The 65,027-nt window shown below is 43.5% G+C and overlaps 2 protein-coding genes across 2 annotated transcripts in view; one reads left to right on the forward strand and one right to left on the reverse strand.

The window, feature by feature from the left end:
- Positions 1-3,209, reverse strand: part of LOC132867300 (hyaluronidase-5-like) — a 19,010-nt gene extending 15,801 nt beyond the window's left edge. Inside the window, exons 1-2 of the mRNA XM_060900120.1 lie at positions 2,768-3,209; positions 1,704-2,645 (exon numbers count right to left, since the gene is read on the reverse strand). Of these exons, the coding sequence (XP_060756103.1) occupies positions 1,704-2,636 (933 nt within the window). The 5' untranslated portion in view covers positions 2,637-2,645; positions 2,768-3,209. The remainder of the gene's footprint in view (positions 1-1,703; positions 2,646-2,767) is intronic.
- A 15,778-nt stretch (positions 3,210-18,987) lies between these two features.
- Positions 18,988-48,459, forward strand: LOC132867301 (polyunsaturated fatty acid lipoxygenase ALOX15B-like). The gene is made up of 15 exons (XM_060900121.1): positions 18,988-19,079; positions 19,639-19,795; positions 24,561-24,762; positions 25,119-25,200; positions 25,310-25,432; positions 34,059-34,162; positions 34,269-34,438; positions 34,575-34,718; positions 34,882-35,085; positions 36,166-36,252; positions 38,869-39,038; positions 39,164-39,285; positions 43,165-43,265; positions 46,862-47,032; positions 47,475-48,459. The coding sequence occupies exons 2-15, from the start codon at positions 19,646-19,648 to the stop codon at positions 47,652-47,654; spliced, it is 2,010 nt and encodes a 669-aa protein (XP_060756104.1). The 5' UTR covers positions 18,988-19,079; positions 19,639-19,645; the 3' UTR covers positions 47,655-48,459.
- The last annotated feature ends 16,568 nt before the right edge of the window (positions 48,460-65,027 follow it).

Below are 65,027 nucleotides of genomic sequence, written 5' to 3' on the forward strand. Positions count from 1 at the left end.
GTGGAAGTACGGTATCTGGGCTTCCACTTGGGCAATGGTCAGGTGCGTCCCCAAATTAACAAGACTGCAGCGATTGCGGCCTGCCCGAGGCCCAAGACCAAAAAGGGGGTGAGACAGTTCCTGGGGCTGGCTGGCTATTATCGTAGGTTTATACCTAATTATTCGGACGTCACCAGCCCGCTGACTGATCTCACTAAAAAGGGGGCAGCAGATCCGGTCCAGTGGACGGAGCAATGCCAGCGGGCTTTTTCTGAGTTAAAGGCTGTACTGTGTAGGGGGCCACTGTTACACTCCCCTGACTTTTCTCTCCCTTTTATATTGCAGACGGCCGCGTCGGACAGAGGGCTGGGGGCTGTTTTGTCCCAGGAGGTGGAGGGGGAGAATCGTCCAGTGCTGTACATAAGTTGTAAGCTGTCAGTGTGTGAGGGGTGCTACAGCACCATAGAGAAGGAGTGCTTGGCCATCAAGTGGACGGTCCTCGCCCTCCGTTACTACCTGCTGGGATGCCCTTTCACCCTCTGTTTGGACCACACGCCCCTCCAGTGGCTCCACCGCATGAAAGATGCCAACGCGCGGATCACCCGTTGGTATCTGGCACTCCAATCCTTTAACTTCAAGGTGGTCCACAGGCCAGGGGCGCAGATGGTCGTGGCGGACTTCCTCTCCCGTCGGGGGGGGGGAGTCGGCTGCAATCCGGACGGCTGCCCGGCCTGAGTCGGGCGGTGGGGGTATGTGGCAGTGGGGGCGTGGTCAAGCATCGGTCTGTGACCGGAGGGCGGACTCAGGGAAGGTAAGTGGCAGAATCACTACACCTGAGGTGAATTAACCTGTTTGTGTGTCTTCCCAGGAGCCATGCCCTATTTAAGGAAGAGAGCGAGAGCAGAGCGGGCTCTCTCCTGACCAGAACACATGTGTGTGGCATGTGTGCGCGTCTATGTCTAAATAAACGTGTAGAAGCTGAAAAGCTAATAATAAAAGAGTTAGTGAGAACTCAGTACTGGCCTGCCGTGCTTCTGTGCTCCACCCACCTAAACACTTGCTACAATAGGGTTTCCATGTTTTGCAAATTATCACATTGTTTTTATTTACAGTTTACACAGTGTCCCAACTTTTTTGGAATTGGGTTTGTAATTAAATGGGTTTTCTTTATACTTACTAATTAAAAGACACTTTGTGTCTTCAAGTAACGATGGATGTCGTTTCTCTTTACTTAATTGAGCGGTTCTTGACATAATATAGGTTACTACAGTTGTGGCACAGGGTTATTTACTGCATTTTTATTATTTACTATTTACTGTTGGATCTCAACTCATTAAAAAGGCCAAAAAAAATCCACTAATTAACTTTTGAGGAGTCACACCGGTTAATTGAAAAGCATTCCAGGTGACTACCTCATGAAGCTGGTTAAGATAATGCCAATAGTGTGCAAAGCATCATTAAGGTAAACGGTGGCTACTTTGAAGAATCTAAAATATGTAACATTTTTTTACACTATTTTGTTTGCCACATAATTCCATAGATGTTGCATATGTTATTTCATAGTTTTGATGTCTTCAGTAGTGTTCTACAATGTAGAAAATAGTCAAAATACAGAAAAACCTCTGAATGAGTATGTGTCCAAACTTTTGACTGGTAATGTATGTGTACTAGTACTGTGTACTCTGCCATAATGAACACTGGCTTATTTGTTGCAAAGCTCTCACCTCATTCAGAAATATTTTGTTCTGATCACTGAAGACAGGACGTAAGTAAACATAAATTGGTGCAGTGTAGAGAGACTTTGGAAGAGCAGACACCCTCACAGCTTCATTTACACTACCCCGGACAAACAGAGCTGCTTCAGGTTGTTCCCTCAAGCCAACCTTCAAATATGCTGAGGGATATAAAGCTGTACTGGACTCCCACAGCCAAAGGAGCTCATTGTTGCGGCTTTTCTCAATCGCCGGGCAATCACCTGTGTAGCCTGGTTCATCCCAACCATAGTTGTAGCAACCTGGAAACAGGTAGAAGCCCCAGAGGTAATTTGGACGCAGTTTGATTCCCAGCTGCATGGTTTTCTCCATGTACGCCTGAGCTGCATTCTGAAATTGCTGCATAGCAACAGAAGCAGCCTCACGGGAAGACAGAAGTGGATTAGTTTCCTGTGCATACTGAATGGAAAGCTTCCGATAAATATTTTTGGATCCCCAATTCCTGGCCCACAGTGGCCGCCATTGCTCCCAGTCAATCATAGCCAATCCTGGGGTGATATCAGGAATATCCTGGATGATATCATAATAGGCTTTCACAAGACTGGCTGTCAGGTTTCCTTTTTGTGGAATGCCACCATTAAACTGCCTCCCTGAACTAGGCTCTGTGTATGGATATAGTCCAAGCCGATTGGAGTAGAAGAGGAAAAGAAACTGGTTAGGTTCACTGGCTGGTGTGGTCACTGCTTGAAAACTAGAAAAGTCCAATGGAATCTTGAGGTTTTGGCACACATGCGTAGGTGCATTCCATATGACTGCAAAAGGTGTATCCTTAAAGATTGGAGCAGCTGTGAAGGGAAGCGACAAAGCAGTGCTGAGGTAGAGGTTGACAGAAAGTGTTAAAATAAGCAGGTAAGAGCGATGTCCTCTCTCATTGGGATGACACATTGTCACACCCTAAAACCAATGAATAGCAACATACAATACATAGGGAATAACCAACAAAAATTCAAAATTAGTGTCAATTTTATTCATAATAATAATAATAATAATAATAATAATAATAATAATAAGCATACTGTAATAAAACACGGAATGTCCAGACACAGGTTAATTTGTGACTTCAACTTTATCCAGGAGCTCTCTGGTTCATGTCCACAACATACAGGTGAAGACTCACGTAAAAGCCCCTCCCACTGCCGTAACACCCGCCTTGAGTAAACAGCAACAGCTACATTATGACAGTCGTAAAGCAGAGTACTGTAAACACCCTAATACTCTGACATCTCCCCTTTTTAGTTCTACTTTCTTCAATAAAGTAAACAGATAAACATTCTGTAAAGAACAATGCTATTCTATAGCAATCAGCAGGAACACATTAAACATCCTGATGAATTGTAAACAGTGTCATTCTTCATTAAATATCAATAAACAACACTCAACCCTAGGTCTATCTTCTGTAGTACTTATATTCAATAAACATTTAGATTATCAAATTACTTTTCACTATAAGATCACAGTTTGCTTCCCTGAACTCTTTTTATATTAAAACACATCAGTTTACAACATTCTATATATATATATATACACACACACACGTGTGGCTTTACCACCTGGAACTCTTTTATGTGGTTTGAAAGTTACCACCTGGAACTCTTTTCCCTTCTTCCCCCCCAAAGTCCATGAGTGTGAGGTCATGTTAACTCACAAGTCCAGTCTGATGACTGGCTTAGAGATCCGTCCAGACCTGGTCCGTGACAGATTTTCAGCACCAGCGTACATGCTGACACTGGAGTCCCCCTGCTCTTGATTGACGTCCGTGCGAACAGGTAAGACAGGTGCTTTGCCCCCAGGTGGCTGTGGAGCAGGCATGTCCTGGAGGTGGCGCCGGTTGTGCCTGAGTGTTGCCCACTGCTGTGTCTGGATGATGTAAGAGCGTGGCATGACACTCTCAGTGGTCACTACTGCAGGAGCTGTCCAGGATTTCTGGTGGTCCAGCTTGGTGAGGACGTTACCACCAGGCTGAAGTGGGGGTAGGGGTCTGGCCCCATGGCGTTGGTTGTAGTAGAAGGCTTGCTTCTTCTTCTTGGCCTCGTCCTTCTGCCTGATGCGTTGCTTGTCGGGCCATGAGGGCTGCAGGTTTCTCTCAAGGGTAGGCAGTGTCATTCGAATCTTCCGGCCCATTAGTAGTTCAGCTGGGCTGGCTCCTGTTGTTCTGCATGGTGTTGGCCTGTAGCACATTAGTGCAATGAGAGGGTCCTTCTGTTTCAATATTCGCTTAGCGGTCTGCACCGCCCTCTCCGCATGACCATTGCCTTGTGCGTTGTGTGGGCTCGAGGTGACGTGTTCGAAGTCAAGCTCATGGGCGAGGTCTTGAAACTTGGTGCTTGTGAACTGCAGCCCGTTGTTGCTGATGACCACATCTGGAACGCCGTAACGGGCGCATATACGGTAGCTTTCAGCTTCAGAGAGACATGAGAACTTGTTGTTGTTTTCATGTGCAGTATCTCGATGTATCTCGAGTAGTAGTCTGAGATGATTAAGTAGTTCTGTTTGTTATGCTCACATAGGTCCAGAGCTATGCGCTGCCATGGTGTGTCGGGGAGTGGGGTAGAGATCAACGGCTCCTTCTGCTGTGCTCTTCTCAACTCGCAGCAGGACTGACACGACCAGACCTTGTGTTTCAGCTGTGAGGAAATGCCGGGCCACCAGACAGCGGCGTTTGCCCTGTCCCGACACTTTGAGAGCCCTTGATTTCCGTCGTGGATTCTATCAAGGATGTCTGCCCTCAGCGTCCCTGGTATCACGATGCGGCTTCCTCTGATGACCATTCCATCATACTCTGAAAGTTCGTCTCTCATAGAGAAGTACTCACGTATGTTACTTGGTACTTGGTATTCGTGGTCTGGCCAGCCTGACCTGATGTACCTGATCACTGTCTGCAGCTTCTCATCAGCTACAGTAGCTGCTTGGATGTTGTCCATCTTTTGCGGAGTAGCTGGCACACTGTCCATGACTGCTGCAATGTAGCACTCGACCTCAGAGTGTGTATATCTCCCATCCTCTGCATGACTCAGAGGGCTCCGTGACAGTGTGTCTGCCACAACAAGGGTCTTCCCCAGAGCATACGCAGCTACTGGCTTAAAGCACATGAGCCGCATGAGAAGTCTCTGGCACCTTAATGGGACGTTGTCTAAGTCCTTACTGTTCATTAGTGGGACCAGGGGCTTATGGTCTGTCACGAGTTCAAAACTCTGAAGGCCGTAGAGGTATTTTTCAAACCGCTCACAGGCCCAGACACTCTCCAGGCACTCTTTCTCTATTTGCGCGTATCTGGTCTCTGCGTCGGTCAGCCTCCTTGAGTAGTATGCGACTGGTTTCCAGTCTTGTCCATGGAGCTGCAACAGCACGCTACCGAGCCCATAGCTACTTGCATCAGCTGAGACAGCGGTGGGTCTGTTGACATCATAAAACGCTAACATGGGCGATGTCATCAGGAGCTCTTTCAGCTTCTCAAAAGTTGTGTGTTGTGCGGGCCCCCAGGTCCATGCTGTCTTGGACTGGAGCAACTCATACAGCGGCTGTCCCACTGTGGACAGGTTCGACACATATTTACCGAGATAGTTCACCATGCCAAGGATACGTTTGAGCTCGTGGACGTTCTCTGGTGCAGCGAGCTCCCGGATGGCTTGCACCTTTGCTGGATCCGGCCGCATGCCTGTGGCATCGACCACCTAGCCCAGGAAGTTGAGCTGCTCCTGTCTGAGCTTACACTTTTCCTTATTGAGCTTGAGCCCCGCAGACTTGACTCTCTCCAGGACCTTCTGGAGATGGAGGTCATGTTCTTCCATATCCTTTCCATATACAACAATATCATCCATATAAACTGAGACGCCCTGTAGGCCTTGAAGTGTCTCTGACATTTTCCTTTGGAAAATTTCTGGGGTGCTTGTTATCCCGAACGGTAAGCGTCGGAAACAGTACCTGCCAAATGGCGTGATGAATGTGGTGAGTCTGCTACTCTCACTGTGCAGACGAATCTGGAAGAACCCCGAGGCTGCATCCAGGCTGGAGAACACCATTGCTCCACACAGCTCTGCTGTAATCTCTTCTGGTGTGGGTAAGATGAACCTCTCTCTCTTTACCTGTTCATTTAATTTCTTAAGATCCACACATATATGCACCTTTGTGTTCTTTTTGAGCCCAGGCACCACAGGGACACACCAATCGGTTGGCTGGGTTACCTCCTCTATGATGCCGTTCTCCTCCATGTGGCACAGCTCCTCTCTGACCTTGGATGTCAGCGGTATTGGGACTCTGCGCGTGGTCTGCACCACCTACGGGGTGGTGTTGTCCTTGAGCTGTATCCTCACAGGCTCCGTCTTGAGCGTGCCATGCTCTCCAAAGGTGCCATGGACCTCTTCGATCCATTTCACGAGGCCCATCTCAGCTGCAGTGGATCTACTGAGTAAGTTGTTGACAGAATTCCCTCTAATAACATTCACTTGGAATAAGTATGAGTTGTTCTTGTATGTGGTGTTAACTTGAAATTGTCCTCGACAGTCTAATTGACCCGCTGGGCTGGTCAAAGATATGCTAGTCTGCTTCAGTTCTCTCTCTGGAATGAGCATATTGAAAGTCTCTTCACACATTACACTAGCATCAGCCCCTGTATTGATCTTAAACTTCACAGGGGTTGTACCCAGGAGAAGTTGCACTGTCCACTCATCACTCATGTTTGCATTCACTGATCCCAGAAAGTATTCACTCTGCTCATCTGCCTCTGTTACTTCACTCACCGCTTTTGTTTTGCACTGGCTCTGCCAATGTCCGTTCCTGCCGCATTTGTTGCAAGCTGAATTGTGAGCGGGACATCTCTCTGGATCCTTGTGCTCCGTTTTCCCACACCGGCCGCACTTCCTCCCGTGCTCCGTCTTTCCCCCTCTCTTGGCGTTGCGCTGCCATTTTATATTCTTCTTTTGCGCACCCCGCACCTCTCGTACGGATGCTGTGGCTACTGTGGCCTCTGCTGCCTGTGCACTGATTTGGATGTTCACTGTCTCTGACTGGCAAACGGACTGTATAGTCTGCGCCAGTGTAAGATCTGACATGAGCTGCAACTTACGAGACTGCTCTTTATCTCAAATCCCCACAACGATTCGGTCCCGAATATTTTCATCTCTACTCGCCCCGAACTCACAGTGTTCTGATAAATCATAAAGAGCCCTGATAAAAGTCTCTGCCTGCTCGCCAGGCCGCTGCACGCGCTGGTGGAAAACAGCACGTTCATGGATTATGTTCCGCCGTGGGAAAAAATACTCGTCGAACTTCTCCATCACTATTTTGTAATTATTCTGGTTTCCTGGGTCAGTAAAAGTAAACGACTTAAAAATATTTTCTGCTTCACTCCCCATTGCGTACACCAGGAAACACACTTGTACTTCACCCGACTTCTTGTTGAGCTCCGTGGCGGTTCGATATCTCTCGAACCGTCTTTTCTAGTCCGTCCACTCCGTCGGTTTATCAAAGCTGAAACTCTCTGGTGGGTTGAACTTTGCCATGATTTACACTCTTTGCAAAACACGGGCCACTTCTGACACCATGTAATAAAACATGGAATGTTCAGACACAGGTTAAGTTGTGACTTCAACTTTATCCAGGATCTCTCTGGTTCATGTCCACAACATACAGGTGAAGACTCACGTAAAAGCCCCTCCCACTGCTGTAACACCCGCCTTGAGTAAACAGCAACAGCTACATTACGACAGTCGTAAAGCAGAGTACCATAAACACCCTAATACTCTGACACATACCACTGAATATTTTCTAAGCTGAATAAGGCTGAATAAAGCTGTGAGCCTTTTCAGTGCAAGACTTGCAGCATTATATATACATTCCAACATCTTATCAAAGATTGTTAAATTTGTTTTTATGATAATACTTGTGTGTGTGTGTGTGTGTGTGTGTGTGTGTGTGTGTGTGTGTGTGTGTGTGTGTGAGAGAGAGAGAGAGAGAGAGAGATCATGTGATCATGAATATGTTTGCTTTACATTGATTTACATACTTTTTAATATTTAACATTTAGTAATGAACACAACATTCATCTTTAGTAGCCACTTTATCCTGGTTAAAGCAATAACACTGGCTGAAAGACAGCAATACACCTTGGATGGGACACCAGTGCATTGCAGGGCATCATGTATACTGTACATATTCACACACTCATTTACACCACTTAAGCTGAAAGAAAAGAAAAGAAAAGAAAAGAATATGTGTATGGTCACATTAAGAGAAAGTGTTTATGTATAGTTTACAAAAAACCTTACATTTCTCATTAAAATGTGATTTCATGTGTATATTAAATTTAATTTACATGAGTATCCAATCTACTAATTTGAATTACACTACCGTTCAAAAGTTTGGGGTCACTTTGAAATGTCCTTATTTTTGAAAGAAAAGCACTATTCTTTTCAATGAAGATCACTTTAAACTAATCAGAAATAAACTCTATACATTGCTAATGTGGTAAATGACTATTCTAGCTGCAAATGTCTGGTTTTTGGTGCAATATCTCCATAGGTGTATAGAGGCCCATTTCCAGCAACTATCACTCCAGTGTTCTAATGGTACAATGTGTTTGCTCATTGCCTCAGAAGGCTAATGGATGATTAGAAAACCCTTGTACAATCATGTTAGCACAGCTGAAAACAGTTGAGCTCTTTAGAGAAGCTATAAAACTGACCTTCCTTTGAGCAGATTGAGTTTCTGGAGCATCACATTTGTGGGGTCGATTAAATGCTCAAAAGGGCAAGAAAAATGTCTTGACTATATTTTTTATTCATTTTACAACTTATGATGGTAAATAAAAGTGTGACTTTTCATGGAAAACACAAAATTGTCTGGGTGACCCCAAACTTTTGAATGGTAGTGTATGCAGAGTGAGTATGATCAATTCAAGTAATAATAACATGAACCATTTACATTAAAAAAAATCTTGTGAGGATGTTGGTGCTGACAGGAAAAAATGACTATAGTATTAAATTCATGTGATTAACTCATGTGTGGCAAAAGAGTGCATGTTTTTGGGATGTGAGAGGAAACCAGATAACCCAGAATGAAACTCACTTGGACTCTAGAATAACATGAAAAATTCCACACAGACAGCAACCTGAACTCAGGATTAAATCAGAGACCTTGGCAGTATGATGCAGCAATGCTACCCACTGCATCACCATGCTCCCCACAGCTAATTTACTTGTTCCATATTCTGAAGTTTCCATTGGGCTTAACTTCTTATCATCAAGCTGACCTTCATTCTCCATTAGTACAAAGGGAAACACGGAAAACTTGCAATCTTGATGAATTACTTTATTCTCTAAAACACACATTACCCAGAGTTTCATTGAAAGGATATTTTTAGAAGTTGGGGGTTACAAGCGTATTCATTTATTAATTCATTCTTTGGCTGAATGTACTTAGATATGTCAGTATTTCATAATATCTGATGAAAGAAAGTGCAAAGTGGAAGCAACTTTTCACACAAGCTGAAATTTAACAACTTTACTGTTTTCTTGTACTTGTCATTAGACCTTGTCAGTTTTTTTGAATGACAGTTCCTTTTCACACTTCCCCCTTCTCAGTGGCCCAATATCCTCTTTTCTGACAGAAACGTAACTTACAGGCCACCTGGCCAGTAGTCAAAAAAAAAAACCTGATGAGGAAGGCCTGCTTGAAACGCAAACCTCTGTGGCTACGGGAAGCTCCTGCCAGTACAATTTCATACAACCCACAATACTGTTCATCATTCCATTCATGAAATCACACATGACTAACAATCTGAAGTGCCCAGTTCACACCCTCAGGGTACACTGCAAAGTCATCAGGGACCGTCTCAATGATTTACACAGTTATAACAGACAAATAACCGTCGCAGGGCCATCTGAACTGCAGTGTGATGAAATGCCACAGTTTCATGAAATCACACATGACTAACAATCTGAAGTGCCCAGCTCACACCCTCAGGATACATTGCAAAGTCATCCGGGACTGTCTCAATGATTTACACAGTTATAACAGACAAATAACCGTCGCAGGGCCATCTGAACTGCAGTGTGATGAAATGCCACAGTTTCATGAAATCACACATGACTAACAATCTGAAGTGCCCAGCTCACACCCTCAGGATACATTGCAAAGTCATCCGGGACTGTCTCAATGATTTACACAGTTATAACAGACAAATAACCGTCGCAGGGCCATCTGAACTGCAGTGTGATGAAATGCCACAGTTTCATGAAATCAAATCAAATCAAATCAAATCAAATCAAATCAAGTTTATTTGTATAGCGCTTTTAACAATAAACATTGTTGCAAAGCAGCTTTACAGAATTTGAACGACTTAAAACATGAGCTAATTTTAACCCTAATCTATCCCCAATGAGCAAGCCTGTGGCGACGGTGGCAAGGAAAAACTCCCTCAGATGACATGAGGAAGAAACCTCGAGAGGAACCAGACTCAAAAGGGAACCCATCCTCATTTGGGCAACAACAGACAGCCTGACTATAATATTAACAGTTTTAACAGGTATAACCCTCAACTGTCCTCATGGGGCCGTCCTTCACAGGAGCGGTGCGATAAAACTCCGACCAGACACAGGGCACCAGGATGGATCAAGCAGGTCCGAGGGGCAGAAGAGGCCAGCATCTCAATCCCAGGATCAACATTGTAACTCAGAGGGACAGATGGGGGGGGGGGGGGGGGGGAGAGAGAAAGAAAACACAGGTTATTAGGTATGCCCTAAAAATGACAAGTATTAAATCTGTGTGGTAGGCTCGCAGAGACGAGAGTCTTTACATCAGGCATAACACACAACAATGGCATGTTAATATGGTAAAAAATATCATGACCTGCTCTGGCTGGATGCTTGATTGGGTGATGGGAACACACTCCTCAGCAATGATGAGATGCAGATGGGACCCTTAGGGCTGGCCAAGACAATTCAGTTACATTTCACCGGGTCTGAGACATGCGACAGAATGTCTGACGGCCGATTCCCTGCAGGCTACGATAGCCAGTCGAGGTCTCCACCCTCTCCACCAAAAGATTTCCTGTTGTCTCCATGTAACTCAGAGGGACAGATTTGGGGTGGGGGGGAGGGAAAGAAAACACAGGTGGTTAGGTATGCCCAATGTCACCTGAATAAGTAGGAGCAGTATACATATTGCACCGAGTACAAGCAGGGACTCCGGCAACTAACTATGACAGCATAACTAAAAGGAGAGAGCCAGAAGGTAACACAGGCATGAGGGAGCCCCGGGACATAAAGCAGCCAGCCACTACACTGTCAACAAACTCAAGTGAGCAAGCGAGTGGGGACTGACAGCATCCATACATCCCAGTTTACCAAAACACTCTATGTCTGAGGACCCTCCAGATCTACTCCTTTACCTCATAAACACCATTAACAAAAGGCTTGACTAAACAGATATGTTTTCAGCCTAGACTTAAATGCTGAGACTGTGTCTGATTCCCGAACATTACTTGGAAGGCTGTTCCATAACTGTGGGGCTTTGTAAGAAAAGGCTCTGCCCCCTGATGTAGCCTTCACTATACGAGGTACCAGCAGATAGCCTGCACCTTTTGATCTAAGTAGGCGTGGCGGGTCATAGAGGAGCAGAAGTTCACTCAGGTACTGTGGTGCGAGACCATTTAGTGCTTTAAAGGTCAATAGTAGTATTTTATAATCAATACGAAATTTGATTGGGAGCCAAAGCAGTGTGGATAAGACAGGCGTGATGTAGTCATATTTTCTAGTTCTAGTAAGGACTCTTGCTGCTGCATTTTGAACTAACTGGAGCTTGTTTATGCACTTATTGGAACATCCAGACAGTAAGGCATTACAATAATCCAACCTGGAGGTAATGAAAGCATGGACTAGTTTTTCTGCATCATGCAATGACATTAAATTTCTTATCTTTGCAATATTTCTGAGATGAAAGAAAGCTATCCGGGTGATGTTATCAATGTGAGTTTCGAATGAAAGACTGGGGTCAATAATCACTCCGAGGTCTTTTACTGCTGCACGTGAAGAAACAGAAAGGCCATCCAGAGTCACTGTGTAATCAGAAAACTTACTTCTAGCTGTATGTGGTCCTAGCACAAGTACTTTAGTCTTGTCAGAGTTAAGCAGAAGGAAATTAATAAGCATCCAGTGTCTAACGTCCTTAACACATTCCTCAATTCTATTAAGCTGGTGTCTCTCATCAGGTTTTGCAGAGACATACAACTGTGTGTCATCAGCATAACAGTGGAAACTAATACAATGTTTACGAATAATATCGCCCAGAGGTAACATATATAGAGAAAAAAGCAGTGGACCCAAGACAGAACCTTGTGGAACACCAAACTTTACCTCGGTACGTCTAGAAATATCACCATTTATATCAACATACTGATAACGATCAGTTAGATAAGACCTGAGCCAGGAGAGGGCCATTCCCTTAACTCCCACAACATTTTCTAGTCTATCCAGAAGAATGGAATGATCAATGGTATCAAATGCTGCACTAAGGTCAAGCAACACAAGTAGCGAGACACAGTCCTGATCAGACGCCAACAGTAGGTCGTTTACTACTTTAACCAGTGCTGTCTCTGTGCTATGATGAGGTCTAAATCCTGACTGATACATTTCATGGATGTTATTCCTATGTAAATATGAGCATAACTGCTGTGCCACAGCTTTTTCAAGGATCTTGGAGATAAAGGGGAGGTTTGATATTGGCCGATAATTGGACAGCTGACAGGGATCAAGGTCAGGTTTTTTAATCAGGGGTTTGATAACTGCTAGTTTAAAGGATTTGGGTACATAGCCAATCATAAGAGAAGAATTTATTATTTTTAGAAGCGGTTCAATTACTCCAGGCATTATCTGTTTGAATAGATGTGTCGGTAAGGGATCTAGTACGCAAGTTGAGGCTTTTGATGTAGAGATTAATGAAAGTAATTCAGTTTCTTTTAGGGGAGTAAAACATTCTAACTGATGATCTGATAGTTATATTGTTAACTATAAGGTCACTTTCATTGTCTAACCTTAAATTAGTAGTTTGAATTTTTTGTCGGATATTCTCAATTTTGTCATTAAAAAAATTCATGAAGTCATTGCTACTACATACTGCAGGTGTGCATGTGTTGATAGTGGACTTATTCCTGGTTAATTTTGCTACAGTATTAAATAGGAATCTAGGATTATTTTTGTTATCTTCTATTAGGGAGGAGAAATATGTTGATCTCGCAGCACTAAGAGCTTTTCTATACTTCAGGAAGCTCTCCTTCCAAGCTAATTTGAACACTACCAATTTTGTTTGACGCCATTTACGTTCCAATTTTCGAGTGGTCTGTTTTAATGTGCGAGTGTCATCATTATACCAGGGTGCTAATTTTTTTGTCTCTGACCATTTTCCTTTTTAGAGGAGCTACATTATCTAAAGTATGGCGGAATGTTGACTCTAAGCATTCAGTTGCCTGATCAAGTTCTGCAGGGGCTGACAGTGACCCAATCAAAGTTGACAGCTCTGGGAGATCATTTATAAAGCTCTGTGCAGTAGTTGACGTGAAAGTACGTTTAATACAGTAGCATGGTGAGGTGCATATATTATTACTCAGACATATCTTGAATGAGATGAGACAATGATCTGAGATAACTTCAGACTGTGGAAGTATGACTATATTATCTACATTTAATCTGAATGTTAGTATTAGATCAAGGGTGTGACCACCATTATGGGTCGGTCCTATGACATTCTGCTTAATCCCGACTGAGTCTAAGATGGACACAAATGCTGTTTTTAAAGGGTCTTCTGGGTTATCGAAGTGAATATTAAAATCTCCGACAACTAAAGCTTTGTCTAAGGAAATAACCAGATCTGAGATAAAATCTGCAAGTTCAGAAAGAAACTCAGAATATGGCCCCGGGGGCCTGTAAATAATAAGCAATGGAATTAACTGGGTAGACTTATTTTTCGAGGCTACATACATTATATGAGTATGAAGAACTTCAAATGTATTAAATTTATAACTAGGTTTTTGTGTTACACCTAGATAATCGTTATAAATAACTGCGACACCTCCTCCTCTGCCAGTTAGACGAGGCTGGTGTATATAACTGTATCCAGGAGGACTCGCTTCATTTAATGTTATATATTCATTTGGCTTAATCCATGTTTCTGTTAAACACAGTACATTAAACTCCTGATCAGTAATGAGTTCATTAACCATTAGCGCTTTAGATGTAAGAGATCTAATATTTAATAGCCCCACCTTTAGATCAAAGGTGCTGGCAGCAGCTGTACAGTCAGTATGATCTAATTTTATATTGATTAGGTTACTGGAACAAACTCTCTGAAAATTTCTACCTTTTTGTTGAGCTCGGGGAACAGACACAGTCTTGATGTAGTGGGCCCTGAGTGACGACTCTGTGCAGCTAGCAGACAGGTTTAGCCTGTTCGTCTGCTCCCTGGCCTTGGCTCTGGATTGTCAGAAATTAACTAGGCCTGTTCTGAGACTATGACCTATGCTGCAGGAAATGAGAGCAGCACCTTCCCGAGTGGGATGGATACCGTCCCGCCCTAACAGGCCAGCAGTGCCCTCAAAATTAGCCCAATTATCTATAAAGCCCACACTGTTTTCAGAGCACCACCTGGACAGTCAGCAGTTCAGCGACCATAACCTGCTGTAAGCTACATCGCCACGCCGCATTGGGATGGGGCCAGAGCATACTACAGCATCGGACATCGCCTTCGCTAATTTAAACACCTCTACAAAGTTACTCTTAGTAACCTCAGACTGACGAAGGCGTATATCATTTGAGAACCTGTGGTTGCCTAGGACCCTAAGATTACCTGCTATGAAATCACACATGACTAACAATCTGAAGTGCCCAGCTCACACCCTCAGGGTACATTGCAAAGTCATCCGGGACTGTCTCAATTATTTACACAATTATAACAGACAAATAACCGTTGCAGGGCCATCTGAACTGCAGTGTGATGAAATGCCACAGTTTCGCTGACTGATTAAACTTTTTTTAAACCGGAAATTGTGTGCTTTGAGATTGTGAATATGAATGTAATCTAAACGGCTTTGCTCTGGAATCAGAAAGTAATGATATTTCAAAATCTGCTTGCACTAATTTATGAAATTTACATTTTGTTTTTATTTAAATTTTTTTATCTCAGTGAAAATGTCAATTAATACAACCTCAGAAAAAAAGGACCCTTGTACCTTTGCTTGCTACTGGGATTGTATTCTCAAGAGTGCATTCCATGTGTCTTTTCCCCGAGAAAGTGTAGGTAATGTGTCGATGTGCATTTAAGGTACATAACTGGACTTAAGAGACATTAATTTTACCTTAAAAGAATACCCCATCCTGAACCACATTAAATATGTTTACATTTAAAATAATTGTAATGTGCAATTACAGTTAACCACTTATCAGCTGCTGCGGTATTTTCGATATTCCCATTTGAAGTTAGTAGTTGTGTGTTGCACTGATTTGACAAGGAGAAATTGCTAGCACATTTACTATGGTATCGAGCAGGAGAAAAATATTCAACCACTTTGAACACACTGTAAGTGGTCATTTTTCATGTTGACTCCTAAGTGCATGAGATTCTTTTCTCACATTTTCTGGAGAGTTTCAATTTAATATGAATATGAAAACCAATGTAAAAGACATGGAGACAGCAACGTTGGACTCAAAGTACCAGAATGCAATGCTGCTATCTAACTCAGTTGTTATCAGTTGGCACAGACTCAGCGTGGTTAGTTATTGAGATGCACGATAGCAAGTATGGTGTTGAATGACGGAGACGTTGAGCAAGATGGCTGCTTAGGTTGGAGGCTGTGGCACCACTAGCTTATATTTTGTGTGAATACTCAGGCATTTGCAAAGTGTGATACATATGTTTCTTCTTGCTTAAGTTGCCAACTATAAGTTTCCCCCTTTACCGACATGCCAAATTCCCGGAAAAACGAAAGTGCTTTTCAACAACAGCAAAGCGCCAAGGCTACCGCCAGCTTGAGAGTGGGCCATGCCCCTCCCAGTTCGCCAGCTCGGGAGGCTGCGGATGAGTCCATCTCCACTGCCAAAATACACGCCTTCCTACAGAAACTGTCAGACGACCAAGTGAAAATCTTGAATGATCAAGCCAAACATTTTGCAGACATCCGCAAGGATGTGTCTGAAACGAGAAGAGCTGTCGAGGCGATTGAGGGTAAGCTAGCCAACATGCTAACTAGGATGACTAGCGCAGAGGCTCATCTGGATATGCTAGACGAGGTGGAGAGGCAGCGCTGTGACTTGCCCCCAGCTTCGGCTTCTGAAGTTGAAAAACTAAACGCCAAACTAATTGAGTACGAGGATCGGGAGAGGCGAGTAAATTTATGCATTTATGGTTTCCTGGAGCGGGTTGAAGATAAAGATGCCATTTCTTTTTTGAGGGCTACTCTCCCCGAGATCCTTCAGGCTGACTTCGAGGGGGGCCTGGATTTGGAGCGTGCTCACCGGTCGCTACTACCAGTTAAGCCCGGAGCCCCCCCCCCCCCCCCCCCCAAAGCCTTTCATCGTGCGGTTCTTGAGGTTTCAACAGAAGGAGCGGGTGAGACGACTTGCTCGAGAAATGGGAGACGTCCGTTGGCAGAACCAGAAGATAAGCTTCTATCAAGACTTCTCCAAGGCCACGCAGGAGCGCCGACACTCCTTTCTGGAGTGTAAACGTCTGCTTCACTCAGCCAAGATACCGTTTGGCATCGGCTATCCTGCTGTGCTTTCATTTACAACGCCAGCCGGAGTTAAGGCGACTCATTTTAGATTTTTCGGATCACGGATCCGCCGACGGCAATTAAATACTACTGCTAGAAAAATAAAAAGTCTGTGCATATTTTTATTTTTATTTTAACCGCCGAAACGAAACAAAAAGAAATGTAAAAAAAAATAGTCACATATTTTTCTTGTAACAGCACTGTATCCCTGGTACTAGGTCATATTTCTTTAAGTAAACAGTCTTAGAATCGCAAATACAAACGACAATGTGTGTTGTATATATCCACTTCAGCCGAGTCTGAAAACGAAACTATTTACGACATTGAGTATTCACTTGAATGTTTTTATGGTATTTACGACCGCTTTACGACAGTGTCAACCTCGTGCTGACCATGGCTGACGCTGACAGCATGGATTCTGAGCTATCGCCTCAACTGTACGTAAGCATAAAGTGTGGTAAAGAAAAGTCTTTTCACTGTCTCACTAACCAAAACGTGGGCGATTTCGTCTCTCGAGCGTTGAAAGTAAACAATGAAAAGATCAAAACGATCTTTGGTTCTCAGAAAGAAGGTGGTGATGTAACGAGCGCGATGCCGAATATGCCTGCCATAACATTAGTTCGCAATTTTGGCTGCAAGTATCTGACTGTGGAATTAGAAGAGGATGGTGCCGCAGAGAGTCCTATCGAATCAAGTAGCACGAACGTATTAGCCTTCGATGTGCTCATGAGAGCTCAACGGTCATATGACCACATACCTTCAGAGAACTAAGTACCCATGCGTTACCAGTTCTCGATATATCAGTGAATTTATGGGCAATGTGTTTCAATATATCCGTATTTCCTACCAATTCCCATTTTTATTGAGTGAATTTGCAAGTTATCTACCGAATTTCGACGATTTGGGTGACAAGTTTTACATTTTACGCTTCACGGATGCAAATCAATAAGACATGCTCCCCTCATGAAGTGGAAACACCCCGTCACCTATTCTCGATATATGACATCATCATTGGATTTCCATTATGATAGAAGTAGGATAGCTGGCTAGGGACATGCCATTTCTATTTTTTTAATAAACGGGAACATATACCACAATATAAAATTTATTAATTTCCACATTCATACCTCTCATTCATCTCAAACAGTTTTATACAAGAAGATACTCCAAAATAACATGGAGTTGAATTAATAATATCAGTCAATTATTTACATATCATTGCTTACTGTTCACTGTGCAACAGTCACATAAAAACCGAGTGCCAGATCTAGCTAGCTTGGTACAATACTTTAGGTGCACCCAGTGGTTGCATTGTGTGTTAACACACTGGACCCAGTTGGTTATATACAGATCTCCATCAGTGCGATTCCTAGGGATGTAGAACCTCTTACAGACACAGCACTTTTCCTCATCTGCTACCTCAGACTCTCTGTTGGCTGGAGAGTCATCCTCTGATTCTGAGGAAGATGCGAGCTGGATTTGGGATGGACCAGGCTGTGGGGACTCCGGGGGTGGAGGTGGTGAAGCTTTCTTGCTCTGATGGTTGGTTGAATTGCTCACAGAGGCTCTCTTAGGGGCTGGGGCTGAAGTTTTAGAGGGTTTGGAGGACTCCCAGTATGTTTTGAGTTTCTTAACAGTTTCTCCCTCAAGAGCACTCCCACCAACAATATCATGCACACTACGATGCTTTTTCTTAGGTATGTCTGTGAAGATTCTCAGTCATCCAGGTCATGGTAAACTGTGGGTGGTAAAAGAGAGCAACTGGACTTGCTTGAAGATTCTTGAAGACGTTTCACCTCTCATCCGAAAGGCTTCTTCAGTTCTGTCTGACTAGTAGGGTGTATCAAGTATTTATCCTCTCATGGATGAAAAGCTCATCTAAGGTGTCACTCAGTGCGTTTACATGCACATAGAGAGAATCGAATTTCTGCCGTTGCTCGACTGAAATCGAAGTTCAAAATGCCATGTATACACCTTAATTCGGCTGAAATTGAACCGAACTTGATTTCTCGGAATCAAGCTACGCGACCTAGATTATGCGATTTCTGCCGAGCTACTTAGTGCATGTATACCCTATTGAGCTACGTATTCGAGCTACTTACTTCAGCACTGCCCCTTCCGGAAGTGACGAGTGACGAGACCACAAGCGGGAAACACAACAGCCTCGGTCGGCATGACAACGCATGAATCTTTTCTTTTTGTGGCATTGTTTGCACTGTTAAAATGTGTGTGTGTGTGTGTGTGTGTGTGTGTGTGTGTGTGTGTGTGTGTGTGTCTTGAATTTAAATTATATTTTCATCTTAATCCGACATTGAAATTTTGCCATGCAAAAAAAAAAAAATTTGGACAAGGACACTTTTATTTTTATTTCGACTGACATCATCAAAAATATGCTGAAAAAATCCGTGAACCTAAAGATAAAAAATGGGTGGCCTAAGTGTGCCATCTGTGTAGGCGTACCTGTAGTTTAAAAGCAAGACCACTCCTTGTCTGTCTTCTGAGTCCTGCTCGTAGCCATTGAGAACACTAGTCTGATCAACAGTAAGACTTCAGAAAACATCGAAAATATTCTGGTAAGCATTAGTGGCTGATCTTTTTCATATTTTTTTCAGTAGTAACTAATGCTACTACCACTACTACTGTTACTACTACTACTACTAACACTACTACTACTGTTACTACTACTACTACTACTACTGCTGTTGCTGCAAATACTAATACTATTCATTTGGCCTTGACAGTATGAAGTTTTATCATTCATTGCTCAGACCTTCCACCATTACAAAGAATTTCAACAGAAATCAAACCACTATGAAAACTACTTGTCTCATGGTCTTCCTCCTTTTCTCAATCCCTAATCATCTCACTCACTCATTCTCTCTCTCAGTCATTCACATAGTCACTCACTCACTTGTATATTCACTCACTTATTCACTCATTCAGACACTCACTCACATATTCACTCTCTCACTATCATAGTCACTTCTATTCACTCACTCATACACTTACTTATGAATTCACACACTTATTGAATCACTCTACTCACATATTCACACGCTCACTCACTCTACTCACGTATTCACACGCTCACTCACTCATTCACTCACAAACTCTCCTTCTCCCACCGTACAGAATAACGATGGTGATCTACACAGTGACGGCATACACAGGGAAGAGAGCCTTGGCTGGCACAACAAGCTCCATCTCCATCAAATTCCAGGGTCCCCAGAATGAGATTGATGAAAAGGATTTGGATACAGGACTCTTCTCTAACTTTTCGCAAGGATCAGTAAGTGCACACATATGGCAGCAAGAGCTGAGGAGGCTAATTGGTAGCCTACAGATGTTCACTATGGTTGACAGCATGTGTTAATTGTATGTAATTTTTTTTTTCAACACTGGATTGCACTAAATGTGCTTACATGAAATGTATTTTAAAAAAAAAAGCTCTACAAACATAAAGACAACAGGTGTGTTGTACTGTGAACAAAGTAATTGCATTCATATAAATCTTTTGATTCTAAGTTAGTTTCATTATATAGGAGCTCTGAGGGATTCTGACTGATTCAAAGTTACCTGAATGCAACCCAACATTCTTCAGTTACTTTGCATTGTATTTAATGTGGGAACAACATGTACCACACAACATGGTATAGTTTTGTTAGTTTGTTTCATTCAGTGTTTATCTGCACTGTAAACCCCAACTGCTCAGTGAACTCAAAATATTAGTGGAAACTGATTACCACTAACATTTCATTTTTTTCTGAAGTTTTAAACTTTAGATATTTCAAGTTTTTGGAAAATGAAGTACTTTATACTCAATAAATCTGAGCTAATGATTTTTAAATTTGAGTGCTAGTCAGCTACTCAAATATTTTAACTGATGTCTGTAATGACTGTTGAAGGTGGGTGGAGCACAGAAGCACGGCAGGCCAGAACTGAGTGTTACAAAAAACTTTATTTTAGCTTTTCAGCTTTCCCTTTCACACTCTCCCAGTCAGACACGCATGCACACAAGTGTCCAGGTTGGGGAGCGCTCCCTTTCTCTGCTCTCTCTCTCCTTTTCAAGGGTGCGGTCACTGGGGGAGACACACAAACACAGGTTAATTCACATCAGGTGCAGTGATTCTGCCACTTACCTTCCCTGACTCCGCCCTCCATTCACAGACTGATGCTTGACCACGCCCCCACTGCCACATGCCCCCACCGCCCGACTCAGGCCGGGGAGCTGTCCGGCCTGCAGCTGACTCCCCCCCTCCCCCTTGACGGGAGAGGAAATCCGCCACAACCATCTGTGCCCCCGGCCTGTTGACCACCTCGAACTTAAACGGCTGGAGTGCCAGATATCAATGGGTGATCCGCGCGTTGGCATCCTTCATGCGGTGGAGCCACTGCAGGGGCGTGTGGTCCGAACAGAGGGTGAAAGGGTGCCCCAGCAGGTAGTAGCGGAGGGCGAGGACCGCCCACTTGATGACGAGGCATTCCTTTTCTATTGTGCTATACCTGCCCTCGCGCACTGACAGCTTCCGGCTGATGTACAGCACTGGACGGTCCTCCCCCTCCACCTCCTGGGACAGAACAGCCCCCAGCCCTCTGTCCGACATGTCCGTCTGCAAAACAAAGGGGAGAGAAAAGTCAGGGGAGTGTAACAGTGGCCCCCCACACAGTGCAGCCTTTACCTCAGAGAAAGCCCGCTGGCATTGCTCCGTCCACTGGACTGGATCTGGTGCCCCTTTTTAGTGAGATCAGTCAGCGGGCTGGTGACGTCCAAACAATTAGGTATAAACCTATGATAGTAGTCAGCCAGCCCCAGGAACTGCCTCACTCCCTTTTTGGTCTTGGGCCTCGGGCAGGCCGCAATCGCTGCTGTCTTATTGATTTGGGGACGCACCTGCCCATTGCCCAAGTGGAACCCCAGATACCGTACTTCCACCTGCCCAATCGCACACTTCTTTGGGTTGGCTGTGGGACCCGCTTGCCTCAGCGACCTAAGGACGACCCTCAGGTGGTCTAGTGCCGCGGCCAGTCATTACTATAAATAATTATATCGTCCAAGTATGCGGCCATGTAGGTGGCGTGGGGGCGGAGGACCCTATGCATAAGCCACTGGAACATAGCGGGCGCCCCAAACAGCCCAAAAGGAAGTGTGACGAACTGGTGTAAGCCAAACGGTGTGGAAAAGGCCATTTTCTCTCGGGATAGCGGAGTCAAGGGGATCTGCCAATATCCTTTTGTCAAATCCAGTGTCGAATAAAAATGAGCCGTGCCTAGTCGATCGAGCAACTCGTCAATACGAGGCATCGGGTACGCATCGAATTTAGACACCGCGTTGACTTTTCTATAGTCGACACAGAACCGGACCGACCCGTCGGCCTTGGGAACCAAGACCACCGGGCTGCTCCAGTCACTGTGGGACTCCTCGACGATGCTCATTTCGAGCATGGCCTCGAGTTCTTCCCGAACCATTTTTTGTGTGTTCGGGCAGTCTGTAAGGGCGGCTGCACACTACTACCCCTGGGGGCATCTCAGTGTGGTGTTCTATGAGGTGGGTGCGGCCGGGCAGGGGTGAGAACACATCAGAAAATTCTGTCTGCAACTTGGTGACCTCCGTGAGTTGGGTCAGAGAGAGGTGGTCTCCACAAGGGACCGGAGCAGTGGGCGATGTCAATTTTCCCTTTTGAACCTCCGGCCCCAGCTCCGCCTTCTCTGGAATCACCGACACCAACGCCACGGGGACCTCCTCGTTCCAAAGTTTTAACAGATTAAGGTGGTAAATCTGTAATGCCCTGCCCCTGTCCATTCGCCTCACCTCATAGTCGATGTCCCCGACTCGCCATGTGACCTCAAAGGGTCCTTGCCACCTGGCGATCAATTTGGAGCTCGACGTGGGCAACACCATGAGTACTTTATCTCCCGGTGTGAATTCCCTAAGGCGCGTACCCCTGTCGTACAGACAGACTTGATGTTCTTGGGCCTGCCGCAAATTCTCCTGGGTTAGGTGCGAGAGTGTGTGGAGTTTGGCGCGCAGGTCAATAAGAGAGAGAGAGAGAGAGAGAGAGAGAAAAGAGGGGAGAAGAGGAGACACGCTGTCCTGCCGTCGGAACAGCCGCTATATGGTCCTCTGCCAGCACAATGGCCTGATCCAGCGATGCCGGGCGATGGCACTGGACCCACTCCATTGTTCCTTCCGGAAGTCGGGCAATGAATTGCTCCAGCGCCACCAGGTCGATGATTCCCTCGGCATCGCGGTTGTCGGCCCTCAGCCACCGCTGGCAGGCGTCCCAGAGTTGCTGGCCAAACACGAACAGCCGGCCGACCTCCTCCAGGCGCAGCGCGCGGAAGCGCTGCCGTTGCTGCTCTGGGGTGCACCCCACGCGTTGGAGGACGGCTCTGCAGAGGTTGGTGTAGACCAGCCGGCTGTCGGCGAGGAGTTGTAGTGCGATCAGCTGTGCCTCGCCCATTAGCAGGGGGAGGAGGCGCGCCGCGCGCTGTTCCACCGGCCAACCCCACGCCTCTGCTGCCTGCTCAAAAAGAGCGAGGAAGGCTTTGGGGTCGTCCTGTGGACCTATCTTCGTTAGGGTGAGGTGGGGAGGGTCCGCGGCGGTGGTGGTGGACCCCCCCGATGCGAGTAGGTGCCGGAACGCCTAGCAATTTTCCTGCAGCGCCAGCACCAAGGCTTCGAACCGTTGTTCCTGCTCCTTCTGGAGGGCGACCAGTGCCTGGTGCTGGCTCTGTTGGGCTGTGGCGAGGGCATGGACCAGGTCCTTGAAGGGGGAGGACTCCATGGGGCTGTTCTCTTCTGTACTCCCTCCCGGGTTTCAGCACCACTGTAACGATTGTTGAAGGTGTTGAAGCACGGCAGGCCAGAACTGAGTGTTACAAAAAACTTTGTTTTAGCTTTCCCTTTCACACTCTCCCAGTCAGACAGGCATGCACACAAGTGTCCAGGTTGGGGAGCGCTCCCTTTCTCTGCTCTCTCTCTCCTTTTAAAGGGCATGGTCACTGGGGGAGACACACAAACACAGGTTAATTCACGTCAGGTGCAGTGATTCTGCCACTTACCTTCCCTGCAATTTGGTCCTCCAGCTGTTCCTTTTTTGTACCTTTAACTTTTCCAGCCTCTTATTGCCCCTGTCCCAACTTTTTTGAGATGTGTTGCTGTCATGAAATTTCAAATGAGCCAATATTTGGCATGAAATTTCAAAATGTCTCACTTTCGACATTTCATATGTTGTCTATGTTCTATTGTGAATACAATATCAGTTTTTGAGATTTGTAAATTATTGCATTCCATTTTTATTTACAATTTGTACTTTGTCCCAACTTTTTTGGAATTGGAGTTGTATATCACGTGGGAAAATTGCAAAAATAACACTGTAAACAATACTATAATATACATTATTCATTGTAACAGTGCATTTAACCTTTTCCTGACTCAGCCGGACAGGGTTTTACATGATGTTTAGCCACTATATAATTTAGCAAAGGATTACGGGTTATGATATCAGCTCCTTTCTATTGTGCTACAATTTAAGTTATTTGAACTTAAATGTTTTGAGTTGATTCAAAATTAGTTGTTACTTACTTATGGTAAGAATCCAGTTTACAAATTGTGGTTTTAACTCAACAGAGGGGCACATGTCCTTATTAAGTTGATATATCAGTGGAATGAGTATTGTAAAAAACATGAAAAAGTAGCATAATTGCTAAAAGTTGCATTTTTATGGCTTCAGTGTATTGCAAAGGATCATGGGAGTGAGGGAACACTCAAAACTTTTAAGGTAACGATCAAAACTTTTGAGTTGGTCTGAAAGGTATTTATTTTGGGGAAAATGTACATAAATTTTTTATTTGAAAAACTGAAATGTTAGTGGCAATAAGTTTCCACTTAAACATTATGTCCATCAAACGTGTCGGGGTTTACGGTGTGTACCAGACAGGCAGAGTGGAGATCATTTCACACAATCACATCACATCTCTTTTAAAACTAAATACTGTAAGTACACACAGAATCTCCCCCCAAAAACCCCCCCCAAAAATCTATATCTTTACAGGAACGGAAAATTGAGGTAACGTGTAAAGCATCTCTGGGGGAGCTCATACTTGTGAAACTCTACTCCAAGCCATTTTTGGATGTTGACAACAAGTGGTTTTGTGATAAGATCTTGATTACAACGCCTGAAGGGGCTGAGGTTTTGTTTCCATGTTACCGTTGGTTGAGCTGTAACGAGAAGCTTGTTTTAAGACCAGCTAAAGGTAAATCATAGCCTTAGTGGCTGCACATCACATTTACTAGTGTACTTGAAAATTCACCAGCAATATTTTCTTGCAAATGTACAGTATTATTTTGCACACACACACACACACACACACACACACACACACACACACACACACACACTTTTTTGCATACTGCAGATGAATTTCTGGCCAACAAATCAATGCACAGTTTTGCTTTATACTGTAATAATAATAATAATAATAATAATAATAATAATAATAATATGCTTTTCTTTGTTGATAATAAAAAGATTTAGGTCACATTACCAAAACAAAAAACAAGATTATCGAACTTTTCATTGAATGTTGCCCTTTGTACATTTCCATCTCAGCTTTGCTCGAGTTCCAGGATAGCAACCCAGCAGCCCATCAAGAAAGAAGGGCAGAGCTAGAACATCGACAGGAGATATTTAGGTTTGTGTGGGTTGTCAACGCCACTGGGACTTTATACATATTGCCAGCTGCCTGAACAAAAATGACATCTTAAAATACCCTTTAATCTGTCTGCATATTCTTCCCACAGATGGAGTGTGTACGCACAGGGCATGCCCCGCATTATCAGTTTTGACTCTGCCCGTGCTCTGCCAGCTGAACTTCGGTTCTCTTACACGAAGGAGACAGAATTTCTCTTAACGGCTGGAAAGCAGTAAGTCTGAAGTGACTTTTTCCATGGCATTGTTTGCAAAGTCTCACAAAACTGTTGGAATTGTGGAACCACAGAATTAATGTATAAATTAAATGTATTGTGATCTTATATTCAATTCAGCTCAATTTGTTGTTATATTTATAGTCAAAATCACCATTGACCATGGCATGTAAATGTAGGTCTAAAATACATTTTGAAAATGTGAATAAATTTTCATTGAACGAGGGGTTGGAATCCAAGGTGGACCAGGCAACATTTGGCGCTGTTTTTAGGTTAACTTATCAGCTTCATAGTAACTTTGATGGTTAAAGGAGACATAGAATGGAAAATTCTCCAAAGAATTGATAATATAAGTTTATATATGTGGGTATGGGTACATACGGATAACTATGGATGACACTTAAGTTTTCACATTTACTGGTCATATATGACAACAACAACAAATAAACAAACAAATAACATGTTAATATAAATAATATGTTTAAAAGGTTTTTAATAAATAAAATAATGCCCTCTGTTATTACAGGTGTGCATGATGCCACGCTCATACAAAAGAAAAACAGACAGGGCCGCACAGTCCCGTGCAGTTTTGGAGAGAGCCGCAGAGGAAGTCAGGAAAGGCAGACCTATTCGGGCTGTGGCGAGGGATATGCATTTGGACAGGATGACTCTGACTAGGTTCATTGAAAAGATAAAGAATGGAGAGGTAGAGACAGGTTATACCAAGTTGGCATCAGCTCATATGGTATTCAGTCACATTATGGAGGCAGACCTTGCCAGCCACATTAAGACAATGTCTTTTCAGTTCCACGGGTTAAGCCCTGTAAAATGCAAGCAGCTTGCTTATGAATTTGGAAAACTAAACAATGTGACAATGCCAGACAACTGGTACAACAAGGAAAGAGCAGGTCAGTTTTTGAAAGAAACAATCGAAAAGATAGAGCTGTTTTATATATATATATATATATATATATATATATATATATATATATATATATATATAAGTAATTGTATGATTCATTGCATTGAATTAATTGTATGTCAAAATCTATGAATAGGAAAGGATTGGGGCGGCACGGTGGTGTAGTGGTTAGCGCTGTCGCGTCACAGCAAGAAGGTCCGGGTTCAAGCCCCGTGGCCGGCGAGGGCCTTTCTGTGTGGAGTTTGCATGTTCTCCCCGTGTCCGCGTGGGTTTCCTCCGGGTGCTCCGGTTTCCCCCACAGTCCAAAGACATGCAGGTTAGGTTAACTGGTGACTCTAAATTGACCGTAGGTGTGAATGTGAGTGTGAATGGTTGTCTGTGTCTATGTGTCAGCCCTGTGATGACCTGGCGACTTGTCCAGGGTGTACCCCGCCTTTCGCCCGTAGTCAGCTGGGATAGGCTCCAGCTTGCCTGTGACCCTGTAGAACAGGATAAAGCGGCTAGAGATAATGAGATGAGATGAGGAAAGGATTGGTTCCTCTCTTTCATGAAACGACAAAATTTGTCTTGCCGAATGCCAGCCACCACCCCAGCCCAGCCTAGCCAGCAGCCAGCCACCCCAGCCCAGCCTAGCCAGGAGACTGGGGGGTATCAGTCTCCTGCGTCAATCCTCCCACTTCCGAAGGCAGCACCTAGAAAAGCACAAACAAAAAGAAAAAGAGTGAAAACTAGGATACTTACTGACACCCCAGTAAAAGAAGAATTGGAAAGAATGAGAGAAGAAAGACAAAAGAAGCCACCAAAAGTCCGAAGAAAGATCTCATCTCATCTCATTATCTCTAGCCGCTTTATCCTTCTACAGGGTCGCAGGCAAGCTGGAGCCTATCCCAGCTGACTATGGGCGAAAGGCGGGGTACACCCTGGACAAGTCGCCAGGTCATCACAGGGCTGACACACAGACAACCATTCACACTCACATTCACACCTACGGTTAATTTAGAGTCACCAGTTAACCTAACCTGCATGTCTTTGGACTGTGGGGGAAACTGGAGCACCCGGAGGAAACCCACGCGGACACGGGGAGAACATGCAAACTCCGCACAGAAAGTCCCTCGCCGGCCCCGGGGCTCGAACCCAGGACCTTCTTGCTGTGAGGCGACAGCGCTAACCACTACACCACCGTGCCGCCCCCCGAAGAAAGATACCTGTTCAAATTGAAGAAGACAGCAGTTCTGATGACACGCACATGTCCTTGGATGATGACCCTGATAGTCCTTGTATGACATCAGATGGGGAAGACCAGTTGTTAGATGTGGGGGATTATGTTGTGGCAAAATTCACGGGGAAGAAGAAAATGCATTTCTTCATTGGCCAGATAATCAAATTGGATGTCTTCAAAATAGAGGCAAGATTTCTCAAAAGAAGCCGGTCATGCCATGGCTCTTCAAGAAAGCCAACCTTTGTCTTCAAAGAGAAAGATGAGGCTGTCCTGTCAAGACAGGATATCGTGAAAAAATTGCCCCGCCCCTTTACTGTTGGGGGGACAGCACGAAGGGAGAGGCAAATGGTGTTCCCTTGCCATTTGAACGCTTGGAACATTGAATAATGATGAAATGATTGAATGATTGCTGCATGTTTTAGCAGTGTTTTAACCTACTGAAAGAAATAAGATTTTTTGGCACTGCTCTACTGTTTTAGTAATTTCTATAATATAGTATATCTCTCATTCCCTGTCTAACCATCCTTCTTTCTATCTATCTACGCATATCTCTCTCTCTATCCATCTATCTATCCCTCCCTATCCCATCTCGTTCTATCACCTCTCTCTTCATCTCCCCTTCTCTATGCAACGGCCCTATCCCCCACTTGACTGGCTTGACTTGATTCATTGATTGCATTTCTAATAATAAAAGTTGTTTACTTTGTTAACCTAACATGTTTTGTGTTGGCTCAGTTTACCCCACACAGTGGCTCATCTTACCCCGTGCATGGGGTAAGTTGAGCCACTTGACATTTTTTTTCAAGAGGTAATATCACTCTAACCATAAGAGCTTATCAATTATTTTTTGCTCAGATAGTAACAGTACACTTTGAAATTTGGTATGGTGTGTAGACTGGAAGCAAAAATGGCTTTAACATGTAGTTATGATGAAAAATGTAAAAAGTGGCTCATCTTACCCCGCTCCCCCCTGTTTGGTAAGCTCAGCCACCAATGGGGTAAGTTGAGCCAGTGGCTCAACTTGCCCCACATCTAATGGCTCATCTTACGCCGTGGCCACCATTTTGTAGAAAAATGCTAATAAAGGGGATTAGGCTAATCAAAATTATTTTTATTAGCATTTATATCATAGCTTAGAAAGCCACTAACTTAACCCTAATGTGTCTAAATATTATTCTACTTTTGTCTTCTCTAAATCATCTTCACTGTGGACAAACATGGAATTGACTTAGAAAACACAAAAACACATTTTTATAAATATCTCCCTCACCTAGTTTGACATGTGGTGCTCCTCTCCACAAGTGTAATGGCCCTTTTCCACTACCCTTTTTCAGCTCACTTCAGCTCGCTTCAGCCCGACACGGCTCGCGTTTCGACTACCGCAGAACAGCACGACTCAGCCCTGCTCAGCCCCCAAAACTCGCACGGTTTTGGAGTGGGGCTGAAGTGAGCCGAACCAAGCCGAGTGGGGCTAGGGGCGTGAGGAGACACTCCCCTGTGCACTGATTGGTGAGGAGGAGTGTCCTCACATGCCCACACACACCCCGCGAGCACGCTGGGATCTGTAAACAACGTAAACCCGGAAGAATTACGAATTACGAGAATTTCTGAAGCCTTATGCGCCTCGCCTCATCTATACGCTCTTGCCAGTATCTGTTGGCATTGTCGGTGACAACAAGCCACAGCACCAAGACCAGCAACACTAACGACTCCATGTTTATTGTTTACTATCCGGGTCGTGAGACTACCGCTTAAAAGGTCACTGATGTCACTGTTTGCGCCGCCTAACGACATCACGAGACGTCCACCCACTTTCGCTAACTCCACCCAATGTGTCCACCCACTTCCAGCCAGCACGGTTCAGCGCGGTTGTAGTCGAAATGCAACTCCAACAGCCCCGCTCAGCTCGACTCAGCCCAACTCAGCACTGCACGGCTCAGCCCAACTCAGCCGCGTTGGTAGTGGAAAAGCGGCATAAGTAAATGGTCCCGCCCCCCTTTGAATGTGGTCACATGGTCACATTTGTTTACTGTTTCTTAGAAACAGGGGGTGGCTCATCTTACCCCGCTCTCCCCTATATTATATAGAGGGATTTCACTGACGTCACCCGAAACCGGAAGTAAACAGACCCTGCGCCATTTTGGAAGACCAACAAACTCGTGATTAGGGGGAAATAACGGCAGCGGTATGTGAACCCACGAGAATAAAGTGGAGTGGCAAACGACTTAAACAAACAAATCTGAGCTGTTTTATTTATGATTTATTGGCCCAACAGTAGACTTGAAAGAAACCTGTGTGAGACTTGGCAAAAAACTGTGGATATAATGGATAAGTCTGTGCATGATCTGCGGACACTTTGAGGTAAGCAAACGCAAGAAATTCAGATTTAAAACATGCTAAAGTGGCCCCAAGTTGATAACTATATGAGGAGCAAGCCTCACAGACTTCTACAATTTAATAATAATAATTTAGGATGGTTTGGGGCTTGCTCTCCCTCCTATTATATAAATAAAGCATAGTTGTTGTGTAGGCATATATCATAAATACATATGTATAATTTGGATAAATTAACCTAAATTATGGATACCTTAATAGTAACAAAAATGATTAATTTTTCAACTGAAAAGATATATTATTAAAAGATAAACAAAATTACCTTGGCCATAACTATGTGTAGGTTATTCTTAATAACAGCTGTAATATCACGAACCAAGCCATTAACAACATAATTGTAAGCCTGTAGCCCTTTGTAGGCTTTCAAGTCATCAGCAGTGTAGGCACTGGGTGTAAACAACAAATAGTTTACAATGACTACGTTTACATGCACGTCCAAATCGAGCTGCTGTTGGTAATCGAGCAAAGGGTCCCAGCAGGGGTGCCAGAGAAATCCAATCCTACATGCACAAGTGAAATCGGGCTATTGTGCACCCGAGCCACACGTGGCGCTACACGCCCCATCGTGTTGGTACACTTCCGGTTGTCGTCATGAAGAAGAGCTATAGTGTTGCCAGATACTGCTGACGTTTTCCAGCCCAAAACATGTTCAAATCCGCTAAAATGCACATAAAACCCCCAATCTGGCAACAGTAGCAGTTCCGTGTTCAAGCTGTTCGGCTTGCTCTAACAGACTGTATGGCTACAAACTGTCCGGCGCAGACCACTGTTTTGTAAGACAACTTATTTTGCACAATAATATTTTTCTAAAGTCCATTTTTTGCTTACAAAAAAATTTTTTTTTTTGCTTACAATTTAACTTATGTCTTAATAAACACACAAAGTTCAATTGTTTTGTTTTTATTGACATTCTTCAGATGTTGGACATATATATATATACAAATACAATGACTTGTTTATGTACACAATTCACAGCTATGCAACAGCTGTACAGATGTATTTGGTGATACAGTAAGTGAGCTAAATTTTAACAGTGCAAACAATGCCACAAAAAGAAAAGATTCATGCCGTTGTCATGATTCATTGTCATGCCGACCGAGGCTGTTGTGTTTCCCGCTTGTGGTCTCATCACTCGTCACTTCCGGAAGTAGCTCGACAGCTAGCTCGATAGGGTATACATGCACAAAGTAGCTCGGCAGAAATCGCATAAACTAGGTCGTGTAGCTCGATTCCGAGAAATCAAGTTCGGTTCAATTTCAGCCGAATTAATGTGTATACATGGCATTTTGAACTTCGATTTCAGTCGAGCAACGGCAGGAATTCGATTCTCTCTATGTGCATGTAAACGTAGTGAATGTCTGGGTAGCAAACAGATGGCAGAATTGGTGTCTGGTCCTCCTTATGTTTCCATTCTCCCTTGCCGTGAGTCTTATCATATGGGTCAAACCCATCAATCACAGCCAGTTTCTCCACATACCATGCCCTTTCTGCAGCTGGTAATGTACTCTCATAACCCGAATTATCATCCATCGTGTCACTTTACTCTCGCTCGTACTTTGTTTTATATTGTGAGTGCATGTACTTGGTCTTCCAATATGGCGCCTAACAAAATCTCACGGCGCGGTGACGTCATGCGGTAGCCCTCTATAGGAAGTGAGTATGAGTGTGTGTGTATGTATATTTTATATATATATATATATATATATATATATATATATATATATATATAAAAGCATAATATGCATAATTATGATATGGGTGTCTGTGTACGTATGGATGTGTATAGTTATAGGTATGTGTATATGTATGTATTGTATGTGTGTATATATGCATAGCATAAGTATTTGTATGATTTGATTTGGGTGATATTATACCATGTTGGTATGTCTTGGTATGTTGGTATGGTTTTTTTTTTGTTGATTTTGCTTTCTTTTGTATATATAGTTTATTATGGTGGAAAGTGACGTTTGATTAGCGGTGGTATAGAGGGTTAGGATTTGATAAGTTATTTACTTCTTCCTAATCCTTTCCGAACATTATTATGTTACTGCCTTGTGGCTACGCTATTCTGTTTATGATGATGTTTTGATGATTGCATTTTTTTTTTATTTTTTGTTTTTTTGTTTGTTTTTATATCTTTACTGTTTGGAATAAAGCAATCAATCAAAAAAAAAAAAAGAAACCATTTTTGCCTTGGCTTTGATGAATTAAGAGAGGTTGTGCATAGCCAAAGAGCTATCATGAACATGAGGCATGGTTATGCCCTCCTTCATGAGGAAATCTTGAACTTAAAAATAGCCACTAAAAGATGGGCAAATTAGAACAAAGCCTACAAATGATGTAAAATAGCACAAAGCCATTCAGTTCAATTGTGGTTGCCAGAGAGGGCACCATTTAGCCAAAAGGGCCATTTCAATACTCCGCGAGAATTTACGCCATTGTTGCTAATTGGCGACTCTAGGGGGAGCTCCATAGGTAAAAACTTGTAGGCTTGCCTGGTGTACCTCTAGGTGAATTTTCATCTTTCCTCTCACCACTTGCCATGTTTCACCAGCTAAATCATCATTATCTTGTGCTACTAGTATAGACCTGGTTTGAATCCTATCTCACTGGACGATCGTTCAGTGTGTCATGGCTTGGGCAAACATCTGCACAACAACACCTCACCACAGGGGTGCCCCAAGGCTCAGTGCTGGGGCCCCTCCTCTTTGCCATGTATAACACGTTGTTGGGTCCAGTCATCCACTTGCATGGCTTCTCCTATCACTGCTATGCAGATGACACCCAGCTCTATCTGTCCTTTCCTCCTGGTGATTCCACAGTGTCAACACGGATCTCTGACTGTCTTTCTGACATATCTGCATGGATGAAAGAACACCACCTCCAACTGAACCTCTCCAAAACTGAACTGCTGGTCCTCCCAGCCAAGCAAGCCATACATCACAACATCAGCATTAAGATAGACTCCCTATCTGTTGCTCCCACCAAGGCTGCAAGAAACCTGGGTGTAATGATTGATGACCAACTGACCTTCGCTGATCACGTTGCTGCTGTCGCCAGGTCGTGCCGCTTTTCTGTATTCAACATAAGGAAAATCAGGCCGTACCTAACCCAACATGCAACCCAGCTCCTGGTTCAGACCTTGGTTATTTCTCGCCTTGACTATTGCAATGCCCTCCTAACAGGTCTTCCAGCCTGTGCTGTGAAACCGCTACAGATGATCCAGAATGCTGCTGCGCGCCTGGTTTTCAACCAGCCAAAAAGAGCACATGTCTCACCGCTGTTCATGGAGCTCCACTGGCTACCCCTAGCTGCTCGCATCAAATTCAAATCACTAATGTTGGCCTACAGGGTGATTGATGGATCTGCTCCAATCTACCTTAATACCCTCATAAAGCCATATGCTAACCTCCAGTCACTCCGCTCCTCCAAGGATCGTTGTTTAGCACGGCCAACACCTCGCACAGGTCAATCCAGGCTATTGACATGTCATTGACACATGTCACATGTCGATTAATCATCTAACCCTTACTGCAAATCTGAGATTTGTTGAGCGGGAGCATTCAGAGATTTGACATGGAATGACCCATATTTACAACATTGTTTTGCATTATTTATCCTATCCCTCAAGCTAAATTAATTGTGGAGATCTACATAAATTTAAGTTGTATTATTAATGGACTGGGGCGGCAGGGTGGTGTAGTGGTTAGCACTGTCGCCTCACAGCAAGAAGGTCCGGGTTCGAGCCCCGTGGCCGGCGAGGGCCTTTCTGTGTGGAGTTTGCATGTTCTCCCCGTGTCCGCGTGGGTTTCCTCCGGGTGCTCCGGTTTCCCCCACAGTCCAAAGACATGCAGGTTAGGTTAACTGGTGACTCTAAATTGACCGTAGGTGTGAATGAGAGTGTGAATGGTTGTCTGTGTCTATGTGTCAGCCCTGCGATGACCTGGCGACTTGTCCAGGGTGTACCCCGCCTTTCGCCCGTAGTCAGCTGGGATAGGCTCCAGCTTGCCTGTAACCCTGTAGAACAGGATAAAGCGGCTAGAGATGATGAGATGAGATTAATGGACTGTGTATCAATTCTGTGTGTTTAGGTTACTTGAACTTAAGCTAACAGGATTAGCTGACCGTAGAAAATCATGGGAAAGCATCAGCCAACTGGAGCCAGTCATTTGTGGATTCAGAAGCGAAACCTTGAGTATTCTCTCTTAAACAGAGCTGTTATGAATTACTGCAGTGAAACAAACAAACAAAACCTACAGGCCTATACCTCGCATATGTCCTGACATAGTTATGCTTTGCAGAATATGTTCAAGATCACTGGGACGAGGATGAGTTCTTTGCCTACCAGTTCCTGAATGGCCTCAACCCCATGGTGATCCAGCAATGCTCAAAGCTGCCAGACAACTTCCCTGTTACTGAGGAGATGGTCAAAGACTCCTTGTATGGAAAAACCTTGGAGCACGAAATGAAGGTATGTGTTTTTGGTGCATGTGTTGGATGGCTAGTGAAAAACAGTACATCACTTTATTACATCAAGGCAAAACATCACATTTGTCATGCAGGTGTTGCTTAATTAGTTGATTACTTGTTTGCCTTCAACCATCCAGAAAGGGAACATCTTCCTGTGCGACTACAAGATGCTGGACGAACTAATAGGAAACGTGGTGGACTATAAACAGCAGTACCTCACAGCTCCACTGGTGCTGCTGCACTGCAATAATCAAGGAACGATGCTGCCCATCGCCATTCAGGTAACAACTCCATAAAATATTAGCTATCATTTTAACCACTTGAACTTTAGGCTGTTTTGTGGGTAATTTCACACAATTATTGTGAGCCCCTAGCCTCCTCATCAGAGAAGCGCCCCAGGTCCCTGTATCATTGCACTTTTTATGTGTTCATTATTTTCCACAGTTAATGCAGACCCCTGGACTGGACAACCCCATCTTCCTGCCCACCGACTCCAAGCATGACTGGCTGTTGGCTAAGATCTTTGTGCGGGCCGCAGAGTTTAGCGTGCACGAGGTGGACGTCCACCTGCTCAGAACTCACCTGCTGGCTGAGGTGTTCACCGTGGCAACCCTGCGACACCTCCCATCTGTACACCCACTCTTCAAGGTATTTAGACTAACATGCATGATTTGAGTTGTCAGACATCCAAGGATGTTAAAAGAAAGAAAATTGAATGTTCTAGGCAGAATTTTAGCCAATTTTTCCAACATTTGCCAATTGGTTCATTCTGAACAGAAATAGTGTTTTAACATTTCTGGTTATGGGTTCCACATTAAATTGTTGTTCCTGAGTTGGTTAGAACAACTAAATAAATAAATAAATTTCCCAGTATATATTCCATGTCCCCAGCTGTGGGACATACAAATGGGTAGGCGTACCTTTAACACTTTCAAACTGGCTATTAGTCTACCTTTTGTCCTTTAGTCTCTATCCTACAGCAATCACTAAAACATCCCTCTGCTTTATTCAAGTTGCATCACTGTAGTAATTATAATTTATAGAGCTCCGGCGCTTGACCTCACTCCACCTAAAATCGGCGCCATTTTGTGATGTGACGCTGTGATGTGACACACGATGTGAAGTACTGAAAGTAGCCACAAACACCATTTCTTGCCATCAGCAGTGTAGAGGGGAAAGGGCTTGTGACCACTTCCCCATTTTCCGATGTTAATTTGCTCCGTGTTATGAAAATGAGGCCAATAACAAACCACCGTTTTCTCTGTACTCTCAACGGCAAGGGTGTAAGCCGGCCTCACAGTATGGTGTCCAAACAAACGGAACACCCGACCACTTCCTGAGCTCCATAGTATGTCTTCTTACAGCTTATACAAATTGAGTAACGTGCATTTGGATTTGCTAGTCTTTGGTCAAATGAAAAACGCGGTCACGTTTTTTTCTTGCACTGTCTTCCCATCTAAACAGAAATGTTGAAATGCCAAAAATGAGAACTAGGCCTACATTTCAGCAAAGAAAATAAGGCCTTTTATGCCAATGCAAGCTAATGTTCATCACGGCCTAGTGCCAAAACAGATTTGTGTCCAAGACAAACATGTTTGATTCGCAGCCTAAAATATTCACCTCTTATGATTACTTTTGAGACTTTGGTTGCCTGCTAGTGGCATTAATATCAAAATGTGTTATGTTTTTATACATATTTGTTTGTTTTTCTGTTTTTTTTTTTTTTAGCTCCTCATTCCCCACACTCGCTACACACTCCAGATCAACATCTTGGCACGAGACCGGCTGATTTCCAAAGATGGAGCCATTACAGTGGTATAGACCCACATAAAAATGTTTCTGCAATTATTACAGAATCAGTAGGGTTTATATTTTCCTTAAATTATTGAATAGGAATGACATACAGTGTGTTTCCATGCAGGGAGATAGCAGAGGTATAACTCATACATACAATGGCAATGATGTTTGATATTGATTTATATTTCTAAATGCTATCATTCATTATCTTGAACTGCAATTATTCTTTTTTGAGAGTAATGCACATACAGTAATACTATGCTATTTGCACCCAGGTGTATCTAGTCAAAAATGCTGTTTGCACTCGGTCACGGTTGGCATAGTAAATGTGGCTATTGAGGTATTTCACCTGACGTCACAGGATCACGTGACGCCCCGGTGTCCGCCATTTTGAACGTCAAGCTACATACTAACGCTGCAGACAGAGAGGGAGAACCGGCTTGAAAAAAAACGTGTTACAGACACCTAGAATAGATTAATTTGTCAGTAAGCACTCTATAAATAACCATGGTGTTTGCTTGTTGTGCTGTGGGCTGCCACAACAGACAGGGACAGCGTGCAGGACTCTCCTTTTACCGGTTTCTAGTGATGGGAATTTCGGCTCTTTTTCAGGAGCCGGCTCTTTTGGCTCTTCTTACTATAAGGAGCCGGCTCTTTCGGCTCCCCAACTCGGCTCCCACCGAAGAGCCGGCTCCCGTCGTTCACTTCAAAAAAACTCTTTGAACCGGATCGTTCGCGACCGACACATCACTACCGGTTTACTACTGACCCAAACAAGAGGGATTACAGCTGTGAAAAGACAGGATTGGGATCCAACAGAGTACTCCAGACTTTGCAGTGATCATTTCATTTAAGGTTAGTTTATCAGTTAACGCAATTTTGATAAAATATATAGCAAAAAGTAAATGGGTCAGTGTTTGTTAACCAAGTGAAACAAGACAGTGTTAATTTGTCTAGGGTTGCATGTAGCAGACATCAGACATAAAACGCAATAACAGAGGCTAGAAAGAAACGGGGGACAGAAATAAACAGGGAAATTAAGTAAAAAGAAAGAAAGAGGAAAAAAAAGAGAGCGCGGATCTCCAAACACATGAGAAGCCTATCTTGCGCACATCACGCGGACTCCACACGTCCACACACGCATCACGTCTGAAGTCATAACTCATCAGGGGAAATCGTGTCCACATTGGCATGTTCAAAAAACAACCTCGCGTCAACAATGATACCACACGCAAGAAAAAAAAAAACAGTCAGGCTACTCAACAACCAACCTGGCAGCAGCAGTCGTTGTCATGTAAACACAACACTTCGGATATGCAAATGCTTCCCGTTACACACGATTGCTATGTCAATAAACATCATTTTGCCAATATTTTAGAGACCCCCCCAACATTTCCCAAATCATGTTTTCAAAGGATCTCATGTCTGTTTCAGGGGATCTCGGATCCCCCGAGTAATAAGACAGTGTTGTGAACATAGCCTACCTTGTACCGTTTCAAACTGCTGGGGTCATCCTTCATCAAACTGTTGACTTCTGTCGACAACCTTGGCTCCATACCAAGGCTGGGTACAGTGTTTGTGATAAAAGACAGATCCAATTTAACACGAATCACAGCTTACTTTCTTGTTAAAATGTGCAAAGGTCTCCACCATCTCATACCGCCTTGCACTGAAGGACTTAAGCGTGCCGTCCAAAATGGCTGCATCACGTGACTTGGTCACGTGGGTGAAATACCTCAATTTACACCCAGGTGTACATAGCATAGAATAGCAGAGACAAGCACCCGGGTGTCTGTAGCATACAATGCTATTTACACCCAAGCATACTTATGTGTATGGAAACAGCATAAGTCTTGATTTGCTTTCTGAAGTGGAAAGTGGGGGTGCTTCCTTAAGAGGCCAAGCTGAGTCTGCTACTGAGCAGGCATCACAGCAATATAGTACTGTATTCCTACATAAAAACTGCAAAGTATTCCTGTCTGAGAATGAGGCTCTGAAAGATAATTATACCTTTCTTACAAAGTCCTGCTCCTCTACAAATCATTTACACAATCTCAATAACTTTCTAATCTCCTCGCACCTACAGTCCCCTGTGGTCCTCCAATTAGGACTATTTGACCATCCCTCACACCAGATTGGGAGAGAGCTTCCATGTTGGTGCCCTCTGTAGAGCAAGCTACCCCTCTACAGCTGTTATCGCCCTTTTTTGGGCCTGTGCATAACACACCTAAAAGCACACCTTTTCACCAAGGCCTTTGGTCTCTAAACCCCTCCCTCCAACTCAGTCAAACCTTGGATATCTTGAAAGGCACAAAATGAAACCACTTGATTGTTGTTGTTACTATTGTGCATTTTTATGGAGCATTTCAAAGGAATCAGATTTTGATAGCTCTATGAAAATCTGATTTCTTTGAAATTCATATTGTAATTTGTATTTGGAGTATTTCCCTTATTACCTGTAAAGCTAACAATAACTTAAACCAGATGTACAAAGCAAGCAGACAGAAGTAACAGGAGTTACTCTCCCCTATAATCCCTAATAAGTTTATACACAGTGACTGGAGAAGTAATTCAGTGACTTTTGAAATGGCAACTAGTACTATGTCCAAAAATTTGTAATTTGTTTAATCTTAGTATTCAGGCATTGGTGGTGATGCCTTGGTTAGTTTTCTGAAGCGGGCAACAAAAGCCCTGACCTACAGCTCCCTCTGTCTGCCTGACAACATCTCTGAGAGAGGCCTGGAGAACGTCCCCAACTACTACTACAGAGACGATGGGATGCAACTGTGGAAGATCATCAACGAGTATGTTTACCAATCAGAACACTGCTGCTTACTGTAATACAGAGAGAGAGAGAGAGAGAGAGAGAGATTTTATTCACTTTATTTCACATTTTATACACTGCATTAAGACATGTGGCCATTTGCAGGTATGTTGCAGGAGTCTTGCAATATTACTACAGATCTGATGAGGACGTGCAGAAGGACACAGAACTGCAGAACTGGATCAGTGAGATTTTCACCAATGGTTTCCTGGAAATAAGCAACACAGGTATACACAGAAATAGTGTCCTTTAAAGGCCTATAATAAATGACTTAAAAACGGCAACAGAACAGTAATACATGTAATGTCAAAAACACTGGTTCTGTCTGCCAATCAGTCAGTCTGTATGTATGTATTTACACACTAACATTAGCATGCAAATTAGTGGTTGGCTGTCTTGTATATTTTCTATCACGTGGCACTGTGATTTTAAAAGAATGGTATAAAAAAAAAAAAGATTTACGCATTTGCTGTCACAGCCGTGGCCATGAGGACAGGGTTGAACCCAAGCGCAGACTCAGTAAGGAGCAAACTTAGTTTTAATGCAGAACCACTGGAGACTTCTCAGACAATCCAGGAATTACATTTGAAATAGATGAAACTAGAAACAAGGACTAGCTGAACAGCAGCAGAGACAAAACATAAGCACAAGGCTCTGACTAGAACAAGCCAAGATGCATAAACTTAACTGACAAAATAATCCTGCAAGGAGCAGCACACAAGACTGGGTTTAAATACATATGAATTAACAAGACTAACAAGGTTAACAAGACACAGGTGAGGATGAAACAAGGTAATGATCAAACAAGGCACAGGTGAGGGGCAGAGACATGGACACAGTGGATAAGCACATGACTGGTATAAACAAAGAGCACATGGCAGACACAGGAAATGACTCAACCAAAACAGGAAGTGACATAAGACAAACAGACAGGGCAAAACAAAAGCACTAAACTACAAGACAAGGAGAAAAACACAAGATACAAAAACAATCAATCAGAGGATCCTGACAGTACCCCCTCTCCAATGGACACCTCCTGGTGTCCACAAGACCCCCACCAAAAGTCCAACCTGGGCGGGTGGAGGGGGATCAGGACGGAGGGAGAAGGCTGACAGGAGCTCAGGAGAAAAAGTTCAATGGGCAGGTGAGCCTTCTCTGGCCGTGCAGACAATGCAACACAAAGCAGATGCGGGCTCTGGCTGGGCAGCGGGCTCTGGCTGGGCAGGCAATGGAGACCCCGGCATGACGGGAGGTTTAAGCAAGGCAGGGAAGTCAGGCTTGACAGAGTCACGAAGTGAGGACTCTGGCGAGACGAGACTCTGGCGAGACAGGAGACTCAAATGCAGACTTAAACAGAACACACTGAGACAGAACAGGACAGACTGGGACGGGACTACAAATGGCTTAGGAATAGGAACATTAACAGGGACAGGAACAGATACAGTATCTGGCACAGTGACAGGTACAGAGACAGGCACATTGACAGATACAGGGACAGGCACTGAGACTCTGCCAAAAATGGGGACAGAGGCAGGCACAGCAATAGGAACAGTAAAAGGCACAGAGATAGGACCAAGGATAGGGATACAGATAGGAATAGTGAACGGAACAGTAATGGGGACAGTGATGTTGACAGTGACAGGAACGCAAGTGGGGACATTGACAGAGGTTGTGGCTGACGTGGGAACAAAGTCTTCCCCAGGGACTGGGGTGGGGTTGGACACAACAGGCTCAATCTTGGGGACAAAGACACCGTCAACTGCTTTGGACTCAGGGAGAGGGTTAGAAACAGACACGCAGGGGTGGACTCAGACATACACAAATCCTCAGACCAGGATTCTGAAGGAAGCACAGGATCCAGAGCAGACATTGAAAGACCACTTGGAGGAAAAACAGGGCAAGACACAGAATTGGACAGAAGAGCAGGTTTAGAAACAGACACAGGGAGTGAAGCACATCCTGGCACACCCTCATTGGCAGATAAGAGAACAGGGGGAGATTTACAGAACTCAGGGACAGATAGAGAGGTTGAAAGGGACTCTGTTTGCAGGGAAGCGGGCTCAAGCACCAGTTGGGCATGGGGTGGCTCAGGCGCCAGCTGGGCATCGGGAGGCTCCTCTGCAGCTTTAACCACACTTGAACTGATCATGGCCTGGACAGGATGTGAGGGATCTGGCCCGACTTCATTCTGCTGTCGGAGGACCAACTGGGTTGATGAAGGTCCTAGACATCCTCCCAAGGCCTTAACTCTGACTGGGGCAGCTGGAGCTTGTGCAAGCTGACAAGGCGCATCTCTGACTGGCAAAACCTCAGAAACAGACATGACTTGGGATTTTGGTGTGGCACCATGCAGATTACACAAGGGTAGGAGATCTGTTGAAAAAGCTGGTCGGAAGGCAGGGGTGCTGGAATTGTGAGGCACGCCAGGTGCTCGAGCTTTGCTGTTTGGGGAGGCGCCTGATGGCTAATCGAGTTCCCCAAAATGCAGCCCTTGGTAAGGAGATGTCAGAGATGGAACAGTCTGTCTCAAGGTCAGAAAATTCAGACTCCTGCTCCTCCTCAGTTGTCCACTCCTTGCCCTCGGTGTCCCACTCACCACAGTCAGTATACCACCCCTCATGAGTAATCCAGTCATTGTCAATTTGAAGGACTTTCCTAGACCCGGATTGTTCAGGATTGGGCAGGGCTAGCATGGAAGGAGCGGAAGAAGCAGAAGTGAGTGAAGCCCCCAACAGCTACAGAATGTAGGGAACCGGGAGCAGGCACTGGGCTGGACTTTGCGTGAAGCGGCGCTGGGCTGGACTCCGCGTGAAGCGGCGTTGAATTAGCCCCCCCATTGTCATTAGAGTCCTAGAGGTTCTGAAAACTCTTCTTAAGGACAGCGGTCTGAATGGCTAATGACTCCATCTCTGGAAACCCAGCGAGCCTAGTCTTGCATCTACAGCAGGGGTGTCCGAACTGATCCATAAAGGGCCGTGTGGCTGCAGGTTTTCATTCCAGCCATGCAGCAGCACACCTCATTTGGCTTATTCAATCAACTGACATACCCACCTTTTAATCAAGGGTGGGTGTGGCTGCAAGTATTTGACTGTGTGAAGACAGTTCAGTTGATTGAATGAGCCAAGTCAGGTGTGCTGCTGCATGGCTGGAATGAAAACCTGCAGCCACACGGCCCTTTATGGATCAGTTTGGACACCCCTGATCTACAGTAACAGCATTCTCCATTAAACAAACAGCAGCGAGCTTACGCGCAATGTCAGAGGTGCCACTGACTACAGATAACAGAGCTGTGAAAGTTGCCCTCCTTCCTCTACCTCTTGAAGAAGGCATCCAAGATCTGCTGGGTCCATGTTCTTGGCAGGATTATTCTGTCACGGCCATGGCCACAAGGACAGGGTTGAACCCAAGCGCAGACTCAGAGCAAGGAGCAAACTTAGTTTTAATGCAGAACCACTGGAGACTTCTCAGACAATCCAGGAATTACATTTGAAATAGATTAAACTAGAAACAAGGACTAGCCAAATAGAAGCAAAGACAAACCATAGGCACAAGGCTCTGACTCGAACAAGACAAGCCACATAGACAAAACTGACAAAATAATCCTGCAAGGAGCAGCCCACAAGACTGGGTTTAAATACATACGAATTAACAAAACTAAGGTTAACAAGACACAGGTGAGGATGAAACAAGGTAATGATCAAACAAGGCACAGGTGAGGGGCAGAGACATGGACACAGTGGATAAGCACGTGACTGGTATAAACAAAGAGCACATGGCAGACACAGGAAATGACTCAATCAAAACAGGAAGTTACAGATAAGACAAACAGACAGGGCAAAACAAAAGCACTAAACTACAAGACAAGGAGAAAAACACGAAATACAAAAACAATCAACAGAGGATCCTGACAATTGCAACATGGGAAGAAACAGCTTCATGATGAATTGTAGTCAAAGCTAAACTTAAATAAAATAAATGAAATAAATGTAATGACCGCTTACAAACAAAGTACTGTAAGTACCGGTACTGTGGCCTGATGTTTTACATGAATTAACACATCTTTATCTTACAGGAACTTGTTTCATATGCATGTCTTTATTTCTCAGGAATACCTAAGTCTTTTCAGACAGTGGGTGACCTCAGCAAGTTCATTACCATGGTGATCTTCATTGCATCTGCCCAACATGCTGCTGTCAACAATGGACAGGTAATATTTAAAACTATCTGTGAGTCAGGGGCGGCACGGTGGTGTAGTGGTTAGCGCTGTCGCCTCACAGCAAGAAGGTCCTGGGTTCGAGCCCCGGGGCCGGCGAGGGCCTTTCTGTGTGGAGTTTGCATGTTCTCCCCGTGTCCACGTGGGTTTCCTCCGGGTGCTCCGGTTTCCCCCACAGTCCAAAGACATGCAGGTTAGGTTGACTGGTGACTCTAAATTGACCGTAGGTGTGAATGTGAGTGTGAATGGTTGTCTGTGTCTGTGTGTCAGCCCTGTGATGACCTGGCGACTTGTCCAGGGTGTACCCCGCCTTTCGCCCGTAGTCAGCTGGGATAGGCTCCAGCTTGCCTGCGACCCTGTAGAAGGATAAAGCGGCTAGAGATAATGAGATGAGATGAGATCTGTGAGTCAATCAATTTGCCCCATGTTTTGAAAGAATGCTAAAAAAAGAAAACCATACCGCCACTTGTTTATTGAAGGTAGGCTACAAAGACGGTCTCAATGAAGTTAATGCGAGTTGAAATCGCGTGTTTGGGTTGCAGGTAACAAATGTGCTGTGCTGTTTGAAGACACACTGCATACCCGTGTTGTTCTATTGCAAAATTATTTCATGCATTATTTAATGCCTCATAGGTACAGTGCTAATCTGGATTTGATCCCATTGAGCTCGTTGTCTCAGGAGGCATTTTAACTTGACCATTCAGCGAACAGAGGGAGGAGTTGTAAATGCAGAGCAGGAATGCTATCAGTTAAGGCAGGATATCAGTCAAGGGCTGATCCAATCTTTTTAAACATAAACACCTCCAGCAAGCAATCGTTTCTCAATACCTGAATGTCCAGACCCTCTGTACGAAACGAAGTGTATTACGAGGAGCTGGTCTATTACAGTACCAGGTTACCTCATAGGCAACAGCCGTGTTTGTGCTGCAAGTTATTTTTAACATAATGTATTTTTTACTCAGGGCGGCACGGTGGTGTAGTGGTTAGCGCTGTCGCCTCACAGCAAGAAGGTCCGGGTTCGAGCCCCATGGCCGGCGAGGGCCTTTCTGTGCGGAGTTTGCATGTTCTCCCCGTGTCCGCGTGGGTTTCCTCCGAGTGCTCTGGTTTCCCCCACAGTCCAAAGACATGCAGGTTAGGTTAACTGGTGACTCTAAATTGAGCGTAGGTGTGAATGTGAGTGTGAATGGTTGTCTGTGTCTCTGTGTCAGCCCTGTGATGACCTGGCGACTTGTCCAGGGTGTACCCCGCCTTTCGCCCGTAGTCAGCTGGGATAGGCTCCAGCTTGCCTGCGACCCTGTAGAAGGATAAAGCGGCTAGAGATAATGAGATGAGATGAGATCTGTGAGTCAATCAATTTGCCCCATGTTTTGAAAGAATGCTAAAAAAAGAAAACCATACCGCCACTTGTTTATTGAAGGTAGGCTACAAAGACGGTCTCAATGAAGTTAATGCGAGTTGAAATCGCGTGTTTGGGTTGCAGGTAACAAATGTGCTGTGCTGTTTGAAGACACACTGCATACCCGTGTTGTTCTATTGCAAAATTATTTCATGCATTATTTAATGCCTCATAGGTACAGTGCTAATCTGGATTTGATCCCATTGAGCTCGTTGTCTCAGGAGGCATTTTAACTTGACCATTCAGCGAACAGAGGGAGGAGTTGTAAATGCAGAGCAGGAATGCTATCAGTTAAGGCAGGATATCAGTCAAGGGCTGATCCAATCTTTTTAAACATAAACACCTCCAGCAAGCAATCGTTTCTCAATACCTGAATGTCCAGACCCTCTGTACGAAACGAAGTGTATTACGAGGAGCTGGTCTATTACAGTACCAGGTTACCTCATAGGCAACAGCCGTGTTTGTGCTGCAAGTTATTTTTAACATAATGTATTTTTTACTCAGGGCGGCACGGTGGTGTAGTGGTTAGCGCTGTCGCCTCACAGCAAGAAGGTCCGGGTTCGAGCCCCATGGCCGGCGAGGGCCTTTCTGTGCGGAGTTTGCATGTTCTCCCCGTGTCCGCGTGGGTTTCCTCCGAGTGCTCTGGTTTCCCCCACAGTCCAAAGACATGCAGGTTAGGTTAACTGGTGACTCTAAATTGAGCGTAGGTGTGAATGTGAGTGTGAATGGCTGTCTGTGTCTATGTGTCAGCCCTGTGATGACCTGGCGACTTGTCCAGGGTGTACCCCGCCTTTCGCCCGTAGTCAGCTGGGATAGGCTCCAGCTTGCCTGCGACCCTGTAGAAGGATAAAGCGGCTAGAGATAATGAGATGAGATCAAATTTTTTACTCACGTGTGTTGGCATGTTGTTGCAAGATCTGTGAAATTCAAACTATAGGCTACAATGTTGAGGTGAGATGGTAATTCCTTTGAATGGTAAGAGGTGTGTTTGACACATGATGAGCTACTGAGCACAGGAGTCGTTGATGGCTGGCACACTGATGCACTGCACTGGGAGAATGTATGCGAGAGGGGGAGTGGCTGCAGCAGATAGAGCGGCAGAAGGCAGAAGTGCTTCTTTTACAGTTTTTTTTTCTGAATGCTTAAACACTAACAGTGATTCTTTTGGTATGATTTCTGAAACTATTAACACTTGTAGCCAATCTATCAGCAAAGTTTGCCAAACTAAAAGCCCAATCAGCTCTTTACACTCAGTCTGAAATTTTGTAACTCAACTTTTGCTAAACTGTAAAACACAACACACTTATTGCAAAACCGTAAACACAACTCACTGCATAAGACTCATTTTGCAATTTTATAGCACACTTACAAAAAACGTACACTTCTGTCTCTTCTACTCAGACTATTCTGAGAATTACCTTCCTACACTGACACATGCCAAAGCACTTTTTGATAATTACTTCATTCAACATTCAGACCTTTAGTACTGCAAAAAAGACAGGTAAGGATTTGTCTGGATTACAATTTTGGACAATATTGGACGGAGAGTGAAAGAGGTATAAGAATTAGAGAAGTGGAAGAGGTGAAGAAATAAGGTAGAAAGGGACAAGGACCATGAAGTGAAAAAGTGTAGAAAAGGTTGAGATCAAATATCAAAATCTCTACGAAAACTGTAAAAAAAAAAAAAAATACTAAGCTACATGTATTACAAAGTTATAAGGTACTGAAAACTGCCATGCACTGCACACAGAGTAAGCAAAAGCCAAATGTGTTTTCCATTTTGACTGTCAGTGTGCAGTTGGTGCTTTGTGTGCTTAATAATGTTACGGGTTGTGTGTACTGTTGTGTACAAAAATACCATTTTGAAAAGAGTGTGAACAGCAAAAATGTTTTTGCACAGAGTGCAAAAAGTGCTTTTGCAAGTAATTTATGATGTTTTGCTAATTGGGTGAAAGGTTTTGTGATTTGTGTGTAGAGTTTTGCAAAAATAGCCAAACGTTGTGCCTAATCGGTCAGAAAAAACTGTGACGATAACTGTATTTGTTGTCCAAAAACCACCAAACTTGGCACTGTACTCACTCGTGCCATTAGCAAGACATGTGCAAATGGTTCGAGAGTTGCTTGGAACAAACACACAGACAGACGTTCCTTCCATTTATAGATAGAAAGATACTCTTTTGCCATATTTCCCCAGTTTGACTACGGTGGCTGGATGCCCAACTTTCCCACTGCACTCCGAAAGCCCCCACCCAAAGAGAAAGGCCAGACCACTGAGGAAACCATCATGGAGACACTGCCCACTATCAGCACAACAGTCAATGGAATGGCTGTTCTGAAATTGCTAAGCACAAGGTCAACAGATAACGTGAGTATGCGCTGCCCATTGACAGTCATGTTTAAAGACCGCCTTTATATTTAACAGATTTGGGGGAAAATACAGCATTAAAGGTGGGATAAGCAATGTTGAACGATGTAACATTTGTTCAGTTCAAAGTCATACATACTATATTTTCCCCAATTTTTTTGGATGCCATAACTTCCTGCTTTGAGTCATGATGGCATGTGATGGAGGTTTAATCAATGGAACACAAATACACAAACAGAAATACACACACACACACACACATGCAAGCACACACGCGTGTGCATGCGTCCCAGTTGTAGCCTAAATATCACAGACGATGACATATGGACGACTTACACCTGTGGTGGCACTGTTTGCCATCTTCACCCTCACTGGTGTCATGTTGGCTAATTCTAAACATGTTCATCATATCAGCATCTTATTTTCTTATCACTCTCTGCAGTATCCTCTTGGATATTTCCCAGAAGATCTGTTTGATGAAGAGGTTCCGTGCAAGCGTATTAAAGAATTTAAGGAGGCCCTGGAGAAGTTGTCAAGTAGCATCAAGGAGCGCAACAAGAGCCTGAAACTCCCCTACACCTATCTAAACCCTGAGAATGTAGACAACAGTGTAGCTATTTAAAAGAATATGCTGTATTTTTGAAAGAGCTTTCTTTATATAAATGAAAATGTCAACAAAAATAAAATATAACCAGCCAACCTGAAAAACAAATCAAAAATACATTGGATATACATGTGTAGATGGCTGATGACTGAGATAAGATCTTAAAAGTACCGGTAGTGCACCTCCATGCCTCGCTATGCTGCATCCCTCCTTTTTGCTCCACTGCCCCTGCACACCACACAGTCCTATTCCCACACATCCTTTTCATCTTGACATTTTCCAGTGTGGGCTAGGCTATAAAAAAAATCTAAACAATCTATATAATCTTTATCATCACAGCATACCCCCGCATACTTCCGGAAAAACCCTTTTTCATGAAATGCCACAAGTCTTCCAAGGAAATCAATTTCCTTATTGGCAATGTTCCCATGTTTTCACATGTTCACACCAGACATTCTTATTCTCAGGCAACCTTTTCATATTGACGTTCTCCGATGTGGGCTACGATGCGAGCCCCAAATTCTTTGCAATTTTACATTGAGGAACATTATTCTTAAATTGTTGCACTGTTTGCCCACGCAGTCTTTCACAGAGCGGTGAACCCCTCGCCATCTTTACTTCTGAGAGACTCCGCCTCTCTGGGATGCTCTTTTTATACCTAATCATGTTACTGAACTGTTGCCAAGTAACCAAATTAGTTTGGAGGGTTTTGTTTTGTTTTGTTTTTTGCATTATGCAACTTTTTCAGTCTTTTGTTGCCCTTGTCCAGCTTTTCTGAAACGTGTTGCTGACATCAAATTCAAAATGAGCACATATTTTTCAATAAACAATAAAATTTCTCAGTTTCAACATTTGATATATTGTCTTTGTACTATTTTCAATGAAATATAGGGTTTCCATGATTTGCAAATCTTCCCATACCATTTTACACAGTGTTTTACACGGGAGGTATGCATATCAGTGGCAAAGTCAACAATCAAGAGGAGATTTCAACACAGCAAATACACGGGCTTCACCACAAGATGTAAACCACTGGTTAGCCTCAAAAGCAGGAAGACTAGATTCGTTTGCAAAAAATAAAAATCTAAGTGAGGAAAAAAAAAAGACTGTTCTGGAATAACATCCAAAGATCATCCAGACAAAGATCAGCTTGTTCCAGAATGATGGGAAGAGAAGAGTATGGAGAAAGAAAGGAACTTCTCGTGATAAGATGTACATGTGAAAAAGAAAGCACATTCTCCTTCAGTTCTATGTTTCCTTTATCATGGCCCCAATAACAATTGTGTGGTCCTCAGGTAACAACTAAAAACACAACAGATTTTAATATGTAGTTTTTGTTTTGGGGGCGGCACGGTGGTGTAGTGGTTAGCGCTGTTGCTTCACAGCAAGAAGGTCCTGGGTTCGAGCCCCGGGGCCGGCGAGGGCCTTTCTGTGTGGAGTTTGCATGTTCTCCCCGTGTCTGCGTGGGTTTCCTCCGGGTGCTCCGGTTTCCCCCACAGTCCAAAGACATGCAGGTTAGGTTAACTGGTGACTCTAAATTGACCGTAGGTGTGAATGTGAGTGTGAATGGTTGTCTGTGTCTATGTGTCAGCCCTGTGATGACCTGGCGACTTGTCCAGGGTGTACCCCGCCTTTCGCCCGTAGTCAGCTGGGATAGGCTCCAGCTTGCCTGCGACCCTGTAGAAGGATAAAGCGGCTAGAGATAATGAGATGAGTTTTGGTTTTTTTGGGGGGGGGTCCAAAAAGTTAATTAACAAGGTGGAGCTTGGTGTTGCAGTGATTAGCACTGTTGCCTCACAGCGAGAAAGTTTGGGCTTCGAAACTGCTGGCCGATTGGTGCCTTTCTGTGTGGAGTTTGCATGTTCTTCCCATGTCTGCATGGGCTTCTTCTAGGTGCTCCAGTTTCCTCCCACAGTCCAAAGCAGGGATGTAGCCATCATTTTAGAAGTGAGGGGGACAAATTGTTCAGAGGTCTATTGAGTGATTTATCATCTTCTCGTATTCAATTGCACCTCTCCTTAGCAGCTAAAGAACCACATAACCACAAACAGCACAGCACCAGGGAACCGTCTTTAAAATGATATACTATCAAAATCTAAAGTCAAAATCTATAAATCTATAAAGTAAAATGTCTCATCTCATTATCTCTAGCCGCTTTATCCTGTTCTACAGGGTTGCAGGCAAGCTGGAGCCTATCCCAGCTGACTACGGGCGAAAGGCGGGGTACACCCTGGACAAGTCGCCAGGTCATCACAGGGCTGACACATAGACACAGACAACCATTCACACCTACGGTCAATTTAGAGTCACCAGTTAACCTAACCTGCATGTCTTTGGACTGTGGGGGAAACCGGAGCACCCGGAGGAAACCCACGCGGACACGGGGAGAACATGCAAACTCCGCACAGAAAGGCCCTCGCCGGCCACGAGGCTCGAACCCGGACCTTCTTGCTGTGAGGTGACAGCGCTAAACACTACACCACCGTGCCGCCCAAAGTAAAATGTATAAATAGAATTAAGAATAGTAGTAGTGACATAGCTAGTTATAGTCTCTTCTCACTTGTGACCCTGCATAATCATCCCTGTTGGCCTCTGGTCCACTGTCTCCTCTCTCACCCTGCTCTTTCTATTGTGGCAATAAAGATTAAAAAATATGTGGAAAGCAACATTTTGAAATAGAATTAGGAATACAGTAATAATAATCAGAAAATTCATGTACTTTAAACTTTAACTACCACAAAAATAAATTAAATCTTTACAAAAATAACAAAGGAACACAAATACATTTATATTCTTATTTTCTACCCAATGGGCGGCACGGTGGTGTAGTGGTTAGCGCTGTCGCCTCACAGCAAGAAGGTCCGGGTTCGAGCCCCGTGGCCGGCGAGGGCCTTTCTGTGCGGAGTTTGCATGTTCTCCCTGTGTCTGCGTGGGTTTCCTCCAGGTGCTCCGGTTTCCCCCACAGTCCAAAGACATGCAGGTTAGGCTAACTGGTGACTCTAAATTGACCGTAGGTGTGAATGTGAGTGTGAATGGTTGTCTGTGTCTATGTGTCAGCCCTGTGATGACCTGGTGACTTGTCCAGGGTGTACCCCGCCTTTCGCCCGTAGTCAGCTGGGATAGGCTCCAGCTTGCCTGCGACCCTGTAGAAGGATAAAGCGGCTAGAGATAATGAGATGAGATGAGATTTTCTACCCAGAAGTGAGTAATCTTAGCGTAGCCAAAAGAGTAACGTTACTCAAGTAAGAGTATTGTTACTTTAGAATAATATTACTCAAGTAAAAGTAAAACATATTTTGCAACAAAACAACTCTTAAGAGTACAATTTATCCAAAAAGTTACTCAAATAAATGTAATGGAGTAAATGTAACTAGTTACTACCACCTCTAAGTTAGCTAGCTAGCTAGCTTAACTAACTAAATTGACATTTATTTGTCATCTTTTAGCTAAACATTATCTACATTCAACACCATTACTCAACTTACACGGTTTGTTTGGGAAAAAACTGTCTAAAGTCTTTAGCCTCTTGGCTGGTTTGCTGAACATACAGAAGCGCTGCCCAGATCTGAATCACACCAAAGATACTCGTACAATATTTTCTAAAGTGTCTCTGATCATGTTTGTTTGTCGCCTGAGCTCCGCCTGCTCATGATGCATTTAGAGGCGGCTCGGAAAAACGCATTTCCACATGTTAAAAATGAATTGAGTGGTTGTAATGGCTGTAAAACGTGCGGGGGACAGGGGGCACAAGTACGGGAAGTGCAGGGGACATGTACCCTGTGTCCGCTACGCCCATGGTCCAAAGAGATGTGGAGTTGGTCAATTGGCTACTCTAAAATTGCTCGTGAGTGTGAATGATTGTTTGTCTCTGTAACCCTGTGATAGGTTGTCAACCTGCCCGGGGTGAACCCCCACCTCTCGCCTGAAATCAGCTGGGATTGGCTCCAGCTTCCCCTGTTACCCTGATGGATACGTGGTATAGATAATGGGTGGATGGATGAATGGAGGTAAATTGACATTCAGAAACTGGGTGGGGAAAAAATAAGTACACCCTATAATTCAGTAACTTGTAGAACTACCTTTCGCACAAATAACTTGAAGTAAATGTTTTCTGTCAGAGTTTAGCAGTCTCTCACATTGTTTTGGAGAAATTCTGACCCACTCATTTTGACAACCTTGCTTCAGTTCATTGATGTTTGTCATGATTTGAAGTCTATCACGTCCTCAGATATATACATAAAAGATTACAGATTTACATAAACAGATTCAAACTTTACAAACATGAAAGATGTACAGACTTAGAGTTTCCAAATTTACAGACATAAAAGATAAAGACAACATTTATAAACATGAAACATTTACAAATGTACAGGCATTCACATAACTTGACATATGCTTGAGGAAAGTGAAACTGAACACTTGTGAAGGATATTGCATTTGGTAATAGAGAAATAGATTAAAAATAATAATATAAATATTGCACAAAATGTGAGTAGACTGGGGGGCGGCACGGTGGTGTAGTGGTTAACACTGTCACCTCAGAGTAAGAAGGTCCTGGGTTCAAGCCCAGCAGCCGGTGAGGGCCTTTCTGTGTGGAGTTTGCATGTTCTCCCCGTGTCTGCATGGGTTTCCTCTGGGTGCTCCGGTTTTCCCCACAGTCCAAAGACATGCAGGTTAGGTTAATTGGTGACTCTAAATTGACCATAGATGTGAATGAGAGTGTGAATGGTTGTGTGTCTCTGCGTCAGCCCTGCAATAACCTGGCGACTTGTCCAGGGTGTACCCCCCCCCCCCCCCCCCCGCCCATGGTCAGCTGGGATGGGCTTCAGCTTGCCTGCGACCCTGTAGAACAGGATAAGCGGTTACAGATAATGGATGGATGGATGGATGGGTAGACTGACATGTTATTGATTATACTGTGTGTGAGACTTCAGAGCAGAGTTCAGTGTGGTGATAGATTTGGGATAGAAACTGTTTTTGAATCTTGTGGTGCATGATCTGTAACATTTGCCTGAGGGCAGACATTGGAACAGCTGATGGGCGGGGTGGGATGAGTCCCTTAGGATGCAGTATGTTTCCTGCAGGCAGCGGGATGTGTATATGTCCTCAAGAGCAGGCAGCTGCTTGTTGATTTTTTTGTGCAGTCTTTATTACTCTTTGCAGTGTCTTCTTATCTGCTGCAGAGATGTTACCATACCATGTCAAGATGCTGTAGTTTCAGCTGCTGGACAGATGGCCTCACATTTGTCTGAAGGATATTCTGGTATAAAGTGGAATTTGCCATTTTCTCAATGACTGCAAGTTTCCCTGATCCAGTGGCTGGAAGCCCAAATCATCACCCTTCTACCACCCTGTTTGACAGTTGCTACGAGGTGTTTCTGGTGATATGCTATGTTTGGTTTTCACCAAACTTGGCACTGGTCTCATCAGTCCGAGGGATATTGTTCTAGAACTTTTGCACTTTGTTAAAATGCAACTCATGCTGCCATATTATTTTTGGAAAGAAAGGCTTTTTCCTCACCACCCTTCCATGAATGCCATACTTGTGCTGTCATGAATATAAACATTTAATGTGCTTACAAAGGCATGTATGTCACATGATGTACGGTGGTGCTTGAAAGTTTGTGAAACCTTTAGAATTTTCTATATTTCTGCATCAATATGACCTAAAACATCATCAGATTTTCACACAAGTCCTAAAAGTAGATAAAGAGAACCCAGTTAAATAAATGAGACAAAATATTATACTTGGTCATTTATTTATTGAGGAAAATGATCCAATATTACATATCTGTGAGTGGCAAAAGTATGTGAACCCCTAGGATTAGCAGTTAATTTGAAGGTGAAATTAGAGTCAGGTGTTTTCAATCAATGGGATGACAATCAGGTGTGAGTGGGCACCCTGTTTTATTTAAAGAACAGGGATCTATCAAAGTCTGATCTTCACAACACATGTTTGTGGAAGCGTATCATGGCATGAACAAAGGAGTTTTCTGAGGAACTCAGAAAAAGCATTGTTGATGCTCATCAGGCTGGAAAAGGTTACAAAACCATCTCTAAAGAGTTTGGACTCCACCAATCCACAGTCAGACAGATTGTGTACAAATGGAGGAAATTCAAGACCATTGCTACCCTCCCCAGAAGTGGTTGACCAACAAAGATCACTCCAAGAGCAAGGCGTGTAATAGTCGGCGAGGTCACAAAAGACCCCAGGGTAACTTCTAAGCAACTGAAGGCCTCTCTCACATTGGCTAATGTTCATGAGTCCACCATCAGGAGAACACTGAACAACAATGGTGTGCATGGCAGGGTTGCAAGGAGAAAGCCACTGCTCTCCAAAAAGAACATTGCTGCTCATCTGCAGTTTGCTAAAGATCACGTGGACAAGCAAGAAGGCTATTGGAAAAATGTTTTGTGGACGGATGAGACCAAAATAGAACTTTTTGGTTTAAATGAGGTGTTATGTTTGGAGAAAGGAAAACACTGCATTCCAGCATAAGAACCTTATCCCGTCTGTGAAACATGTGGTGGTAGTATCATGGTTTGGGCCTGTTTTGCTGCATCTGGGCCAGGACGGCTTGCCATCATTGATGGAACAATGAATTCTGAATTCATTCATTCATTCATTCATTCATTATCTCTAGCCGCTTTATCCTTCTACAGGGTCGCAGGCAAGCTGGAGCCTATCCCAGCTGACTACGGGCGAAAGGCGGGATACACCCTGGACAAGTCGCCAGGTCATCACAGGGCAACATATCTGTTGCAGTGAATTAAAAATGCCATAAGATAAGTATTACATGTAAAATTTCCACGCTAGCGAGCGACTGTGACAATTTATAAACAAACATGGTCGCCAGGTTTGCTTTGTTAAATATGGAAGATTTTGAGAGAATTTTGAAAGAGAAAGACGCGTTGAACACCCGAAAGGAATGAAAAGGGCGGGATAATCCTTGGTTTACCTCAGAGATCTCTAACTTACTTCATGAGAGAAATGTGGCCTGGGCTAAAGCTAGGAAATTAAATGCTAAAGAAGACTGGCTTCATTTTAGACAGCTGAGAAATAGATTTACCTCACAATTTAGAAAAGCAAAAGCTGAATTTTATCTTTCTGAGACAGCTAGGAATCTAAATGACCCCAGGAAATTTTGGCAAACCATTAAGTCACTATCTACATCTATTAAACCAACAGGTCTTCCTTTGTCCTTGGTCATGAATGGTGTGACTAGTTCTGACAAATTAGAAATGTTAAACTGTTTTAATGAACACTTTATATCCTCTGGATTCTTGTTTGATTCTGTTACCCCTGTAACCCTTGTGGGGTTGGAGACTGAAACAGATATTTTTACTACTGTTGACAATAGTTTCTGTTTTAGCCCCTTTTCTATTTCTAGTGTTCACAAAGCCCTGAGAGAATTAAATCCCCGAAAACCTGCTGGTCCAGATCATTTGGAACCTTTCTTCTTGAAATTAGCAGCGGATATTATAGCTGAATCTGTTACACATATTTTTAATCTTTCACTGGTCACTAACATAATTCCCAAGGTATGGAAATCTGCCTATGTCTTACCACTTTTAAAAGGAGGTGACCCAGCCATGCCCAATAACTATAGACCCATATCTAAACTTTCAGCCTTGGCTAAAGTATATGAATCATTAATCAGTGAGCAAGTGAAAGAGTACCTAGTCACTCAGTCAGTATTATCTAGGCATCAGTCTGGTTTTAGGAAAAATCATAGCACTACAACTGCAGCTATTAAAGTGGAGTTTGCATGTTGTCTGCGTGGGTTTCCTCCGGGTGCTCCAGTTTTCCCCACAGTCCAAAGACATGCAGGTTAGGTTAACTGGTGACTCTAAATTGACCGTAGGTGTGAATGTGAGTGTGAATGGTTGTCTGTGTCAGTCAGTGCGTTTACATGCACATAGAGAAAATCGAATTTCTGCCGTTGCTTGACTGAAATCGAAGTTCTAAATGCCATGGAAACACCTTAGCTAGGCTGAAATTGAACCGAACTTGATTTCTCGTAATTGAGCTACACGACCTAGATTATGCGATTTTTGCCGAGCTACTTAGTGCACCCTATCGAGCTACGTAGTCGAGCTACTTACTTCAGCACTGCCCCTTCCGGAAGTGACGAGTGACGAGACCACAAGCGGGAAACACGACAGCCTCGGTCGGCATGACAACAGTAGTAGCGAGCAGCAGAAGAGGTCAGGAGGAACAAACAAAGAAGAGAAAATGGCGAGCAGAAACGTGCACTTCTAGAGCAATGAGGAGACAGAGTTCATGCTCATTCAGCTTAAGGAGTTGAATATATTAAAATTCATGAACGGGAGAAAAACGCGCAGTGGAGAACACGGAACTGATAACTTTGTTTACACTCGTGAATAGCTCTTCTTCATGACGACAACTGGAAGTGTACCAACACGATGGGGCATGTAGCGCCACCTGTGGCTCGGGTGCACAATGTACCTCACACAGCTCGATTTCCTTGTGTGTATGTAGGATTGGATTTCTCTGGCACCCCTGCTGGGACCCTTTGCTCGATTACCGACAGCAGCTCGATTTGGATGTGCATGTAAACGTACTGTATGTGTCAGCCCTGTGATGACCTGGCGACTTGTCCAGGGTGTACCCTGCCTTTTGCCCATAGTCAGCTGGGATAGGCTCCAGCTTGCCTGCGACCCTGTAGAACAGGATAAAGCGGCTAGAGATAATGAGATGAGATGAGAACATGGTCGCCAGGTTTGCTTTGTTAAATACGGAAGATTTTGAGAGAATTTTGAAAGAGAAAGACGCGTTGAACACCTGAAAGGAATGTGTATTATAATAATAAGAAGAAGAAGCAGAAGAAGAATATTGGCTGGCTTTTCTTCGTGATATATCAGATATGGCATATCTCTGATATACCACTCAAATATAGCCAATATTATTTAAATAAATAGGTCACTCAGAGGGCGGCATGGTGGTGTAGTGGTTAGCGCTGTCGCCTCACAGCAAGAAGGTCCGGGTTCGAGCCCCGTGGCCGCCGAGGGCCTTTCTGTGTGGAGTTTGCATGTTCTTCCCGTGTCCGCGTGGGTTTCCTCCGGGTGCTCCGGTTTTCCCCACAGTCCAAAGACATGCAGGTTACTGTAGGTTAACTGGTGACTCTAAATTGACTGTAGGTGTGAATGGTTGTCTGTGTCTATGTGTCAGCCCTGTGATGACCTGGCGACTTGTCCAGGGTGTACCCCACCTTTTGCCCGTAGTCAGCTGGGATAGGCTCCAGCTTGCCTGCGACCCTGTAGAACAGGATAAAGTGGCTAGAGATGATGAGATGTCACTCAGATCCATGATGTATTTTGTATTAAAAAAAGTGTATTTTTCAACATGAGAAGATAAACTTCATATCTTCAAGCCAACATGTGATTTTCTTTTTATTATATAGACACATTCACAAACAAAAAGGATCCAAATTTATCAAAACAATTCATCGACTTCCTCATGAGTGACATATAGAGATTTATGTCACGGTTTTGGTTCTCCACGTCTCAGATGTAGCTCGCATGAAAAATAGGAGTGGTATACACACAGTGCTGAGCGTAAATGAGTACGCCCCCATTGAAAAGTAACATTTTAAACAATATCTCAATGAACACAATTTCCAAAATGTTGACAAGACAAAGTTTAATATAACATCTGTTTAACTTATAACGTGAAAGTAAGGTTAATAATATAACTTAGATTACACATTTTTCAGCTTTACTCAAATTAGGGTGGTGCAAAAATGAGTACACCCCACAACAAAAACTACTACATCCAGTACTTTGTATGGCCTCCATGATTTTTAATGACAGCACCAAGTCTTCTAGGCATGGAATGAACAAGTTGGCGACATTTTGCAACATCAATCTTTTTCCATTCTTCAGCAATGACCTCTTTTAGTGACTGGATGCTGGATGGAGAGTGATGCTCAACTTGTCTCTTCAGAATTCCTCATAGGTGTTTGATTGGGTTCAGATCAGGAGACATACTTGGCCACTGAATCACTTTCACCCTGTTCTTCTTCAGAAATCCAACAGTGGCCTTAGATGTGTGTTTAGTCATGTTGGAAAAGTGCACAATGACCAAGGGCACGGAGTGATGGTAGCATCTTCTCTTTCAGTATAGAGCAATACATCTGTGAATTCATGATGCCATCAATGAAATGCAGCTCCCTGACACCAGCAGCACTCACGCAGCCCCACATAAGGACACTGCCACCACCATGTTTCACTGTAGACACCATGCATTTTTCTTTGTATTCCTCACCTTTGCGACGCCATACAGTTTTGAAACCATCAGTTCCAAAAACATTTATCTTGGTCTCATCACTCCAGAGTATAGAGTCCCAGTAGTCTTCATCTTTGTCAGCATGGGCCCTGGCAAACTCTAGGCGGGATTTTTTGTGCCTGGGCTTTAGGAGAGGCTTCTTTCGTGGACGGCATCCATGCATGCCATTCCTCTGCAGTGTACGCCGTATTGGGTCACGGGAAATAGTCACCCCAGTTTGGCTTTCTACTTCTTTAGATAACTGCAGTGAACTTGCATGCCGATTTTCTTCAACCCTTCTCATCAGAAGACACTCCTATCGAAGTGTTAACTTCCGTGGACGATCTGGATGTCTCTGTGAGATGGTTGCAGTTCCATTTTTCTTAAATTTTTGTACAACTTTTGCTACAATATTCTGACTGATAAGTAAAGCTTTGCTGATCTTCTTGTAGCCTTCACCTTTGTGGTGTAAAGGAATTATTTTCTTTGGGGAATTCTGAAGAGACAAGTTGAGCATCACTCTCCATCCAGCATCCAGTCACTAAAAGAGGTCATTGTTGAAGAATGGAAAAAGATTGATGTTGCAAAATGTCGCCAACTTGTTCATTCCATGCCTAGAAGACTTGGTGCTGTCATTAAAATCATGGAGGCCATACAAAGTACTAGATGTAGTAGTTTTTGTTGTGGGGTGTACTCATTTTTGCACCACCCTAATTTGAGTAAAACTGAAAAAATGTGTAATCTAAGTTATATTATTAACCTTACTTTCACGTTATAAGTTAAACAGATGTTATATTAAACTTTGTCTTGTCAACATTTTGGAAATTGTTTGTGTTCATTGAGATATTGTTTAAAATGTTACTTTTCAAAGGGGGTGTACTCATTTACGCTGAGCACTATATATATATATATATATATATATATATATATATATATATATATATATATATATAGAGAGAGAGAGAGAGAGAGAGAGAGAGAGAGCGTTATCAACAACAGGCACAGCTGAGGCAGAAAGTTACCACAATGGCCTATGAGAGAAAAAGACTAGAAGCAATAAAGAAATGGAAAAAGGGCTCAAGCAAAAGATAGCAGTAAAAAGCAGATAAAATGAAGATGAGGGGGAAAGAGAGGGAATGAAAGAAAAAAGAAAAAGGGGAGAAAATACTGAAAACGATCTAGCAAGGGAAAGAAGAGGGCCAGTGTGTACCTGCTGTGTAATCAACTGTATACCTCAGTTATGTCATGAGTTGCAGTTGAAATTCAAATGGAAAAACATTCTACAAATGTACAATACTTTAATGGTGAAACCTATAACTTAATCTTCAATATCTAAAAATAATTTTTTTGAATGTTTCCTGAATTCTCACTTGAAAGGTCTCTAAATGCAGATTTAATAGTATCTGTACATCAGCCCTTCTCAAGTTTTGTTTCAGGGCCCAACGCATGGCATATTAAGCATTTTTAAACACTTAAGCACTTGATGTCAGGAATTATTTATCTAACAACTTAACAGACTTAAAAGCCTGAATGCGCCATACATCATAGATTCTGCATATGGCTAACTTAAAGTGCTGCAGTAAGTGACATCCTTGAGTGGGCTGCATACGGAGTCTGTACACCATCCATAAACCTCAGCTCTCAGCTGGCTGATGAACAGAGATCAACACTGGGCACATTAAAACAAACACACACACACACACACACAATTATACCATAGATGCCCATTAACAATACAAGCTGATATAGCTCATGAAGTTAGAAGCCTGCTATTGATTTGGAAATATACGCAACGCTCACAAAAACCTTGCTGTTTGGGTGTAGAATTGTAAATAGCATTCTTCAACTGGTTTTAAAAAGTTGGCTCAGAAATATGCATGCATGAGCACGAATACATGGGACAGAGGTTATATTTTGCAATGTAACAGCACGGTGGCGTAGTGGTTAGCACTGTCGCCTCACAGCAAGAAGGTTCTGGGTTTGAGCCCAGCGCCTGACGGGGGCCTTTCTGTGTGGAGTTTGCATGTTCTTTCTGTGTGGGTTTCCTCCAGGTGCTCCGGGTTTCCCCCACAGTTCAAAGACATGCAGTTAGGTTAACATAGGACGGCCTTGGGCTGAAGTGCCCAAGAGTGGTGGTGCGTACATATGCAGTGGCTTTGCTCTCCTGTGATGAACTAAATTTCATTGTACATTTGTGCAGTGACAATAAAGGCACTCTATTCAAATAAAACATTTTGTCGTGCTTAAGCCTTACATCTTTTATTGACTTTTAAATGGTTTCAATAGCTGTATGATTCCATAAGTGTCTTTATAATATTATAATACGTACAGTTGCGGAGAGAAGTTTACATACAGTGACATGAATGTCATCTAGGAAATTAATGTCATGGCAGTATTTGGGCTTTCAATGATTTCTCTGAAGTGTTCTTTTTCTGTAGCAGAATGATTGTACAGCATACATCTTTTGAAAAAACAAAACAAACAAGCAACAACAAAAAAAAAACCTAGAATTCAGTGCACAATTTTCTGTGGTTTTTCTGAAATCAACACAGGGTCAAAAGTATACATACAGCACACCTAATATTTGGGTATAATGTCTCTTTGCAAGATTCACCTTGACCAAACATTTTTTGTTTCCCATGAACAAACTTCTGGCAGAATTCTGGTTGGATATTTCACGACTCTTCATGGTAGAATTCAATTCAATTTTTTTGTTTTTGTTTTCTTGGTATGGACTCGGCTTATAAGCACGGTCCATATTTTCAATAGGGTTGAAGTCAGGGCTTGTTTTAAGCTTAATGTTAGCTTGCTTTATCCTCCACAACCAGCTCTGATGCGTGTTTGGGTTCATTGTCCTGTTGTAACTCCCAATCATGTTAAAGTTTTCAATGGTTTGAGGTTATGCTGAAGAATTCTGAGGTAGTCCTCCTTCTTCATTATTCCATCCACTTTGTGCAATGGACCAGATCCACTGGCAGTAAAACAGCCCCAGAGCATGATGAACCTACCACCACCACCAGCCTGTACAGTGTCCACATGGTGGTCATTGTGGCCAAACAACTCAATCTTTGTCTCATCTGACCATACAGCTATCCTCCAGAAGGCTTTTTCTTTGTCTGTGTGGTCAGCTGCAAACTTTAGTTAAGCGTGAAGGTGTCAATTTTGGAGCAGGGGGTTATTTCTTGGATAGCAGTCTCTTAATCCATGGTGATATAAAACTCACTGAACTGTAGACGGTGATCCATCAGCTTCCAGTTCACGGCAGGGCTGTGCCATGGTGGTTCCTGGGTTGTTCCTGACCATCCAAACCAATTTCCTTTCAGCCAAGGGTGACCGTTTAGGTTTTCTTGAAGCAAAGTGGCTTGGCAAAGTGACTACACCTCACAATAACTTGCATACGGGGGCGTTGTGGCTCAGTTGGATAAGGCGCCATACCATAAATCTGGGGACCTGGGTTTGATTCCGACCTGCGGTCATTTCCTGATCCCTCCCTCCCTGTCTCTCTCTCTCCCGCTCATTTCCTGTCTCTACATTGTCCTATCCAGTGAAAAAAGCCCCAAAAAATTTAAAAAACAATAACTTGCATACAATTGTTTGAACTGATCTTGGGATCTGCAGTTGTTTAGAAATGGCTCTAAGAGACATTCTTGAGTTGTGTACATCTGTGATCCTCTTTCTCAGATCTGCACTGAGCTCCTTGGACTTTTCCATTTTACTGTGTTGGTCAATCCAATGAGGGCTGTAAGCAAACCCTTTTTATGAAGGCACAGAGAAGCTACCAGCTGTAGTCAATCATGATCACTAACAGGAAGTTAAGAGGCTTTGGCAAGATGATAGACATTTTTGGAACTCTCAGCACCTCTGAATTAATAATCTAAGTGAGTCTATGTACATATTTGACCCTGTATGTATAATTTTGACCCTGTTTTGTTTTCAGAAAACCCAAAATAAATTAAAACTTCTGCACCAAATTCATGTTTTTTTCTATTAAAGAAACATGTTGTACAATCATTTCACCACAGAAAACGAACAGTTCAGAGAAATCATCGAAAGCCCAATATTGCCGTGACATTCATATCCAACATGACATTCGTGTCACTGTATGTAAACTTCTGATCACAACTCATCTCATCTCATCTCATTATCTCTAGCCGCTTTATCCTTCTACAGGGTCGCAGGCAAGCTGGAGCCTATCCCAGCTGACTACGGGCGAAAGGCGGGGTACACCCTGGACAAGTCGCCAGGTCATCACAGGGCTTCTGATCACAACTGTATATAATAATTTGCAAATTCTGCTGTGTGCATGTCTTGTGCAGCCTGTGCTCTTTATTTGCCTATACCCAATGAAAGACACAACCAAATTAAATTGAACTTCAGGTTATGAAGAGTCTTGAAATTAATACGGTGTTTACCAGGGAACCAATGAAGTTGCTGGAGGACAGGAGTAATATATTCTATAGAAGGGATTCTTGTAATGAGACAAGCAACTGAATTCTGAACCAGTTTAAGTTTATAAGGAATACCAGAGAGGATAGAGTTGCAATAACAATATGAGTATAGGAGAGTGCTGTTAGAGCTAAGAGATCGGTGTAGACAACTGATATTGCATACAGTGGTGCTTGAAAGTTTGTGAACCCTTTAGAATTTTCTATATGCAGAAATATGACCTAAAACATTATCAGATTTTCACACAACTCCTAAAAGTAGATAAAGAGAACCCAGTTAAACAAATGGAACAAAAATATTATACTTGGTCATTTATTTATTGAGGAAAATGATCCAATATTACATATCTGTGAGTGGCAAAAGTATGTGAGCCTCTAGGATTAGCAGTTAATTTGAAGGTGAAATTAAGTCAGGTGTTTTCAATCAATGGGATGACAATCAGGTGTGAGTGGGCACCCTGTTTTATTTAAAGAACAGGGATCTATCAAAGTCTGATCTTCACAACACATGTTTGTGGAAGTGTATCATGGCATGAACAAAGGAGATTTCTGTGGACCTCTTGATGCTCATCAGGCTGGAAAAGGTTACAAAACCATCTCTAAAGAGTTTGGACTCCACCAATCCACAGTCAGACAGATTGTGTACAAATGGAGGAAATTCAAGGCCATTGTTACCCTCCCCAGAAGTGGTCGACCAACAAATATCACTCCAAGAGCATGGCATGTAATAGTCGGCGAGGTCACAAGGTGACTCATTTTAGATTTTTTGGATCACGGATGGCAGTTAAATACTACCGCTAGAAAAATAAAAAGTCTGTGCGTATTTTTATTTTTATTTTAACTGCTGAAACATACAAAAAGAAATGTAAAAAAAAATAGTCACATATTTTTCTGGTAACAGCACTGTATCCCTGGTACTACGGTACATCATATTTCTTTAAGTAAACAGTATTAGAATCGCAAATACAAACGACAATGTGTGTTGTATATATCCACTTCAGCCGAGTCCGAAAATGAAACTATTTATGACATTGAGTATTCACTTGAATGTTTTTATGGTATTTACGACCGCTTTATGACAGTGTCAACCTCGTGCTGACCATGGCTGACGCTGATAGCATGGATTCCGAGCTATCGCCTCAACTGTACGTAAACATAAAGTGTGGTAAAGAAAAGTCTTTTCACTGTCTCACTAACCAAAACGTGGGCGATTTCGTCTCTCGAGCATTGAAAGTAAACAATGAAAAGATCAAAACAATCTTTGGTTCTCAGAAAGAAGGTGGTGATGTAACGAGCGCGATGCCGAATATGCCTGCCATAACGTTAGTTCGTGATTTTGGCTGCAGGTATCTGACTGTGGAATTAGAAGAGGATGGTGCCGCAGAGAGTCCTATCGAATCAAGTAACACGAACGTATCAGCCTTCGATGTGCTCATGAGAGCTCAACGGTCATATGACCACATACTGTACCTTCAGAGAAGTAAGTACTGGAATGCTAGTCCGTGTTATAAACTTATACACAAGAACACACACACACAATGTGCGTGTGTATGTATGTAAAGTGTGTCTCTTGAATTTAAAGGTGGGGTATGAGATTTTTTTCAGGAGTATTTTTTACCATATTGCTTGAAAAGCTCCTCACACCCATGTTGCAAGCAGTACAATAGAAAGTTTGACCCAAAAACGAAATATTTTAATCCAGTCTACAGTGTAAAATAAAGGAAAAACGCCATCCAATCATATCGAGGTACCACCTCAAAATGATTGGATACTGACACGTCAATCAGACTGAAGCCCGCGAGCAGCCCGTCCCTTCTGTGTGTGTGTGAGAGAGAGCGAGCAAAGTGTCACACAGAGCGCAGGATTTTCTCAGTGCGCTCCCTCCAAACAACGGGGATTTACATGAAAACGGAAGGAGATATTCACAAAATTCTTTCACAGTGAGCGCCACAAGGATCTCCTGAACACACTGATGCAATTTTTTTGTCTGTAGTATAAAAAATGAGGTCACTAGAGCGAGTTAAAAATGAGTGACTTTTCTGCCAAGTTTTATAATGGAAGTCTATGGGGCTGGGCGGCTGTGCTCTCCTGACTTTCAGACTTCTCATTCAAAAACTGCAAGTCCTATCGCTCAGGGAGACACATTGTGTGAATCAGGACGAGTGTGGCTACTACTTTTGAGAAAATTGTGTGTGTGGAGTGAAAATTGGGGCTGAAAACACAGTTTAAATGAGAAAGTTTGAGCTATTTTTCCAAGTTCTCTACACTCTGCTCCACTGGTGTGTAACGCAATAGACACCCATTATAAAGGCTGATTTTCTCAGGCTTTATAAGGGGGAGGAGGGGTGGAGACGCAGGGGGTGGGAGCATGGTGAGGGCGGGCATGTTCTTTTCAAATTATGGCTTGCGGGAACCATTATTCCAAAATCTCATACCCCACCTTTAATCCGACATTGAAATTTTGCCATGCAGAAAAAAAAAACTGGACAAGGACACTTTTATTTTTATTTCGACCGACATCATCAAAAATATGTTGAAAAAATCCGTGAACCTATGTTTTTGCTCCCTGGAAGTGAATAGTGATGAGCATTAGCGGATATTTGTGAACATCCCCGTGTACACACCTCACCTTCACCAATAGTGCATTCCCTTCCCTTC

Source organism: Neoarius graeffei, chromosome 19 (assembly GCF_027579695.1).
Source record: "Neoarius graeffei isolate fNeoGra1 chromosome 19, fNeoGra1.pri, whole genome shotgun sequence".
Taxonomy (NCBI): Eukaryota; Metazoa; Chordata; class Actinopteri; order Siluriformes; family Ariidae; genus Neoarius; species Neoarius graeffei.

Bases quoted from the DNA above. Each gene is read 5' to 3' on its own strand.
- LOC132867301 (XM_060900121.1), top strand. From the start codon at position 19,646: ATGGTGATCTACACAGTGACGGCATACACAGGGAAGAGAGCCTTGGCT. The intron at 19,796-24,560 runs GTAAGTGCACAC...ATATCTTTACAG, and splicing joins CTAACTTTTCGCAAGGATCA to GAACGGAAAATTGAGGTAAC. The intron at 39,286-43,164 runs GTATACACAGAA...TTTATTTCTCAG, and splicing joins CCTGGAAATAAGCAACACAG to GAATACCTAAGTCTTTTCAG.